Source organism: Triturus cristatus, chromosome 4_1 (assembly GCF_964204655.1).
Source record: "Triturus cristatus chromosome 4_1, aTriCri1.1, whole genome shotgun sequence".
Lineage (NCBI taxonomy): Eukaryota > Metazoa > Chordata > Amphibia > Caudata > Salamandridae > Triturus > Triturus cristatus.
The window spans coordinates 698,182,454-698,254,542 of record NC_140585.1 but is presented as its reverse complement, the minus strand read 5'-3'; positions in this window follow the sequence as shown (position 1 = coordinate 698,254,542).

Below are 72,089 nucleotides of genomic sequence, written 5' to 3'. Positions count from 1 at the left end.
TGGTCGGAGGCAGAATCATCAAACTCTTCCGTATCTTAACAGCTAAAGGTTCAAAAATAAAGAAAACAAAAGGGGGGATAGAGGACAACCTTGGCGTGTACCTCGCTTGATTTTTACCCTACCAGCCTCTTCTCTATTTACGACAACTTTGGCTTCCGCACAACTATAAAATTCTTTTAACATTCGTAAAAAATGTGACGGAAACCCAAATGTATCCAAAATAAGGCATCCACCATCATGATCACTGCATCCATCTTATTAGTGGAGAAATGGTCAATGTCTAGTGTTAAAAAATATGTGTTAACTGCCATCAATCGCCCCGGGATAAAACCATTTTGGTCCTCAAGTACCACCTGTTGTATACATGGGACTATTCTTTTTGCCCAGATATTCATAAATAATTTGTAATCCGTATTTAATAAACTAATTGGGCGGTAGGAGTTTGGATCACAGGGATCTTTATCTTTTTTAAGAAAAATCACTAAAATTGATTCCTTAAAACTTTTCAGGATATCCAAACCCTCCTTTATCTGGTTAAATAAGTTTCCCAGAAAAGGAAGAATTTCTTCCTGAAATACCTTTAAAACTTCCACTGGGATTCCATCTGCACCACTCGCCTTAGTATTGGGCATAATTTTTAACACTGCTAAAATTTTTATAGTCCCAATCGCGCTCTTCAATATTTCAGAGGCATGTGAGGGTATCTGGGGTAACTCCAAAAATTCAAAATAGCCCATCAAATCTGCTACTTCTACCCCCTGCGTTTATGGATAGATTTGGTTAAAATGTGAAAGAAATACCTCAGAAATAACTTCTTTAGCATCAACTAATATACCAGTTGAGGGTTTCTTAATTTGGGCAATTATTTGAGTTGCTTTCTGATTAATGGTAGACCAAGCCAAAAATCTCCCAATCTGTTTACTTTCTTCATAAAGTTTCGTTGATAAGCCCCACTCCCTGATATTTCTTCCAATAAAAAAATCCTTCAACTGTTCCTTTGCTTTAACTACTTCCTGCTGATGTGTTCTAAAAGGGGACTCAGTAGTATTTTTTAAATCGACATTTCATCTTGCTTTCTCTGCTTCTGTCTGTAATCTTTGAATCTTTTCTTTTCTTCGTTTATTTATTCTAGCCTTATATGATATTGTGTGACCTCTGAAGGTCGCATTAAATGCCTCCCATACCATAAAAATGGATGCAGAATGTTCATTGCGCTGAAAAAACTCCTTTATAAATACTTTGGTTTCTGTCATCCAGGTAGAATCTTGTAGTAAGTATTTATCGAATTGCCATCTAGGCCTGTTTTTCGGAGTAATTATTATCCTTAATATAAATGAGACAAAGGAGTGGGCTGAAAAATAGTTGGAAAGTATTTCTGTGAATCCGTTAGCAAACAATTTATCTACCAAGAAAAAATCCAGTCGAGATGCTGATCTAAATCTAGCTGAATAGCAGGTATTCTGCTGAAGTCCGGGATGTCCCAACCTCCAGGGGTCTAATAAAGAAAAATCTTCTGTTAATCTACTTATTAATTTTGTGGTTTTGAGCTTTAACTGACGCTTCGCCCTATTTGATGTACTGAATATCAAATTCTGGATAAAGTTAAAGTCCCCACCCAAAATTAGTATACCTTCCATTTGTGCTATTAACTGATAAATTTGCTCTAAGGCCACCGTATCGTCGTCTATTGTGCCGTAATAATTAACCAGGTTCAAGACTGTTTCGTCTAACTTTACTTTTACCCAGATCCATCTCCCTTTACCATCCCGTCGTACCTCTTTAACCTGCCAATCTAGTGAATTAGAGAATAAAATTCCTACAACTCTTACCGCTAGATTAGCTGATGAAAAATAAGCTTGCGTATATTTCTTAGGAAGGGATATTTTCGGGGTATCAGACCTAAAGTGAGTTTCCTGTAGAAATATAATTTCAGGGGAAAGAGAATTAATTCAATTTAAACAAGCCGAACTTTTTCGTGGATTCAATAATCCATTAACATTACATGTAACTATTTTTATATTCTGCAATTTTGGTTCCATTTTTGATTCCATTCTAGGTTTCCTCCTAACTCACTGAAGGATATTTTCATCACCAGATCCATCCTGCCTTTTGTTACATCCCTCAGGTGGATATCTCCTAGGTAATTCTGGTGCCACAATACCCTTGTCCAAATGACTGTACTGCTTTCTTGTTCATTTTTTCCCATGCTAAACCCTTGCAACCTCCCACCCAGAACTTCCACCCCAAAACTCCCAGCAAAGGGGGAATTGCCCACCATACCCCCTGCCTTCCCCAGGGGCTGCCCCCCAACTGGGTGCCATTTTTTTGCACCCTTTAGTGACCCTAGCCCCACCACCGCTCTTACTAGAATCTAGAAACTAGCTATAGAAGAAAGAAAGCTTAACTAACAATATCCTGTAATCGCTATTTGCTCACAGTGATTTTCTGTAGAAGCTTCTGAGCCTCTTCTAAATTTGCGAACATATGGAATTTGCCTTGCACAAGTACACGTAATTTGGACTGTTGAGCTATAGACGCCTGAGCTTCTTGTGCTCGTAGCCCTCCTGAGATCCTTGGGAGATTAGAATTATACTTCTGTGGTTTCTTGGGCACCATGAAAAATGTTTGAAAACTTTTGCTCCAGAGTGGTAATGAGAGGGGATTTACCACTAAATGTATCTGATCAGCAGTTCAACGCCATCAGATTACATTTCAGCTCTGTCCATCATGGAGACCTCCTCACTAGCAAAAAAAGAATAAGGTTGCTTCCTGTGTTGAGACTTCCAAAAAACTCAAACAAAATGTAAATGTTCCAGAAGGTTAGTGAGACCAATACCTTTTCCACGTGGTTACAGTTTCAGCTTTGACCAGCATGGAGAGGATTTTCAATTTACAAAAAGGGGAAACATTCCCTTTTGAATTAGGACTTAGATTTTTTGTATAACTTGGACTTCCATAATATTAAGAGGGCCAAATCTAACTGTCGTATCAGATCTGGGCTCTATCACGGTCAACCTTAAATCATGCCTAGGTCCCAGCCTACTGTGACCATTAACACCATTATCTCTTTTCACTTTTGGGCAATATTTGTACTTCTCTTATATGATTTTCGGTCATTTTGGTGTAATTTTGTTCGGTAAATATTTATCTATCGCTATGATTCAGTGTGGGAATTTTTATTGTTTGGGGTTTTTACTTTATTACAGTTTTTTACTGCATGAATAGTTCATCAATACGCCTTTCTGTTCTGTGTCATACCTACTAGGGAGTTGATTTCAGGTAAATTTCATGACTTTGAGAGTTCACCTTGACAAGAGTTGTGATTATTCCTTGAGATGGGCAATCACCCATGCTAAATAATCCAAATTCTAATAAGTTTAGTAATGCTGCTACAGAGCATGGAATAAATTACTTTGGTATTACACTGTTAAATTACAGACCAATATTCATGTGGAATCCTGATGTGAACATTTTTGAAAAATATAATAAGGCTTGAACAAATCATTGCAAAAAGAACAATTGATGCACGGAATTCAGGACATTGTCGTACATTCACCCCAGAACATAGACCTGGGCCTAAATCCATCGTTTTTTTGCTCACCATGCCTTTCCAGTTTGGACCCAGCCATATGCAAATCAGTCTTGACCCTGCGCCCAATGGGAACAGTCCAGCCCAAACTGCCAGGCCAGGTCCTCCCTGGACTGTAAACAAGCATCCTAGGACCGGTTTCAGGGTTTCACCCCTCATCAGCCAGGATAGCTTGACTGCAGTTGCATGGAGAGCACGGGACCCACGTTTGGGCATACCCGTCCGACTTTATACCTGATTTGGGTTATAACGCCGAGACATGGCGGGATCGCCGGGAAAAGGGGCATATCACAGCCCTCGCTCCTCCACCCCACTTACAAGGGCGTACTGTATCCCGCAATCTGTGCACATTAGTTCTGAAGACCTTCATGTCAATGTAATTGTTCCGAAATACGCTCGTCATTATCCCAAAGTGGGGGACATACTTAATAGTGCACGTACCTTCAGTGGGAGATTGGATACATCCCATACTTACCATTGAATGCTGGATACATCCTTCCTTATTCTACTTTTCCTGGTGTGGATATTATCAATGACAGATCAGATACCGACATAACCGAAATTTAAGGGTCTCCCAATTTTGTTTTTTGAGCGGCATTTCAATATTACGCGTTGGGCAATCCAAATCCTTTGGGTCGACATTCATGCATGTATAAGCCTTGAAGAAGTTACAATAATAACGAAACATGTGTTGGCTGTTTTCATCGTTGCCAACAGGGAGTATTCAAGAATGGGACTTCCATGTGATAATCTGCAACAATAGCATCTTATTTGTAACAATATATGTTTCTCTTTTGGATTGCATTGTACCAAACGGTGTATTATAGTTTGAGTGAAACATCGTCACTTGAAATTAAATAGAGTTTTGTATAATTGATTCCTGGGACTGGTTTCCTGTGAGCTACTACACTGTTTTTTTAATTAGAAATATGTTTCACTATGCATGAATAGAAATGTAATTTCTGAGAGTGCCAAGGTACATCTGTTTTGTTAAGCTTAGCACAGGAGTTCGGCCGAACTTCCGTTTGGTGACATCCATGGCAGTGGGGTGTTTTTGTATTGTTACCTTGAGTGGCACCAACACTGATAACCTATTACAGATAAATTTAAAAACACATTGCTTGGAATTGATGTGCTACTCTATATACCACCACTGCTTTTTGTATACATAGTCCAGCCCGAACTGCCATGCCCGGTCTTACTTGGACTGGAAACAAGCATCCTAGGACCGGTTTCAGGGTTTCACCCCTCATCTGTCAGGATAGCTTGACTCCAGTGGCATGGAGAGCATGGGACCCACGTCTGGGCATACCCGTCCCACTTGGGGTGACAAATGCTAAAAGAACCATTGATGGACAGAAAGCAGACCATACCCAGTAACCGGTCCCAGGATGCTTGTTTCCAGTGCAGGGAAGACCTGGCTTGGCAGTTCGGGCTGGACTGTTCCCATGAGGCACAGGGTAAAGACTGATTTGCATATAGCTGGGTCTGAAATGAGGTGGCAAAGTGAGCTAAAGATTGATAATGGATTCAACCCAGATCTGTGACAGGGGGGTGAGTGCCTGAAAGGTTTTAACGCTCTGTCCATCATCTCCTTGTGTTTGCTTTGAACAAATCATTCCCATCCTTATTATCTTTCCCAAACAGGATTTAGAAAGGAAATGTTTGGCCTTTCCAATGTAAGAATAAGGTTAGATCATATGGATTTTAAAGGGTCAGATGAGAGCCCCCCACAAGTTGTCTACATACATGCAGAAAAATATTTTGACAGATGTTGAAAATATTTGATTTCCCATCTTATCTAATTACTGGTATACTAGTATACAAAGCATTCCCAGTGCCCTGGATATATACCTGGTAACTTGGCCACTGGAGTTATTGATAGGCCTGGGCGGTAAATTCCGTTCCGCTCGCGGAATTCATGGAATTTGGGTAATTTTGTGTTCCGTGGAGAACACGGAATTGCCCAAAATTCTGCGTTCCACGACTTTGCGGAATTTTTTGCTTGTTCGCGTTCTCAAAATGCGTGTTTGCGAGATATTCCCCACCAGCATGCAAACAGCGATCGCGAACAGGAAAAAAGCATTGAGAACAAGCAATTCCGCATGTTTGTGGAATTTCTGCGTGTTCGCGGATAATTTTTACCGTTTCACGGAGCTTTGCATAGCGTGACTACGCACATTCCGCCCACCCCTAGTTATTGATACAGGTGTACTGGTAACTCCAGAGGTGCACTGTTGGTGGGGATTACAGGTGGGATCTTGAGAATCAGAAATTAATGTGACATTCAGGAATACTGAGCTCAATTCTCCTAAAAAAATCTCATTCTCCCCTGGAGTTTAACTCAGACATTCAGACATTTTGACTGCATCAACAGCTGAAGACTCCAATTAAAACTTTGAATCTTATATTTGTAATGGGGTAAACTCCTAGTTTACCTAAATAAATTTGGTCTCAATATTCAAGATCATCTTTGACAGATTCTAATAGATTATTAATTATTAGTGGAAAATTCTCCATCAAACGTTGATCTTCTCAACAAATGCCGATCTTCCAGAAATATTTCTTTACAGTACCTATACACAAATCGGGTCTCATAGAGAGGGACACTTGTTGAGAGTGTAAAAGGGAATCATGATATCTTTGATGTCTGTCCTTTTTGACCTTTTGGAAGCAGGCCTATGCACGTATGAACCATATACTTTATACAGAAATTAAGTATAGTCTTTCCTTAGAGCTTTGTTACACTAGGGGGTTTATTTTGGGCTCTTATGCACACTCTACTAAAAAAGAAGCAAGGGTATGAATGAATGAATGAATTTATTTATAAAGCGCTACATCCACTCCAAGGAGCATCCTGGCGCAATCAGACCATAAGCAAAAGATAAAGCAATAACGAAAAGGATAAGGAGAGAAATATAGCAGGGAGAACACGGTACTATCATTGATGGAAAAAATCCACGTTTTTAGAAGCTTTCTGAAAAGGCATTCTGATTGAGCTAGTCTCAACTGAGCCGGCAAACTGTTCCAGGCTTTAGTACCCAGAACCGCCAAGGTTTTTCCACCTTTTGTTTTTAGTCAATAACGAGGAACTGGTTATCGACTGACAACCTAGGCCAGGCGTAGCCAAAAGTAAAAATTATTTATGGATTACACCCTTTTAAAAGCAAAGTTCACTTCAAAAAGCTCAAAGATAATCAGAGATCACATAATACAAGCTTGCATATCAGCAAAAGAAACTCGCACATCGCCCCAAATTGAGATTGCCATGAATTATTAGTTACTTCAGTTGTAATAATCTATGCTTGTTCACTACAAACACAACACCAAGATAAAATGACACAACCCATTAACTGTAACTGAATGGAGAATATCGATGTGATATGGTAGCTATTGGACAGAAGTATGTTAGACAAACCCCCTTAATGATGAAACTAAGAATAAGACATTGCAGAAGTGTCTGAAAATTCCACACAGACAACACCCTTGTGGCCCAACCCTGCATAGAACTCAAATCCACTCCTGAGCACATGTTTTGGGAAGTTGTTCAATAGATATGTTTCCCCCTTCGGAGAGACAATGTAGTTACACTCATTAATCATGAGAATTCAGGTGGATTGCAAAACGTTGTGCAGTAACAAATGGCCTTAATGAAAATGTAGGGTGAACTAACTGTTATCTTTACCCTTGATTCCAACGGCACTTGGTTTTGTTCTGTCACCCCTAACATTTCAGGGACATCTTGGTTGATGATTCCGAAATATAGTCCACTTTGGCATATTTGGCTTAACATATCACGTTTACCATTTATATCCATCATGGTTGAAAGTGGAATATAATGCATATTGTATTTGAACATGTTTTCTGTCCTTTTTAAAAATCATTTGAAGAGATATTGTAATACCGAAGTGTGTCTTGAAAGATAAATGAATAGTTTGAACTAGGTTCTTCCAGAGATAAATTGACAGGTTGTACTCTTTTGTTCCTGACTTGACAAAATCTTATTATGGCTAGTTGCGACCAAAGAAAGCATGACAAGCCATCATAGTAGTATTTTTATATGATTATGACTGCTTCCTTAGAGCCACCCTATTTGACAAACCAGGACTTGCTACCCTCAAATGTTTCATGTGTCAATGTGCTTACCTTGCATATGGAAATACATTATTCTCCATCCAGTACCACAGGGAGAAGCACAGTGTACTGTAAATCATTTTTACTAAGTGCCTTATGATTGAGCCTGATTCCTACCTATATGATGTTTCCACCTGTGTTTGCACTGACACTGGTATGAAATTTGAAAGGACCTTTTTGGACCAAAGTTCCCTTTCCTTATTTTCCATACAGATTGAGTGAGGTTGGGACGTAAGCCCTGATTACAGGCGAACACTACTGATGTAACAGTAGATTTGCATGCAAATTTACTGTTTTCATGCTTTAAATCAGCCCCAGTACAGTCCAATTATGACTTCGACCCTGTGAATGGGAAATTACCAATTTTTCTAGTCATAAAACTACACGAATCCCCAGCTCCATTAGGCTTAATGTATACATTTATCACCTGCACTGAGCAGGTGGTAAACATATATATGGACCTCGGGTGGGGTGCTGGGGTGAGAAGGGGGGAAGAGGATGGTAATTTCCCTGCCTAAAAGGGGTGAATGAGGTGTGACCGCTTCTGTAACCAAAGTCTCATGTGATTCTTCTGGCTGCATTTGCCAGCCGGAAAAATTGGGTACGGTTATCTCACACCCAGAAAGAGTAGTTGAAAATAACAATCAACTTTTAATCAAGGAGATCGGAAATGCATGCCTTAATTCAGTTTGGTGCACAAGTAATCAGGGTCTTTGTCTGTGCATTCAATAAAATATTTTTGTTTCCTCTGAATGTATTCAGACTCTCCTACTTGACAGAGGTAAGAATTCCTGTCGAAATTTCTTTACGTTTACAACTTAGCATTATCGGTGCTTCTTTTCACAGGGAAACAGCCACTACAACGCGGCCAATTCCACGCATAACAGTAACCACGCATGCATTACAACGCATGCGTGGTTACCACGATTGCCTTTACCACGCATCCCTTTACTACGAGATACGTAGTAAAGGCATGTGTGCTAAAGGTAATATTAAAAAAAGGGGGGTGGGGGTATCCCCCCCAACAAAAAAAAAAAAACTGATTCCATCGATGTGGAGGCAATCGGCGTCGCTCTCGTGGAACACGGCAAGGGTGTCCACTTTCACCCTTGCTTTTCGCGCTATCTTTGGAACCTTTTTTAACAGCTTTACAAGCTCACCCCAAAATTATTCCTTTTACATATGGCCAGACTATGTTAAAAATTACGGCATATGCCGATGATATTGCGGTTTATTCCTCTAATGCATCTGAAGCTTTATTGGGCATTATCGATGAGGCTAATAAATTCGGGTCTGTGTCCGGCTATAAACTTAACACGCATAAGACACAGGTTATCTTGAACTACAAACCACCTACTCCGATCTTAGGTACCTCTCAAATAGCTACTTATCTTGGTATTAAAATCTCTTCTAATATCAATGATATAGTTACTTTGAATTATGATGATCTTCTTAAAGAAACAGCTATAACATTAAAAAGATGGCATAAGGTACCTCTTAATATCATAGGTCGAATTAACTTAATTAAAATGAACATACTACCCAAATTTCTATATTTATTTAGGTCCATACCTCTTTATGTAAATAATTCCTACTTTGAGAGATTGGATGGGATTCTTAGCAGATACATCTGGGGATATAAAAGGGCTCGTAGGTCAATTAACCTACTTAAATTACCCTGTGACAAAGGCGGTCTTAATTGCCCTGATTTTAGATTATACTTTTTCTCAGCTTTTCTTAGTCGTCTTCGTAGTTTGTTTATTTGCAATAAGAACACATATTTTTGTTATCAACTATCGTTAGGTGAGGATTCTAATATGTTCTTAGCCAAAATGAACGATCCAAACTACTTTAAACGAGTTAAATTTAAGACTTCCAAAGACAGTTACAAAATCTGGCAACTGATTCTGACTAAATGCAACACGACGATATATCATCCTCAATTATCTTTATGGGTAAACCCAGGTCTCCCAGGAATATTCCACGATGGGTCATTTAAAATCTGGGAAAAAGCTGGAATTAGAACACTTGGTGACTTATATGGCAATGATGGTCTTATGACTTTCGAGACTCTTAGCAAACTTTACAAACTGCCTGAAACATCACGCTTTAAATATATACAGATTCATGACTTTCTTATTCGCAAAATGAAGCTTTTGAATATCTCTGATTCTGATATCTGGGAATGTCTCTATTCCAGCAAGTATAGGTCATGTATTAGCGTTGGATACGGTGTCTTAACCCTATATAAACCTGATGATTGTGGGAAAATAGCAGCGAAATGGAGCTCTCGACTAGGCTTAAATATTACAGCTAATCAAATCTCTACATCTATCTGTAACACAAATCGTATAATTCACTCTTCCAGCTTGAGGTTACAGTATTATAGAACTATCTGTCAGTTATACTATACTCCTGAAAGACTTTTTAAGTGGTATAATAATAGTACTGATAACCAGCGGACTAGCTGCCCTAAGTGTGACCTTTCTGCTGCAAGTTTAGAACATATGCTGTTCACTTGTCCTAGACTTGTGGAATTCTGGACTAAGGTTAAACAAGGAATGGTTTCGATTTTATCTAGACCAGTAATACTTAACTTAACTAATGTACTGCTTGGTATCCAGAATTACAATAATTCACCAGTAGATTCACATTCAGATCTCTTCAATATCCTAATTGGTTGTGCTAGACTGACTCTAGCTCGAACTTGGACCGTAAGTAACTCACCACAAGTGATGGACTGGTGGATTTTGGTTAAAGAAATATATATCATGGAATCCTCTGTAGCTAAAATCAGAGGAGCAAAATCCTTACAGAAGCTAGAAAGTATCTGGGGGTCCTCATTTATCTGAACTCCTCTGAAAGTTATATATATATATATATTTATATATATAGGTATATAGGTATATATATAATAATTGGGGTTTTTTTTGTTTGTTTTTTTCTTCTTTTTTTCTTTTTTCTTTCTTTTTGGCTTTACTCTCTCCTGCTGTCTGCTATACCTGCTATCTGAATTAAAATGAATTAAAATGATCTTTCCATTTTTGAAATCTACTTCGATATTTATATTTATGTCCTGCAAGTCACACTATATGAATATGTAAAACAATTTTTTTTCTGGTTTTTTTTTTTTTTTTTTTTTTTTCTGTTTGTACTTCTAAATGTACTGTTGATTTGACCTCTTATCCTGATCTCAATAAAAAAAGATTTTTTTTTTTAAAAAAAAGGGAGGCAATCGTCGTCGTACCGTCATTAGAGGAAACGGAAAGACACTTCTGCTTCCTCTTAACGACGTGCGATGCAGATCGGAATAGCTTTCAGAGGAGAGGACTAGCGAGGTAAGGGAGAATTAAGTATAAGGAATTAATGAGGTGTAGCGAAGGGATACATTTAAAGGTTTGTGGGTGGGGGAATCTCACAGGGAAACATTTTTAAAGTTGAGGGGAGGGGAATTTATTAGAAGAAAAAGGGGCGGGGGTCGCAGAGGGGTATTATTAAAAGAAAGAACCACGAAAATGCCTTTACCGATATGCGTGGTAAAAGCATTTTCGTGGTAAATGTTATTCATGGTAACGGCATTTGCGTTGTAATGCTTGCGTAGTAAAGGCATGCGTTGCAACGGAATGCATTGTAATGACATACAACCCTTTTCACATCCAGCATTCTGTCGTCCTAGAAGGGTTATTCTAGTTGTATGTGTTTTTCACTTTGACACCATTAAAAAGCACCTTTATAAATGAGCCTTTTAGTTTTTGGAGATCCTTAACTTGGTCCATATCTTTTATATTTCTTGACCAGAGCATAGAATAGCTTTCCTATTTTAGGTGAGGTACAATAAGTGTCTCCTGACCTTTTTTGTCTTGATGAGGTTCCTCGGTATTTGTTACTAACATGGATTAAAGCATCAACAGATCTTGTCCTTCAGACTTTTAACTGGTCTTATATTCATCACAATATTCTTCCATATATGTTAAATCTTGAGGATGGTCTCTGCATTTTGAAAGATAATGTGTTTCAGTTTCGGTGTGGCTGGACACTAGTGGAATGAGATGCGCCTGGAATTAGCTTGTCTCGATTGCCCTTTAAGTGCAAGTTGCCATGCTTTTGCCTGAATGAAAAGACTCTTTAACCAAGATACATTGAGGGCTGAGCTTGTCTGTCAGCGCTGGTGACAGCTATAGAGGGAGGTGAGGGGTAATCTATGACTGATACGAGAGGAAGAAGTTCAGTTGAGTTGAGACCATCAAGATGGACACTACAATAATAGCTTGTATTTGAGCAAAGGAGGTGGGACTTTGCATCCAAGTGCTGTTCTGCAATGCGACTGGCTGTTTCCTTGGCCCGAGTCGAGTCGAGATGATTCTCTGAGAGGCATCACTTCAATTAAATGCATTAACAGAGGGGGGCCCTGTATCTTGCCATAGTCATGGGCCATGCTCTGATCATTGGACCCCTGGCTGCAGCACAAACTCAGCATGTCTCCTAGTGGGGCCAGGGACATGAGATGATTTCAATCTAGCAAATGTTTGTGAGCGTATGATGATGGGAATGGATACAGCACCTTTTATAGCTAAGCATCGGTGGTGATATGAGAAAGCCTGTGCAGCTAGATTTAGCTGGAGAAACCTTCTTTCTTCCCCCTTTATTGTGTGTGGGAGAGAGTGAGTCACAATGTGTAATAGCAGACAAGGACAGGGTCATTTATTGCACACAGGATGGAGCATAGCCCCCCGAGGGAACCCCACAGACCATGAATTATCTGCGCCGCAGGTGGTCCCGTTTACTTTGATTGTGAGATCGAGTGGTGCTTTGGTGATTGCTGTTGAGTCAAAAAACAGGGCAACGGATTTTGCTGCGTGTGTAATAGGGAAAGGAGCAAAACATTGTGCTCCAGACAATAGGACTGAATGAGGTTTGTAGTGGTGCAAAATAGAGGAAGAGAATTGTGGGTCTTGTGCTAAACACATTTCTTGAAAGGATGAAGGCTAGAAGGGAGTAGCACTTGACTAAGGAGTTCACAATGGTTACACCACACAACCAGCTAAGAAATGTAAAGCTTATGGTGCTGCCTGTCCGTTCACTTTCACCACTGCCACAATCGCCTAACCTAACTCCCTCATGTGTTAGTGTAGGTGCAATTCCTAATGTTGTTACTTATCTAATAAAAAGAAGCAATCTTACATAACGTCGCATTTTGGGCTTAATGTACAAAACTGTTACGGAGTTGTAAAGCTTGGGATTCAGGGGCTTTGGAATTGTAAAACAGGAAGCTTTAATATTCAGAGAGTACTTTCTAAGTCAGAAATGTCGTTTTGATTTGCATATATTCTTTGTAACTCCTTGTGCGCATCAGTAGGCGAGGCAGACATGAAAGGGGAACACCCTCCTTCTAACAATTCGCAAATAAAAGTGTTATTTTTTTTTCGCAACCACAATTGTGGTAGGAATCCTGCGATTCGAAACTGACTCCGAAAGTGGATGAAATCCATTCACAAAGTGAAACTCTCCCCAGGGGGCAGCTTCATCTTGTGCACGTTTGTGTTTAGCATCTGAGGGGGTATCGACCCGGTGTCATTCACTGAATGACCGAAGTCATTCACTGAATGTCAACATTTTGTCGAAAGACTCCTCTGTTCCTTTATACAAATGTTGGCATGCGGTGAATGAATGCAGCGATCGAGTTCTGGCATCGCGCACAGGCCTCTGGGTTTCCATTCAAACTGATGTGCATGGAGCCGCATTAGAATGTTTTGGTTTTCTATTATGTTAGAGCAGCAATAAAAGTGTGCAATCTCATTTTCTCCATGTTGACTATTGGGAGAGAACTTCAATGTGTAGCAAATACCATGGGGCACATTTACGTTCCCTGGGGCATCCCTGCAAATCAGCAGGGATGCGCCATGGAAGATGCGTCATGCAAGTTTGCCCTTGCGGCGCCGCAGATGCCCCCCATTTACAATGCGGTGCATCATGGCGCAAGGACAAGCAGATGCGTGACGCATCTGCCGGCGTAAGGTTGGCGCAGTGCTGAAGTTGTGTCGCAAGTGCGACACAACTCCAGCACTGTTCCAACCTGCCCTATCCCTAACATGGTGCGTCACGCCTTATTTGACGCACCAGCGTCGGAAAAGTGACTGCGTGAAAGCGTCACTTTTCCGAGGCTTTTTCCGATGTAACGCCCACCCTGCATACATTAAACCTGACGCGGGTTTAATGTGGTGCAGGGCTTTACAACGTGACGCATCTCCCTAGATGCGTCACGTTGTAAATCTGTTGCAGCATGGCGCTAGCTTTGTGCCGCCGCTGCGTCACAAAAGTGACGCAACGGCAGCGCAAAAGTGGCGCACGGGGCTTGTAAATCTGCCCCCATGTGTTTCGTGCTATCTTACTCAAGCAGCAACAATTGTACACGTGAGGTGCGCTTTTCCGCACCTCTGATTCCAAAGCTTCAGTCACGTGGCTCATGGTGCCCTTCCTTAGCAGACCCAGCAGACCCCAAATTAAATCTCATCTTTCACTGAGGGCCATCCGGGGCTTTCATACTCTAATAAAATCTATCAAAGAATGTGCAGTATAATTGTACCTCCAAACATATGTACTTGAATAACCTGAACGTGGTTTGAGAGCGTCAGCATTTCACGCGCGAGCTCGTAATATACAAAGAAACCATCACTTTGGGCGGAGGTGGGGCGGTGAGGCTCCGGGGATGCTCCAGCGAAACCTGATTGATATCCTAAAGCAGCTGCTGGGACAGTGGTCAGGGTGTGGGTGTTGCAGATGCCATGTCAGTTGTCATGTTTTGTACTAAGTGCACCACTAGGGGATGTATTTCATTGTGAAGAATATACTATTCAGACTCAGGCTCGCAACATCCAGAATAAAAGCGGAACACAAAGGGATCAGATTCTAGGGAAACGTGTGGAACACACTGAGAGTGTGTGACATTAACAGCATTAAGAATAAAACGTCAACGAGCTTCCCGTGGCCATGAGTTCACTGCAACCCTGGTGCAAATCATGTTTTTAAATATATTTTTTTAAACATAGACATCGTGAAAATGAACTTGTCGGTCAGATGCGTTTGCGCGCATGCTCATTTATCACAAACGACTTTCTCTCTTCTCGACTTTATGGGACATCGACGTTTCCAGGTCCTTGTCTAGTTTTGAATCGTGGACCCTCCCCGATGTAATTTTGCAAACTCATCTTGGCATTCCAAGCACGGAGTCCTGTGTCAGCTGCAGCCATGCCATGGACTGATGAACACTTGGCGAATCGGTTGAGTTTCATGGAGGGTTATTGGCTTTGGCATTTTAGACCCGTGCACCCTCTAGACTCAGCGCTAAAAAATCCGAGCTACGGCCAGTCATAGAAAGTCATTTTGAGGTTCTCAACCTGCGATTTGTAAAATCACAAGGTTTGCGTCTGCACAGTGGTTTTTTTATTGAATTAAACCAAGTTTGCAAGTTCCAAAAGCATTTTTGACTTGCAGAAGGGATTTACCAATCGATACAATATCACAATTCAGAAAGGGCGTGAAAGAAGCATTTCCTTCTAATTGAGATTTGGTTTGATAAGTATCAATAGTTTGCGACTGAGTTTTCACTTACCAAAACCACACACAAGGTGGTAATTGATTCACAAACGTCAAGATGCCCTTTTGGGCCTCCTTCTTTCCTTGCGAATCCTGTCATCACTCTCAGGGAGAAGAGCCAGGAATCACTGCCTTCCTCTTTCCCCCACCCACTCCCCTCAATATTTTCTATTTTCCCTAATGAAAATGTTTTTAAGCAGCCCTGGTTCTTGTAAGGAACACTGTCTGTCTTCAAAAAGGTTTCTTGTTTGGAAATTGAAACGCAGGGATGTATTCTCCTGTTCTTTGCAGCCTACCATCTATGTGTTAGTTACCAAATACAGGGGGTCGCAAATATCAACCTGTCTAATTATTGTTTTAAGCAAGTTGTTTTATCATCCCCTGAAACTGAAGATTGAAGATAGCCACATCGGACAACTAAAGACTGGTTGCAAAAATGTGAAGCACATTTTGCAAATACTTTGTGATCAGTCTTTAAATACATCTGGTCTGACAGATTTTTTGAGTGTAAAACTGTAAAAGCAAAGTTGGAAGTGAAAATATGATATGTTAAAAACAGGATTAGTTTAAATAGTGCTGTATATTTCTTACTCAACTCAAATTTTTCTGGTTCTTTCATTTCAGGGAGGGGAAATCAGGACACGGTGTGCCATATTGCAAAGAAACCACCGGTGACTCATTCTTGTGTACAGCCTCCTTATGTGCTATTGATAATACTATGGCCTTCAAATGAGGAGGGGCTCTCACTAGCCCTGTGTGCTGTTTCCATCATATGTAGCAAAAAGTGTGTCAAAGGCAAGACTATAGCCACTCCTCTCCCCTGGGAAACCGTCGTCCTCTTGTAAAGACCGTGGCCTACGCGTTTGTGAAGAGTAATGGTCTTTGGCAAAGTACCACCAGATGCCTTCTTTGTATTGGAGCTGATGACAGCCATTTGAAGTGTTCTCTGGTATCAAGGTGGGGATAACGACTTAGAAGCCCCTTTGCCGAAAAATTGCAATGCATGTGGAGGAGTGCGATTGTAGGAACATATTTTAAGGTCTGGGATTTGACAGCACAGCAGTCAAACAGACCTGTGATTACAATATATGTAGCCTGGCCTATGAGATTGCCCCTTTCAACCTCTGTCTTTCTTCCACCAATCGCTTTCAGCCATTTGCTTGAGACTTTGTCTATCAAAAAGGGAGCGTTCATCTCTCAACCTGTTTGGGTGGCTCTTTTCACTTCCACTCTTGTGCTTGAAATGAAATGCATGAGGCACTACTTCACAGCTAAAGTTCTCACTGCCCATTCTTCCTGGCTCACTGGCATTACTCGGGTGTTTAAGATGACCAACAGAAATGCCTTTTCCAATACGCGTGCCATTGCTCACTGGTAGTAGATTATGCACCAATCACAGTGCAACTGGAGAACCTGCCCTTTCAACAGTATGAGTGTATGAGGGGTAGCACTGCTACTTGGTGAGGACTCTGAGGGGTTGCACAAGGATGGGTGAAGTCCCAATCATTAAGCGCCTTGGTGCGGACCCTGGAGCTCTCCAAGAGGGCCATGGTCAGACTCCGCATGGTTTGAAAATGACTATGCACCATCAGCCATGCTGACAGCCTCTATCCATGCCCGCACCATCCTTGCTTTATAAGGATGCCAAAGCCCCGCGAGATGTAGTAGTTAAATATATGAATCCCAATTTTGGGATTTCCGTTGCATTCTAGAGGAGCTAGCAATTGTTTGTCACCTCCCTTCCCTTTGAAGTAGGTGCATCAACAGAGGCAAATGGTCTTCCTTCATTTGATAGGCCATGTGCCCATCCGAACAGAAACATGTGGACTTTAAAATGTGCAGCCTCTAATACAACGAGTCCACTTTCCATATTACTAGGTAATAAAAAAAAGCATTTCCTGGATAAAATATTGTAAACGTGTGCGAAATGACAATGCTTCACTTTGTGAAATTATGTAAACTTTAGTGAAACGAAATATTATAATTAAATTGCACATGAAAATTTAACCTGAGGGTAAAACTCATATTTAAAAGCCACATGAAATACCACCAAGGAGGCTGATTCCAGGGAGAAATATTCTCTCACAAGTTATTTTCTGCTCCTACAGTATATGTTCTGCTCATAATAATCTCCCGCAGATCAAAATTGCGTGAAATTTGCTGCCACATAATTCACATTACTTTGCATCACATGAATTTCATGAAAATATACATTCACGAGTTTCGTAAACGTAATGAAAATTTCGAACAGGCCTAGAATTTTCCATTTATGTAGGGAACACATACAAACAACTCTAGCCGCCAAAGTCATATTGTACACAAAAGAGTACAGATAGAGTGGACTTTGGGTCAGCCCTTTGCTCATGGCCTGATTGCCTTCTCGCCTGTCTCAGGCTCCTGCTCATCATTTAGTGGCCCTCGTCACTGTTCCTGTGTCTGTTCTGCCCCTGGAGCGCCGCCGCTTTACAGAGCTGTTGTGTTTAATTTTCATACTTGAGGAGACTACCTCCCGGACTAGAGGTCAGAGGTCTGTTTGTGTGAAGTCATATGTGTTCAGTGTTATGCATTGAACACTTCATACCATTACAGTCCCGGCCATGCCTTTCCCGCTCCCTGTTTTCTTGCCCTTTCTTTCGCCTGTCCTCTCACTGTCTCCCTGTCCATTTCTCTCTCATCCCTACCTTAGTTCTCCCCACTTTTTCCCCTTTTTGTCCCTACCTACTTGTTCTCGCTTCAAGAGCGAGGCCCGTTGTCCCGCTCTTGTTCATGCGGTGAGTGACAGGTGCATAAGAGCATTTGGTTCTGCTGAATGCGGTTGATGGTCAATTATGAATGCTAATATTTTGTAGAGTGCAGGTTCCTGGCTGGAATCTGGCACAAGTAAATATGTACCTAGAATGTTTATCAGAAATGGGTAGCCATATAGGTTTAGTGCCAGAATGAAAGCAAAGTAATTCCTCATATTTCATATTATTAGAGTGTTTTTTTTTATAACACTAGCATGAACGTATCGTCAAATGCTGAGATGTATTGTAAGACATATATCATGCGGCACTTTAAAATGGCAGTGAAATAGGGCAAACTGCAGCCCCTGCCATAACTCATGCAAAACAGTATGTAAATGCAAATTCCAATGGTACACTCTGCTCCTGCTGGGAATTAGCAAGAGTATATGGCTTGGAAAAAGAGAATGGCAAACAAAAAAATAGAATGAAGCTTTAAAAGCGGCAAACACAAAGAGCAAACATTATGAGATTCAGGTACATGAAAACAATTTAAGTTAACAAACCAAAGCTAAAGATTGTCACAAAAATGGGACCACCTAAGTATGGTATGAGAAAACATAGAAGTATGAAGAGAGGACCACTGATTACACCATTCTGTCACATTACTTCTGCTGACCTTTCCTGCCAGACTCCCATTTATATACTGTTCTGCTCATTGAAATTCGGTTTAAACAGACCAAATGAATGAATGAATATATGAATATAGCAAAATAGAGTAGCGTATCCTTGACGATTCATCCACTAGTGTCTCCTGGCGTTGCTGACATCGTTGTTCCATAGAAGGAAATGCCCGTCTGATCTCGTGTCTGGCTGCTGGACCTAGATGTAAAAGTCAAGCTCAGGAAAACTGTGAGCACTTCACATCTGGCTTGATCGGCAGATCTGCCAACCTCAAAAGATTACCACTTGTGTCTCAAAACAGGGATTCAAGTAAATGTCTCCATGGCAGGAATGTATCAGATTTTTCAGGATTGATTTAGGAAATATGCAAATCAGCCTATTAGGCTTCTGCTATATGAACTCTAAGAATGGTACATGAAAGGTTTGAGAAGGAACCACAATCCTAATGAAGGGCTAAACTTGTTTCAAAGATACCTCTCAATTTCTTGGTGGCTGACTATTATCGATCGCTGTTGTAATGAAGATACATAAAGCTGGAGACCTAAGTCTGGAGCTCCAGCTAAGGTGAAGAAAGGCTCAGAGTTACGAAGCCTTTGCACCCTACCAAGCGATGCAAACTCAATCATTGATATCTACTTACCAGCACAAAAAGTGCTTTACGCGGGAAAGGTGGCCATTTCTCAGTGCAAGAAGTGACTTGTGTCAAGGGGGTAATATTGAGGTAAATCAGCGTTAACACCCAAAGTTTTGAATCAAAAGCTGATCTACTAAGATCGACTGGATACTGCCTCCTTAAAGCTGGCTTTACTGAGGATAAAAGTAGCTTTGTGCAGTGGCTGTATCGTAGCCATTGAGAAATGTATTCATTTTTCAAACAAAATCATACATTGCATGTGTGCTGAAGTAAAAATCACGCGTTCAGTGTTCGGGATCCTTCTGAAGCGGGCCTAGGTGCAGGGATTTGTGTTGGAAGGGTGTGCTTCCAGTACAAGTCCAATGCTAGGTGGCACTCATGCTTTCTCCTCTTGCAATACTCAGCACAGAAATGTTGGTTGTTGTGATAATTGCATAAAAGTTAGTATATCTCCCAAAATCATTTCATATATTTAGGCTGTGATCATGGGTGGGCCATAAAACTGTTGGTCCCTAAGCAAACATCTATTTACTGAAGGGTCATAGTTCTGAAATATATGGTAGTTTTTGAACCACTTGCAATTTACTTAAATGTCAAGTCAAGCCTGCTGAAATTATTCAGAGAACAAATACACGGTAAGTAACATGACAAGCAGAATTCAATTCATAATGCACCAATTCAATATCTGATTTCTAATTTTCACAAGAAAACTTCGAATTGGAGGTATTTACCCAAATCGATAAATGCTGCACCCAGGAGTATTGGCATTTCTCAGGCACAGTAAATCCCTAACTAATCTCCAATCAGCCTATTTTTGATTGAAGCCAAAGAAATGTTTTAAAAACTCCAATAAAAATATTCAAACACGAAACTAAAGAAATATATAGTACTGTGATAATGAATCTAGTAATAGTTCAGTTTTTTAACTAATATTAAAAGCATATTTTTTCACTAATATCTTTGACTTGTTGGGGGGTGTGGCATGTGCACCGATTAAGATGGTGGCGGCTTCATGAACTCTGGCATTCATGGAGCTATCCCACTCCATTAAAAGCCTTCTTATCCGCTTCAGGAGTCTTCTTTTGTTCCAGTGGCCAGAGCGGCTGACTCCAGATTGCAGGGTCCACAGTTTGATCACCAGTTGCAGCTCAACTCAGCATCATGTGCCTCTGGGCAATAGCTGACTTAATCTCCCCCCTTGCCGCCCGGCACCTGGATGCACTTAGGGTGATAGGTTTGCGCTCTACAAATGTGGAATTATTATTATTTATGCCCCTACCTATGATAGCTTTATTTCTTTTACATTTTTATTTACTTCTGCTCTGTTCCAGATCTTGTTATGGTGTTCACGCACCACATTTTCTATTTCACTCAGAACTGGATGTTTATCCTTGAGCTGTTCTTTGCTCTCTTCTCTTATGTATTTCCTTCTTTCACTTTCACTCTTATTTTCTTCTTGTTTTTCATGAGTGCTTGTCTGCGTTTTATTTGATTCTCCGTTCCTTATTTGTATTCTGTGTACATAATCAATGCTGTTTTGCCTCTTCAGCCTTTTTTGCAGCTTGCCACCCTTGTTCCTGTATTTTTTCACTCCCTGCTCCCAGTATATTGAAATCTGTTTCATGGAATGTTTGTGGTCTCGGATATTCAGGTAAATGACAAAAGGTACTCTCCCAATAATCTAAGCTTAATTCTACAATTGCTTTTTTAAAGGAAATATATCATAATGTCTCTAAATTTGCTAACTTGAAGAGACAATGGGTTAGCCAGGTTTTTCCCCTCAGGTGATTGGTCACAAATGTGGTGTTGCTATTACTGGAGACTTTAACCAATTGATGCACCCTTTTGTAGATAGAAAATATAAATATAAGTTTAAACCTAATATTTCATATACAGCATTTCAGGCAGCAATTAACTCTATTCCATTATCCGATGTTTGGAGGACTTTCAATCCTGATGAAAGGGAATTCTTTTATTTGCAAAATCATTGCTTTCTACTCTGCATTCTTCCGAAATTGGCTTCATTCATATATCTGATCACGTTCCAATATTACCTTCCCTAGATGTTTCTAATGTTGACTTCAACAATGGTAGATGGAGATTTTTTAACTCATTATTGTGAGATAAACAGTTTGTTACTGAACCTGCTGCTTTCATACAAGATCTTTTATTTTAATAATTCTAAACACACTTCTATTGCCAACAACTCAGATGCATTTAAAGTCTCATTTAGAACCTTCACCATTGCTTATTCTGCCAAGAAGAAACAAGGCTTGAATGCTCAGTATTATTGAAACAAATTAAGACACTTGAACATGCTTACTTTACTTCCAAATCTTCATCCATGCTGAATGATTCGAATAAAACTAAATCAGACCTTTGCAAGCTTGCCACTGTTGATGCCTGCAATATTTTGTTTAAAATCAGATCTAAATTTCATGGCTGTCAGAATAAGGCCAGTAAAATGCTTGCAAATTATTCAAAATATAAACAGAGTGTAAGGCTGTTCGATCCATTTTTAATGAATTTGGTAATTCTGTATCAAACTCCAATGCTGATATGGCTAACTCATTTAAATCATTTTTATAAAACATTATATGATGAAGATACTACCCCCTCTACCTCTAAACTTTTGAACAATTTTGCTGATCATCCTCGACGACCCTTCTTTACAGATATATTTGCAGAACTGGAGGCTGATATTAAGCTTCAAGACATTTTGGATGTAATTAAATCCCAGAATAGTGCTAAGGCACTTGGACCACATTGGTTTTTTATTCAACTCATTTTGCCCATGTCTTCATTTTGTGCTCTCAAATTACGGAATATTTTAATTCCTTCATTTTTTGCTCCAAAGCTATTGTTTTTTTGGGGGGGTGGAACCACAGTAACAATAATACCCAAGCAAGATATAGATTCCGAATTCTGTACAAACTAAACGCCCATCTCCCTTATTAGGTATGAATGTAAGATCTTTATCAAGATTCTAGCTTCCTACTTTGAGTCTGTTGATCCCCTTCTTGTTAAACCCAACCAATCTGTTTTTATTTTAGAAAGGCTTGCTGCTTATGATGCTAGAAAATTTAACTCCCCACTTGAAGCCCTCTCACTAGATGCTGACAAAGCTTTTGACCTGATTAACTGGCAATTTTATGTTCACCACCGTTCATTGGTTTGGATTCAGCCCAAAATTAATTTCATTTATAAAATTATTATACTCTAATCCCTGGGCTAGTGTTTTTGTTAATGGTTGCTTTTCTTCCTGTTTTGATTTACATAGAGGTACCAGATAAGGTTGCCCCTCCCTCTTTGTTATTTGTCCTATAATTCGAAACGTTTCTGAAACAAATCAATTGTAATACACTAATATGTGTATTCAACCATTGTTCTTTGGAAATCAAGTTATATGCTGATGTCTTCATATATCGGTACAATCCTCTAGCTACTCGTGATCCATTGATAAAAGAAATTTCCTTATAGTCTAGTATTGCCAGCTATAAACTTAATAATTATAGAAATGATTTGTTTCCCTTGAACCCCTCCTTCTGTTACCAAAATATGTTTAACAACACTAATTTTACATGATGTCCCTCAAAGTTTAAATATCGTCTCGCCCACTCTACGAGGAACACTGTGTTATAATTTTGTTATGTTGAAATCCAAAATACAAGCATTACTGTTGATTTGGTCTTTAGTATATTTATCATGGTGGGGACAACTCAGTACTATTAAAATGATGATTGTACCCCACATTCTATACAGTATTCCCATGTTACCTTTTATTGTCTCTAATTACTATTTTAAACCACTTGATTCTATTTGTAGTAATTTTTTATGGAATAATAAGACTCCGGGTAGTACCACTCTGAGCTCAAACGCCTAAAACTTGAAGGATGTACTTGATTCCAAGATTTTGAATTATAGAATTCTTCTTTTTAATCATACAGCGATACTTTGTTCACCAGCCACCTGGGCCAACATCGGGACTCGCTGCCCCACAAGTCCCTCACCTCCAGGAGGAGGAGGAGCTACCTACTGCCCCCTGATGCCGCTATTACCGCTACAAAGTGCCTCCAGTCCTCCCGCGGCATGGGATATTTTGTTTTTTAGCCATCTGGGCCTACATCGGGACTCGCTGTCCCACAACTCCCTAACCTCCAGGAAGAGGAAGGGCTGTCATCAGCCTCCCGTTGCTGCTTTAGCACTTCAAAGCACCTCCAGTTCTTCTGTGGCATGGGATACTTTGTTTTTCACCCACCTGGGCCAACATCGGGATTCGCTGTCTCACAACTGCCTAACCTCCAGGAGTAGGAGGGGCTGCCTGGTGCCTCACGTTGCCATCATTACAAAGTGCCTCCCATCCTCCTGCAGCATGGAATGCATGTGAGACATGACCAGGTTAAGCCCCGACCAAGGGTGGGCCTGTCCGCTCCCATCAGTGCACAGAAGAAGCTGGGATGGGCCAACCTTCTTGGCTCCGGACCAGGGGTCTGGTACAACTTAGATTGCTCCAGACTTTACCCTGGTTAATACTACAACTGTCTTCTAATCTACCCCTCATGGATTTACGCTTCAAGACGCAATCACGGAAATTAACTTCTGAGGAGTACTACTAAGTGAAGCCAACCAAAACAGAGGTATTTTATATCTTTCCTTTTTTATAGCTTTGCATATTTTTTATATGTGGGGTATCCTGAACTACATCCTCTTAATATATGGGAACATACGTTGTGAGGTTTTAAACCTGTGCTATTGACAAAACCTCCACCTCTCTGACCTTCGGCATTCTCCAATTCCTCTTCTGTGGATTACTACCAAATAGGAAGCAAAGGGAGTAATCATTGATTACCCAGACTTTTTCTCCTTCTTTAAAAGACACTTGATTATCTTTTTTATCTATGTGTGTCTAGATAATATTTGAACCCTGCACTTGCCATTCAAAATGGCGAAATGGAAGACTCAAGCATGCGCCCCTGCAGCCCCTTCCAATACAACTATGGGCGCATTTCTGACACATACATAGGCATCATTAACTAAAAAATGGAGCTGTCAGAACGCCACCTCTCATGTTTCTGCCAAACCCCACCCCTTCCAGGCCTACCAGGCAACAATTTGTCTAGTTTCATTAATTAATCCAGATGTAGGTCTAGGAGACCCACCCGCACTGGATGAAGAACAAGGGGACAGTGAACAGGTTCAATCCATTCTTGAGATCCCTTCACTGCCCCAAACCCACACACACACTATTGCTCTAGAGCCAGAGGTCCTGGTGGCCACCTCTACTGAACATGGTGGAGCAGGGAAGAGAAAGAGGCAGGAGGCCATCAGTAAATCAAAACACACAAGGGTCAATCGCATCAAGTGTCCTAAGAAGAAAGTTTCCTCTGCTGGGGATAGGATAAGATGGATACTATGATGGATTCTTTCCTTTACTATGTATTAGCTGCTCTGTATACAAGGCTGAATCCTATTCTGGAGCATCTCGCTGTCATTGAGCTAAAGCTCAAGAAGCTTAACCAACTGGGGTGCCCTAAAGGGGACAGTGCCCCTTCCCATGCTCTGATGGTTCCGCCTGCTGCACTAACTCTGATGTTTGCACACCCAATATCAGGAGTAGAATCAGGGGAGTAGATGTGCATCCAAGATTGCATTTCATCTACACCTGCCCATATCCTTTGCCTAATCATACACAGACCTACCACACCGGGGGAACTTTTGAGGTCAACAAAGTTTCTACTGGTCCCTGTGGATGTAATAACCTAACATCTCTGATGCTTGGATCTTTCATCTCAAGCAAGGCAAGTGGGCCACCTCCAGTTTCAAGAGATATATCTGTTAATGGAGCAAGGACCATGAACAAGAGACCCTGGAATGAGCTAAATGACATTCAATCTCATATTCCTCTGGAGTGCACTCCTTATGTTATTTTGTTCTAAAAGATCCCTAAAAAAGAACATCCACACCAAAAATCTCATGCCTCTCTATTAAATAAGGTATCACACTGGATGGCAAAATATTCTGGATGGTCCAGCGACCTATCAAAAGACATTATCACCTCAACAATGGTCTCCTGGTCTGGCCCACTACCTAAGAGTTCCCAAGGTGATTGTGTAATCATCAACCTCAGAAGACCATGCGTAGTACGGGCCCTATTGCATTCTTTGTGACAAACTGCTACTTCTCCCCCTTGTGCCTCAATGTCACTAGATAATGGCAGTGCGGCTCTCCAGCTTGGTATTGTGATGAGTAAAGCTGCAAGCCATCATCCTAACTGTCCTCGGATCCTTTCAAACAGGTTTGATGCTCCGTCGTAGCTGGAGCAACTTGACTGACTACCCAATATACTGACTCCTACAGAAGAAACCTATAACTTTACAAAGCTCCCTACACTCATACGTAGGACGAGTAATGTTTTACTACTGCAGGCCGGTGTCCTAGGCTTAATTTCATGGAATGTGGCAGGTTTGCGCAGCAAGCAGGAGACCTGTGAATGGTTGAATGCAGTGGGCAAATTTAAAATAATTTGCTGTCAAGAGACATGGTTATTGGACCCGCCGCATATAAATGGTTTTGTTACCTACTATGTTTCAGCCATCACCTTAAAGTTCGGACGGGCTAAAAAGGGTCTGGCTACTTTTATAACTGTATCCTTGGTGGATTGCAAGGTCCTAGAAATGGCCATCACACCCTTTTACCTTATACTTTTGGTCACCCTACAGAAACATTATGACTTGGTATTGGTTAACTTTTACTATAATATATTTGACCTCTCAGAAACTAAGATTGTGGATGGTATAGAGGATGCTCTGCATAGGATTTCAAATGACCACACAAAGGAGTTATTTTTTTATATGGGTAGGAGACTTCAATATTGAAATGTGTGCTCATAGATTTTCCACAATATGTGGAATCTATGATAATGTTGATCAACCCCTTAGTCACGTCAAACACATCCCTTATGGGAACTCGTTAAATAGAGTGACCTATGCCAATAATCTTATACGTGTACAAGATTATAATAAGCTAAGCTCTTCAAAGATCCCAAAATATATGGGACCAGGGTCAAACTCTATCATTGATCATATTCAAATTTCCAAGGAATTGCTACCAGCGCTTATCACCTGTAAAGTTACAGCCTCATGAATTAGTGATAATAATCCTCTAATACGGGAGCTCAACCTAGCTCTAACTTGGGATATTTAGAAAACCCCTCAACATCAGATAGACTATAGTTAAAATAAAGGTATGACATTAGATTGGAAAAAATTGACAAGGAAGTCTTCCTTAGAGACCGTTTCACATATATCCAAGTAAAAATTGACATGGTCCTACAAAAGGACTCAAATCTAGAGGATGCTATTAAGGCATATAGGGGCACATGCATCAAGGTAATCATTTGCGATTACCAAATAGCGACTTTTAAAGAATCGCTATTTGGTAATCGCAAATGCCTCTGCATGAAGGATTTGCAATTAATCTTGTGAATCCTTAACCTTCCCTAATAGCGGTTCCCAAATTGTGAATCTCTATTAGGGAATGCATTCCAATTCATTCCTACGGGCCTACGGGCATTTGCAATTTGCGATTACCAAATTGGTAATCGCGATTTGCAAATGCAAATCCAAATGTGCCTTGGGGCCTAAGTCCCCCTCGAGGTAACCCCCCAAAAAGGTAAGTATGCACATGTGTAGCACATGCCTAAAGGGCATTGAAAAAATGCATGTTTTTTGCATTTTCCAATGCATAGACAAATAACCATCAACTTGAAGTTGATGGTAAATAGTGTTTACTAAATGCACAGTCTCATTTAGGAAATGCTGCATGCATCTCAAATAGGGAAACGTAAATTGCGATTCCCTAAATGCATTCGCAATTTAGGTAATAGCAAAATATTGTGATTACCTATTTCGTGAATGCAAAAAGGTACATGCATCGGAAAAAGCATGTTTCTCGTTGTAAACGGGGCGATTCTGTGAATTGGCCCGTTTGTGATTGGTAAAATGCTTGATGCTTGTGCCCCATACTTCTCTAAATAACTACATGGCAGATAGAGCTAGACTAACTAAAAGCGCTGTAAAAACTAACAACATCCCAAGGTGGTTCTATAATGACCACAAGACCAGGTAGGAGTAGTTCTGGCCAGGAAAAGAAGCCATACAAAGAAAAAAGGTGGAAATAAGGGCAAAGGCCTGGGACGATTTGAGAACCACAAGTGAGATGAGAAATTCACAAGCCTTCTGGCAGGTAGTAAGCTCCCCGAATCTCCTAGGTGAGTCCTTGCCGAAATTTGAATGTGTTTTCCCTGAAAAAATTGGGTGGTTCACTTCTCCAAAATATTTGGACCAAAATAGCAGACCCATAATGCAGGTACTGATACTATGGTTACTTGCAATCCAGATGTCGCACTGGAAATAAGTAGAAAAATTAAGGTACCTGATATCATCTTACTAACTGAGGGTAGCCCCTCAGAGACAGCTCCAGGACCTTATAGAATGCCTTCGGATATTTTTAAATCACTCCCACGGTTGTGGGCCCCTCAATAACACATGTTATAAGAAGAGCTATTGTAGGTCCTTTGGTCAAGACATGGTAGGAGGCTATCATCATCCCCATTTTTTAAAAAGGTCTACAAGAGTCAGCCTCACTGCTGCCACCCAATTTCCCTCCTAGATAGTTCAGTTAGGATCATAGGAAGGGCAATTCTGGCCAAGTTAAAAAGCTGAGCAACTGAGACACACAGGGTTTCAGATTGCACAGACCTGGGTATGATCGAACAGTCATTAAATCTTTCTTTAATAGTCCAAAAATATACTATGGCCAAAAAAGGCTGAGTCAATCTAGCCTTCATGGACTTAGCATGTGCTTTTGAAACTGAGGACCATTCCAAACTATGGTTATTAATGTCTCAGCTAGGTATTGATAGTGCAATTATCTCCCTGCTTTGTAGACTACATGGACACACTACAGCCAGAGCCCACTATAGTAGGAGGGCTACCGCACAGAAAAATTCCCATCAGTAAGAGGGGTCTGACATTTTAGCACAATTTCTCTTTCTAATTTACATTAATGTCCAGGGAGAGTACTTGGTAAGGGTTGGAAAAGATATCCCAAAGGTCAATGCACAAGAAATTCCTAAATTACTTTATGCAGAATACGCTGTTCTCATTGCTCAAACAGCTAATGGCCTTCAGTCCTTTCGAGATGCTTTTAACAATTTTATGAATAGTTAGGGACTATAGACAAACCATACAAAGTCCTATGTAATTGTATGTGTCCCTAAACTATCGAAGCCAAGAAAATGTATGCTTGCTGGTAAAGACATTATGAAAACTCTCCACTTCACCTATTCGGAAGTCCACATTGATATATATTTTAACTGGAAGTTCTTATTGAATATAAGAGTGGTGCAATTCCAAAGTACAATTGATGCAGTTATTAGATTTTCCAAAAAGCTAGGACACAAACCAATCAGTGACCTGCTTTGCATTTTTAAAAGTTATTGTGTGTCTATTGCCACATATGGTGCAGGTATCTGGGGCTATGCTAATTGTAAATCTTTACAAACTGTGGAAAATAAGTTCATAAGAAGGCTATTGGCAGTCTCACATTCTACTGCAAATTCATTTTGCCATGAAGAGATTTGGCTGAAACATATAGAAGACTATATTAAATTACAGCCCCTGTTATTATGGCACAGCATTTGTAAAACTCCAGAACCCCACTTATGTAGAACTATTTTTCAAGACTGCGTGAATTTAAAAACCTGCCTAGATTCCATGGCTCAAATAAATTAAAACGAGTTTTGAAAGAATGGATATCTGTGCATTCTGCATTAATTCATCCTAGTTTGTCCAGCAACCCTCTAAGACAAACAAAAGAGGTTTTTAAGCAATATACCCAAGGGGGACGATCAGCGGATATATGTGACAGGATAGGAATTAACCCTCAGGACCTACCTGCCCGCCTGGGACTTTACTTACAGATAATTGTAAATAAGAGACAGAAGTTCCTGTTGACAAGGTTCCGTCTTAAAACTATACATTTTCTGTTTACTTTCCTAGCAAAAGCACATGGTTTCCATCTCTCTCCCCTTGTCACTGTGAAGCCCCGGCAGACCAAAGCACCATATACTTTATTCTATTTTGCACATTCCACACCTCTCAAAGAAGGCAATTCCTTCACCCAGTAGTCCTAGTATTAGAATCCAGATCTCACATAGCTGATTTTGATTATTTGCACTGCTTTGGGAGCAAAATTGTTATTCATGCTAATTTTAATTACATTTTAGGTGCCTTGAAGATACGATCCAAATACTTGAATTCTGACTATACATTGTCACTTTCTCATTTATATTTGATATCATTAATCCTTAACAAAGTTTCTCAAATTTTAATTGTGTATTGTGACTCATGGGTGAATAGAGCAGAATCGAGTATTCCGATGAGGATGAACTTCTGCTAGCATTCTGATATCTTAAATGTTTTATGATCTCATTTACCTTGTGATAATTACAAATGTTTATATTGTTTTATTGTCTGTTTTAACATATATTGTTTATATATGAACTGTGCTGTTTTATGCTTCTAATGAGCCGAATAAAGTTTATTGATTGATTGATAAATAATCAGGCAGTTGTATGTCATGATGCAAGATTTCCAACAGAAACCCTTACCAATGTGCATTAATTATGAATGACTTTTTCTTTAGTTGTGTTGTATATATGTCAAAATGTACTTTTATCCCAAAAATCCATTAAAAATTATTACCACTATTTAATAAGCAGAATATTTTTTGATAAATGTACTGTACAACAGTGTTTCTTGTATTCCTCCCTATAGTAAAATAAATTTCTGGAGCTGCATAATATATCTTTCTATTTAATCATTGGAAAGCAAAGGCATTACTTTTGTATACCAATTTGTGACAGATTATTCTGTTGTGAATTTGAATTCCTTACAAACACAGTATACATTGCCTGACTCCTTTTTAGAGGAATACAAAAAATGTCCTTTTCTATTCAGTGTTTTCTCCCCAAGCACTACATGACTCCTGATTTATTTCTGCCAGCACCAGCTTTAACTCCTCATAATGTTTCGTACAGCACTATTCTCAAAGCCGCCCTCGTTTGGGCTTTGCTATCTGCAAAGCTCACTAGAACTAAAAGTTCTATAGAAATGTTATGGTAAAATGATTCATCTATCTCATTTCCTCCCCAATTCTGGGATAAAAATATGGCTTACATTATTTCAACCTCTCAAGCTGCTCGTTTTACACCTTCAATCCTTTTGATTTATTATTGAGCTGTTACCACACCAGAACATGTGAAAAGTAACCCCCCCGGTTCGGCTTTATGCTGGTCCTGTTCTAAATATAATTGTTTCTTATTCACATGTTGTACTACTGTTATAGGCTTTTGGACTTTAGTTTGGTCCAAATGTTTAAAAGAATTTTCAAAGTAACATCCCACTTACGCAACAGAATGATTTTCTAGGTTCATTATCACCTAATATTGATCATTGGTCTAATAGACCCTTGCTGTTAGACCTTTTCATAGCAATTGCCTTTAAATTTATGCTATCCAGAAGGAAAGATTTTTCTAAATCGCCATTGCTTACATGGTGGAAATGTGTATGTAATACATCTGATTTATCTGGTTACCTTTTACTACTTTTCTCTCTCTGCACTTCTCATTCTCTTAGTTGCGGTCCACCCGACATCTGCCCGTGTGGTCCACCAGCCACATTACGATGGGGTGAGTGGAGGCATCAGGTGGAGGGAACGTCCACTGCTGTTTCATCAGTCTCCTTGAGCCATGTCGGAGCATCGGAAAGAATCACAAACCCATAATGACAGTGGAGCCAGCCTGAGCTCCGTCGTCGGGATTATGATGTTACTTTCCATCACCCTTTCCATGTCACCCTTTCTAACATGGAAAGGCTGTCGGGAAAGTAAATTTAGGGGCCCCTAGCAGGGCCCCCTCCACTTATGGTGCCCTCCTAAAAATCACTGCACCATATGGCAGGCACGACATGGTGACCGTCACACAGTGCAGGGATGTTTAAAAACATCAATTTTTTAATGGCAGCTTGTACTGTGGGCCTTTTCTGCCCGCTGCACTAGCTGCCATTGAAAAATGGATGTTGGCAGTCGCATTCAAATTGTGTAGTCGGAACTGCTGACCTATGGTCGGGCAGTTCCAATCCACCACAGTGTTGGGCGGATGCAAGTCCACCCAACATCGTAATCAGGCCCTATGATTGCTTTATAAACTTGCAATAAAAATTATTCAACAAAAAAAAATCTTAGACTTGTTAGGCACCTTTGCACAAAGTTTTCAAAAAACGTGACACGTACAAAAGTTTATTCTTCAATAATTAGTGCAGATTGTTCAAGTGTTATGGAGGAGGTCACAAACATTACAATTCTCATTGCAAATCCGATAGGGATCAGTTTCAAACTAGCCAATAATATACAAATTATACTTTCCCAATTTTGGTGCAACATAATCCTGTCAAGAGTTAAAAAAAAAAAAATGTTTGTTACATACAGAGGTAGGCAGCAATGGTCACAAGTTTGCTGTACATCAAAAAGTAAAGTTTGCTTGTTTTTCATATAGAACATTTCTCAAAGGTATTTGGGTGCTACAACCAACACCCTGCTACCCAAGGACTTTATCTGAGCGTTTGGCCACTGCGGACAAGGCTCCTAACAATAGCCAGATAAAAGTCCACAGCTTCAAAGTTTGTGAGAAATATAATCCCAGTAGCTTGTCTTCTATATGTCATTACAGCCAACATATGCTTCCAAAACAGACTTTCTCAAGGCTCAAGGGAAGAAGTAGAACAGCGAAAGGTGAAAAAGTGTCTACATGGATTCTAAACAACATTTTGGATGAGATTAGTAGTTTCTTATGAAGACCCATGAAGTTGGTAATGGGGGCTATTAGGTCACATAAAGGGGGCAAAACTGTAGCCCAGTTGGTATGCCAGTGATAATTTAAAAAAGCCCTTGGTGATTCTATTCTGCAGATAATGACAACGCTCTTTGGGGAGATCTTTGAGAAAGGGAATCTCTTGCCGCAACCCTGGAATGAGGGCACAAATCCTACCATCTGTGAATCCTACAGACCCATTTCACTCTAATAGAGTGACTATAAAATATTTGCGAAGGTCTTAGCAGAGAGGCTGAATAGAGTAATTGGTGGGCTGTTGCACAACGGTTAGAAGGGTTTTGTAAGGCGAAGATCCTTGAATAAATTAACATATTGCCTCATTGGATTAATTGACCTTGCCATTACCAGCAATATCCCACTAGCATTTTTGACTTAGATACTACAAAAGCTTTCGCCAGGGTAATTTGGACACATTTGGATACCATGCTAAAATATTATAATTTGGGTGAAACCTTTTGTAGAGCTGTGCATGTGATCTACTAGGAGCCCTCAGCAAGAATCCTGGTAAATGAAGGTCTGACTTCAGCTTTCATAATAACTAGAGGCATGAGGCAAGGATGCTCACAATCATCTTTATCATTTAACCTTTACAATGAGTCTTTGGTTTGCAAGCTCAGGAAAGAGACTCCCCTCCCCCCTTCATTTGCAATGGATGGGAGACAAAAGCCTCCCTGTATGCTGGCGATCTCATGGTATACACCTCTAATCTACAGAACACTCTCCCGCTTATAGGCCAGGTGACATTCTACTTTAGAAATGTTTCAGGATATTCAGTTAATGCTGAAAAAACAAGATTATGATCTGGAACCAGGGGAGTGATATGACTTGATCAAGAGCGAGGAGAAATACCTGGGTCTACCAATCATACAGGACCTAGACAAAATTTCCAAAGTGAACTTTGCCAGAGCTCTAGCAGAAATGAGTAGACTAATAAATGATTGGGCTCACCTCCTACTGATGGTTTTTGGCAGAACAGACTTAGTTACGATGGTCATCCTGCCCAAATTCATCTTTCGATTTAATAAAATCCCCTTGCACTTTAGGAAGGAATGGTTAGACAAAATTCAACAAACCATCAACTCTTTCATTAGCGTTGCACGGATATCATGGAAGAAGCTCTGCAGAAGGAAGAACAAGGGGGGATCTAACACTGCCTGACGTGCAGTACTATGCTTGGGCATTTCAGTTGAAGAATGCTTTCTTAACATAACATAACATAGAATGCTCTTTAACTGTCCAGACAGTCTAGAGATTGGTTCACTATTTAAAGCCAAATAAAAAGAGGCCAGGGGTGCAAATAGCTACTTTTTGTTTCAATTTGAGAACATGAAGTACTACAAGAAAGTGAGGTTTTAAAGTATTACAAGAAATGGCCTGGGTTTGGCCTTTCCCGGGGACCCCAGATTATGTTAATGATAAACTGGCATTCTCAATTAAGTCAGCAGACTTTCAAAGATGGGTCCAACTTACACTGGATGGAAAGTTACTCCAATAGGATGAGCTATATGCATCTATGGATGGAAACATGTATAGGTTTTAGTACTTGCAGTCGAAAAGTTGGATCCAGAGCTTGGGATTTGAAGTGGGGACAACAAACCAGTTGGAAGAACAGCTGATGGAAAAACCACCAGGGAAGCAGGAAGTATTATTATGGCATTGGGAATTGCTTAATATCGTGAATGGTGATTTTAGTCTATTGGAGGAGTTCTGGAAAGGACACCTGCAACAAAAAAAAAGACACAGACTGTTTCATGACCATAAAAACACCATAATGCTATGAACACAAAAAACTGGTAAAAAGGATGTAGTCATAAAAATTGCATAGTGATCCAACCATATTATGAGTCAAAACTTATACAGCATTTGCTATTTGTAATTTCCATATAGTAAATAGAAAAATGCTACATACTAAATATTTGCAATTTGAGAATATTTGTAAAAACTTCAGTTTCCTAGCAGAAATTACCATCAAGATACCCAGATGTAAAGTAAAAAAGAAATGTGGCTCAAACCCAGATCTGTTGACTGGGTGTGAGTGTTTGATTGGTTCTGATGCTCCGTCCATCACCACCCCCTTTTGTACCTCTTTGTTCACCATAAGTTGGCAGGGTATGCTCAGACGTGAGTCCATTGCTCACTTTGCCACTGGATTCAAGCAAGCCTGGCTGAAGACGGCTGAAATGCCAGAAACCGGTCCTAGGAAGTTTGTTTCCTGTCCAGGGAAGGCATGGCTTGGCAGTTCAGGCTCGACTGTTCCCATGAGGCACAGGGTCAGACTGATTTGCATATGGCCATGTCTGAACTGGGGTGGCAGAGTGGGCTAAAGAACGGTGATGGATCAAACCCAGATCTGTTGACTGGGTGTGAGTGTTTGATTGGTTCTGATGCTCTGTCCATCACCACCCCCTTTTGTACCGCTTTGTTCACCATAAGTTGGCCAGGGTATGCTCAGACGCGAGTCCCTTGCTCACTTTGCCACTGAATTCAAGCAAGCCTGGCTGAAGACGGCTGAAATGCCAGAAACCGGTCCTAGGAAGCTTGTTTCCGGTCCAGGGAAGGCATGGCTTGGCAGGTCGGGCTGGACTGTTCCCCTGAGGCACAGGGTCAGACTGATTTGCATATGGCCAAGTCTGAACTGGGGTGGCAGAGTGGGCTAAAGAACGGTGATGGATCAAACCTACATCTGTTGACTGGGTGTGAGTGTTTGATTGGTTCTGATGCGCCATCCATCACCACCTCCTTTTGTACCGCTTTGTTTGCCATAAGTTGGCAGGGTATGCTCCGACGTGAGTCCCTTGCTCACTTTGCCAATGGATTCAAGCAAGCCTGGCTGAAGACAGCTGAAATGCCAGAAACCGGTCCTAGGAAGCTTGTTTCCGGTCCAGGGAAGGCATGTCTTGGCAGTTGGGGCTGGACTGTTCCCATGAGGCACAGGGTCAGACTGATTTGCATATGGCCATGTCTGAACTGGGGTAGCAGAGTGGGCTAAAGAACGGTGATGGATCAAACCTACATCTGTTGACTGGGTGTGAGTGTTTGATTGGTTCTGATGCGCCATCCATCACCACCTCCTTTTGTACCGCTTTGTTTGCCATAAGTTGGCAGGGTATGCTCCGACGTGAGTCCCTTGCTCACTTTGCCAATGGATTCAAGCAAGCCTGGCTGAAGACAGCTGAAATGCCAGAAACCGGTCCTAGGAAGCTTGTTTCCGGTCCAGGGAAGGCATGTCTTGGCAGTTGGGGCTGGACTGTTCCCATGAGGCACAGGGTCAGACTGATTTGCATATGGCCATGTCTGAACTGGGGTAGCAGAGTGGGCTAAAGAACGGTGATGGATCAAACCCACATCTGTTGACTGGGTGTGAGTGTTTGATTGGTTCTGATGCTCCGTCCATCACCACCCCAATTTGTACCACTTTGTTCGCCATAAGTTGGCAGGGTATGCTCAGACATGAGTCCCTTGCTCACTTTGCCACTGGATTCAAGCAAGCCTGGCTGAAGACGGCTGAAATGTCAGAAACCGGTCCTAGGAAGCTTGTTTCCGGTCCTGGGAAGGCATGGCTTGGCAGTTCGGGCTGGACTGTTCCCATGAGGCACAGGGTCAGACTGATTTGCATATGGCCATGTCTGAACTGGGGTGGCAGAGTGGGCTAAAGAACGGTGATGGATCAAACCCAGATCTGTTGACTGGGTGTGAGTGTTTGATTGGTTCTGATGCTCTGTCCATCACCACCCCCTTTTGTACCGCTTTGTTCACCATAAGTTGGCCAGGGTATGCTCAGACGCGAGTCCCTTGCTCACTTTGCCACTGAATTCAAGCAAGCCTGGCTGAAGACGGCTGAAATGCCAGAAACCGGTCCTAGGAAGCTTGTTTCCGGTCCAGGGAAGGCATGGCTTGGCAGGTCGGGCTGGACTGTTCCCATGAGGCACAGGGTCAGACTGATTTGCATATGGCCATGTCTGAACTGGGGTGGCAGAGTGGGCTAAAGAATGGTGATGGATCAAACCCAGATCTGTTGACTGGGTGTGAGTGTTTGATTGGTTCTGATGCTCCGTCCATCACCACCCCCTTTTGTACCGCTTTGTTCGCCATAAGTTGGCCAGGGTATGCTCAGACGTGAGTCCCTTGCTCACTTTGCCACTGGATTCAAGCAAGCCTGGCTGAAGACGGCTGAAATGCCAGAAACCGGTCCTAGGAAGCTTGTTTCCAGTCCAGGGAAGGCATGGCATGGCTTGGCAGGTCGGGCTGGACTGTTCCCATGAGGCATGGGTGAGACTGATTTGCATATGGCCAAGTCTGAACTGGGGTGGCAGAGTGGGCTAAAGAACGGTGATGGATCAAACCTACATCTGTTGACTGGGTGTGAGTGTTTGATTGGTTCTGATGCTCCATCCATCACCACCTCCTTTTGTACCGCTTTGTTTGCCATAAGTTGGCAGGGTATGCTCAGACATGAGTCCCTTGCTCACTTTGCCAATGGATTCAAGCAAGCCTGGCTGAAGACAGCTGAAATGCCAGAAACCGGTCCTAGGAAGCTTGTTTCCGGTCCAGGGAAGGCATGTCTTGGCAGTTCGGGCTGGACTGTTCCCATGAGGCACAGGGTCAGACTGATTTGCATATGGCCATGTCTGAGCTGGGGTAGCAGAGTGGGCTAAAGAACGGTGATGGATCAAACCCACATCTGTTGACTGGGTGTGAGTGTTTGATTGGTTCTGATGCTCCGTCCATCCCCACCCCCTTTTGTACCACTTTGTTCGCCATAAGTTGGCAGGGTATGCTCAGACGTGAGTCCCTTGCTCACTTTGCCACTGGATTCAAGCAAGCCTGGCTGAAGACGGCTGAAATGTCAGAAACCGGTCCTAGAAAGCTTGTTTCCGGTCCAGGGAAGGCATGGCTTGGCAGTTCGGGCTGGACTGTTCCCATGAGGCACAGGGTCAGACTGATTTGCATATGGCCATGTCTGAACTGGGGTGGCAGAGTGGGCTAAAGAACGGTGATGGATCAAACCCAGATCTGTTGACTGGGTGTGAGTGTTTGATTGGTTCTGATGCTCCGTCCATCACCACCCCCTTTTGTTCGCCATAAGTTGGCCATGGTATGCTCAGACGTGAGTCCCTTGCTCACTTTGCCACTGGATTCAAGCAAGCCTGGCTGAAGACGGCTGAAATGCCAGAAACCGGTCCTAGGAAGCTTGTTTCCGGTCCAGGGAAGGCATGGCTTGGCAGGTCGGGCTGGACTGTTCCCATGAGGCACAGGGTCAGACTGATTTGCATATGGCCAAGTTTGAACTGGGGTGGCAGAGTAGGCTAAAGAACGGTGATGGATCAAACCTACATCTGTTGACTGGGTGTGAGTGTTTGATTGGTTCTGATGCTCCATCCATCACCACCTCCTTTTGTACCGCTTTGTTTGCCATAAGTTGGCAGGGTATGCTCAGACGTGAGTCCCTTGCTCACTTTGCCAATGGATTCAAGCAAGCCTGGCTGAAGACAGCTGAAATGCCTGAAACCGGTCCTAGGAAGCTTGTTTCCGGTCCAGGGAACGCATGTCTTGGCAGTTCGGGCTGGACTGTTCCCATGAGGCACAGGGTCAGACTGATTTGCATATGGCCATGTCTGAACTGGGGTAGCAGAGTAGGCTAAAGAACGGTGATGGATCAAACCCACATCTGTTGACTGGGTGTGAGTGTTTGATTGGTTCTGATGCTCCGTCCATCACCACCCCCTTTTGTACCGCTTTGTTCGCCATAAGTTGGCCAGGGTATGCTCAGACGTGAGTCCCTTGCTCACTTTGCCACTGGATTCAAGCAAGCCTGGCTGAAGACGGCTGAAATGCCAGAAACCAGTCCTAGGAAGCTTGTTTCCGGTCCAGGGAAGGCATGGCTTGGCAGGTCGGGCTGGACTGTTCCCATGAGGCACAGGGTCAGACTGATTTGCATATGGCCAAGTCTGAACTGGGGTGGCAGAGTGGGCTAAAGAACGGTGATGGATCAAACCTACATCTGTTGACTGGGTGTGAGTGTTTGATTGGTTCTGATGCTCCATCCATCACCACCTCCTTTTGTACCGCTTTGTTTGCCATAAGTTGGCAGGGTATGCTCCGACGTGAGTCCCTTGCTCACTTTGCCAATGGATTCAAGCAAGCCTGGCTGAAGACAGCTGAAATGCCAGAAACCGGTCCTAGGAAGCTTGTTTCCGGTCCAGGGAAGGCATGTCTTGGCAGTTCGGGCTGGACTGTTCCCATGAGGCACAGGGTCAGACTGATTTGCATATGGCCATGTCTGAACTGGGGTAGCAGAGTGGGCTAAAGAACGGTGATGGATCAAACCCACATCTGTTGACTGGGTGTGAGTGTTTGATTGGTTCTGATGCTCCGTCCATCACCACCCCAATTTGTACCACTTTGTTCGCCATAAGTTGGCAGGGTATGCTCAGACATGAGTCCCTTGCTCACTTTGCCACTGGATTCAAGCAAGCCTGGCTGAAGACGGCTGAAAAGTCAGAAACCGGTCCTAGGAAGCTTGTTTCCGGTCCTGGGAAGGCATGGCTTGGCAGTTCGGGCTGGACTGTTCCCATGAGGCACAGGGTCACACTGATTTGCATATGGCCATGTCTGAACTGGGGTGGCAGAGTGGGCTAAAGAATGGTGATGGATCAAACCCAGATCTGTTGACTGGGTGTGAGTGTTTGATTGGTTCTGATGCTCCGTCCATCACCACCCCCTTTTGTACCGCTTTGTTCGCCATAAGTTGGCCAGGGTATGCTCAGACGTGAGTCCCTTGCTCACTTTGCCACTGGATTCAAGCAAGCCTGGCTGAAGACGGCTGAAATGCCAGAAACCGGTCCTAGGAAGCTTGTTTCCAGTCCAGGGAAGGCATGGCTTGGCAGGTCGGGCTGGACTGTTCCCATGAGTCACGGGGTGAGACTGATTTGCATATGGCCAAGTCTGAACTGGGGTGGCAGAGTGGGCTAAAGAACGGTGATGGATCAAACCTACATCTGTTGACTGGGTGTGAGTGTTTGATTGGTTCTGATGCTCCATCCATCACCACCTCCTTTTGTACCGCTTTGTTTGCCATAAGTTGGCAGGGTATGCTCAGACATGAGTCCCTTGCTCACTTTGCCAATGGATTCAAGCAAGCCTGGCTGAAGACAGCTGAAATGCCAGAAACCCGTCCTAGGAAGCTTGTTTCCGGTCCAGGGAAGGCATGTCTTGGCAGTTCGGGCTGGACTGTTCCCATGAGGCACAGGGTCAGACTGATTTGCATATGGCCATGTCTGAACTGGGGTAGCAGAGTGGGCTAAAGAACGGTGATGGATCAAACCCACATCTGTTGACTGGGTGTGAGTGTTTGATTGGTTCTGATTCTCCGTCCATCACCACCCCCTTTTGTACCACTTTGTTCGCCATAAGTTGGCAGGGTATGCTCAGACGTGAGTCCCTTGCTCACTTTGCCACTGGATTCAAGCAAGCCTGGCTGAAGACGGCTGAAATGTCAGAAACCGGTCCTAGGAAGCTTGTTTCCGGTCCAGGGAAGGCATGGCTTGGCAGTTCGGGCTGGACTGTTCCCATGAGGCACAGGGTCAGACTGATTTGCATATGGCCATGTCTGAACTGGGGTGGCAGAGTGGGCTAAAGAACGGTGATGGATCAAACCCAGATCTGTTGACTGGGTGTGAGTGTTTGATTGGTTCTGATGCTCCGTCCATCACCACCCCCTTTGTACCGCTTTGTTCGCCATAAGTTGGCCAGGGTATGCTCAGACTTGAGTCCCTTGCTCACTTTGCCACTGGATTCAAGCAAGCCTGGCTGAAGAAGGCTGAAATGCCAGAAACCGGTCCTAGGAAGCTTGTTTCCGGTCCAGGGAAGGCATGGCTTGGCAGGTCGGGCTGGACTGTTCCCATGAGGCACAGGGTCAGACTGATTTGCATATGGCCAAGTTTGAACTGGGGTGGCAGAGTAGGCTAAAGAACGGTGATGGATCAAACCTACATCTGTTGACTGGGTGTGAGTGTTTGATTGGTTCTGATGCTCCATCCATCACCACCTCCTTTTGTACCGCTTTGTTTGCCATAAGTTGGCAGGGTATGCTCAGACATGAGTCCCTTGCTCACTTTGCCAATGGATTCAAGCAAGCCTGGCTGAAGACAGCTGAAATGCCAGAAACCGGTCCTAGGAAGCTTGTTTCCGGTCCAGGGAAGGCATGTCTTGGCAGTTCGGGCTGGACTGTTCCCATGAGGCACAGGGTCAGACTGATTTGCATATGGCCATGTCTGAACTGGGGTAGCAGAGTGGGCTAAAGAACGGTGATGGATCAAACCCACATCTGTTGACTGGGTGTGAGTGTTTGATTGGTTCTGATGCTCCGTCCATCACCACCCCCTTTTGTACCACTTTGTTCGCCATAAGTTGGCAGGGTATGCTCAGACGTGAGTCCCTTGCTCACTTTGCCACTGGATTCAAGCAAGCCTGGCTGAAGACGGCTGAAATGTCAGAAACCGGTCCTAGGAAGCTTCTTTCCGGTCCAGGGAAGGCATGGCTTGGCAGTTCGGGCTGGACTGTTCCCATGAGGCACAGGGTCAGACTGATTTGCATATGGCCATGTCTGAACTGGGGTGGCAGAGTGGGCTAAAGAACGGTGATGGATCAAACCCAGATCTGTTGACTGGGTGTGAGTGTTTGATTGGTTCTGATGCTCCGTCCATCACCACCCCCTTTTGTACCGCTTTGTTCGCCATAAGTTGGCCAGGGTATGCTCAGACGTGAGTCCCTTGCTCACTTTGCCACTGGATTCAAGCAAGCCTGGTGAAGACGGCTGAAATGCCAGAAACCGGTCCTAGGAAGCTTGTTTCCGGTCCAGGGAAGGCATGGCTTGGCAGGTCGGGCTGGACTGTTCCCATGAGGCACAGGGTCAGACTGATTTGCATATGGCCAAGTTTGAACTGGGGTGGCAGAGTAGGCTAAAGAACGGTGATGGATCAAACCTACATCTGTTGACTGGGTGTGAGTGTTTGATTGGTTCTGATGCTCCATCCATCACCACCTCCTTTTGTACCGCTTTGTTTGCCATAAGTTGGCAGGGTATGCTCAGACGTGAGTCCCTTGCTCACTTTGCCAATGGATTCAAGCAAGCCTGGCTGAAGACAGCTGAAATGCCTGAAACCGGTCCTAGGAAGCTTGTTTCCGGTCCAGGGAAGGCATGTCTTGGCAGTTCGGGCTGGACTGTTCCCATGAGGCACAGGGTCAGACTGATTTGCATATGGCCATGTCTGAACTGGGGTAGCAGAGTGGGCTAAAGAACGGTGATGAATCAAACCCACATCTGTTGACTGGGTGTGAGTGTTTGATTGGTTCTGATGCTCCGTCCATCACCACCCCCTTTTGTACCACTTTGTTCGCCATAAGTTGGCAGGGTATGCTCAGACGTTAGTCCCTTGCTCACTTTGCCACTGGATTCAAGCAAGCCTGGCTGAAGACGGCTGAAATGTCAGAAACCGGTCCTAGGAAGCTTGTTTCCGGTCCAGGGAAGGCATGGCTTGGCAGTTCGGGCTGGACTGTTCCCATGAGGCACAGGGTCAGACTGATTTGCATATGGCCATGTCTGATCTTGGGGTGGCAGAGTGGGCTAAAGAACGGTGATGGATCAAACCCAGATATGTTGACTGGGTGTGAGTGTTTGATTGGTTCTGATGCTCCGTCCATCACCACCCCCTTTTGTACCACTTTGTTCGCCATAAGTTGGCAGGGTATGCTCAGACGTGAGTCCCTTGCTCACTTTGCCACTGGATTCAAGCAAGCCTGGCTGAAGACGGCTGAAATGTCAGAAACCGGTCCTAGGAAGCTTGTTTCCGGTCCAGGGAAGGCATGGCTTGGCAGTTCGGGCTGGACTGTTCCCATGAGGCACAGGGTCAGACTGATTTGCATATGGCCATGTCTGAACTGGGGTGGCAGAGTGGGCTAAAGAACGGTGATGGATCAAACCCAGATCTGTTGACTGGGTGTGAGTGTTTGATTGGTTCTGATGCTCCGTCCATCACCACCCCCTTTTGTACCGCTTTGTTCGCCATAAGTTGGCCAGGGTATGCTCAGACGTGAGTCCCTTGCTCACTTTGCCACTGGATTCAAGCAAGCCTGGTGAAGACGGCTGAAATGCCAGAAACCGGTCCTAGGAAGCTTGTTTCCGGTCCAGGGAAGGCATGGCTTGGCAGGTCGGGCTGGACTGTTCCCATGAGGCACAGGGTCAGACTGATTTGCATATGGCCAAGTTTGAACTGGGGTGGCAGAGTAGGCTAAAGAACGGTGATGGATCAAACCTACATCTGTTGACTGGGTGTGAGTGTTTGATTGGTTCTGATGCTCCATCCATCACCACCTCCTTTTGTACCGCTTTGTTTGCCATAAGTTGGCAGGGTATGCTCAGACGTGAGTCCCTTGCTCACTTTGCCACTGGATTCAAGCAAGCCTGGCTGAAGACGGCTGAAATGTCAGAAACCGGTCCTAGGAAGCTTGTTTCCGGTCCAGGGAAGGCATGGCTTGGCAGTTCGGGCTGGACTGTTCCCATGAGGCACAGGGTCAGACTGATTTGCATATGGCCATGTCTGAACTGGGGTAGCAGAGTGGGCTAAAGAACGGTGATGAATCAAACCCACATCTGTTGACTGGGTGTGAGTATTTGATTGGTTCTGATGCTCCGTCCATCACCACCCCCTTTTGTACCACTTTGTTCGCCATAAGTTGGCAGGGTATGCTCAGACGTTAGTCCCTTTCTCACTTTGCCACTGGATTCAAGCAAGCCTGGCTGAAGACGGCTGAAATGTCAGAAACCGGTCCTAGGAAGCTTGTTTTCGGTCCAGGGAAGGCATGTCTTGGCAGTTCGGGCTGGACTGTTCCCATGAGGCACAGGGTCAGACTGATTTGCATATGGCCATGTCTGATCTTGGGGTGACAGAGTGGGCTAAAGAACGGTGATGGATCAAACCCAGATATGTTGACTGGGTGTGAGTGTTTGATTGGTTCTGATGCTCCGTCCATCACCACCCCCTTTTGTACCGCTTTGTTCGCCATAAGTTGGCAGGGTATGCTCAGACGTGAGTCCCTTGCTCACTTTGCCACTGGATTCAAGCAAGCCTGGCTGAAGACGGCTGAAATGCCAGAAACCGGTCCTAGGAAGCTTGTTTCCAGTCCAGGGAAGGCATGGCTTGGCAGTTCGGGCTGGACTGTTCCCATGAGGCACAGGGTCAGACTGATTTGCATATGGCCATGTCTGAACTGGGGTAGCAGAGTGGGCTAAAGAACGGTGATGGATCAAACCCAGATCTGTTGACTGGGTGTGAGTGTTTGATTGGTTCTGATGCTCCGTCCATCACCACTCCCTTTTGTACTGCCTAATTTTTTGTGGGGCCCAGGGTTTGGAGTCCCGGGCCCCAGAGATCACTTTGAGGGGGGCCCGATGGCGCTTCCCCTCCTCCGGTGTCTTCGGTAGGCCAGGGAGGGCTCCTGGCACCTTCCTTGGGTAAAGTTTCACGGGGAGCGTGACGGCGCTCCCATCTTCCTCATCGTTTGGGGGCAGCATCAGGGACCTGACCCACCCTGGGGGCACATCTAAGATCGGCGGCAGATCCCTACGTTCTTTTTCATTGGTCTCATGGAAAGTCAAAGGTTGCCTACCTTCTGGAGGACCAATCATGGCCCCCAGGTGGCCGATTTTCACCATTTTCATCTCGTCTTGCCCCTGATGGCCAGCCCTAGCCATCTGGAGCACTTTTCATTTCCCTCCTGGCCTCCAAGTGGGTGAACTCAGCAGGGAGCTATCTTCACTGGCTCCCTGTGCCAGCCTTTCAATTGGTTCTCCTCCTGGGCCTCATCTCTCCTTGCGCAGAGTCCCAGGCTTATCCTCACTGGTCCTGGACTTCGCCACAGGGGCAGTCCAGGGTCCTGGGACAGTCAGGGGGTTCCTCCTTCCAACTGCCCATGGCGCCAGGCTCCAGCACCAGTCATCCTCAGCAGACCTTACCCCAGAGAGAGCTTCTCTTCCTGTGCAAGACCTTTTAAAAGAATTTTGAGGGGGCTGGCAGGAGGGCTCTTCTGCACTATCCTGCAGCGACACATCACCTCTCTGCTCCTGCTCCCTCCTTTCTGCACAGGCCTCTGGGATAGTTCAAAATGGCATCTTCCAGGTGTCTCATGCCACATGGTCTCTGAAAAGCCCCCTTCTCCCCTTACACTGGATGGAAAGTTACTCCAATAGGATGAGCTATATGCATCTATGGATGGAAGCATGTATAGGTTTTAGTACTTGCAGTCAAAAAGTTGGATCCAGAGCTTGGGATTTGAAGTGGGGACAACAAACCAGTTGGAAGAACAGCTGATGGAAAACCACCAGGGAAGCAGGAAGTATTATGATGGCATTGGGAATTGCTTAATATCGTGAATGGTGATTTTAGTCTATTGGAGGAGTTCTGGAAAGGACACCTGCAACAAAAAAAAAGACGCAGACTGTTTCATGACCATAAAAACACCATAATGCTATGAACACAAAAAACTGGTAAAAAGGATGTAGTCATAAATATTGCATAGTGATCCAACCATATTATGAGTCAAAACTTATACAGCATTTGCTATTTGTAATTTCCATATAGTAAATAGAAAAATGCTACATACTAAATATTTGCAATTTGAGAATATTTGTAAAAACTTCAGTTTCCTAGCAGAAATTACCATCAAGATACCCAGATGTAAAGTAAAAAAGAAATGTGGCTCAAACCCAGATCTGTTGACTGGGTGTGAGTGTTTGATTGGTTCTGATGCTCCGTCCATCACCACCCCCTTTTGTACCTCTTTGTTCGCCATAAGTTGGCAGGGTATGCTCAGACGTGAGTCCCTTGCTCACTTTGCCACTGGATTCAAGCAAGCCTGGCTGAAGACGGCTGAAATGCCAGAAACCGGTCCTAGGAAGCTTGTTTCCTGTCCAGGGAAGGCATGGTTTGGCAGTTCGGGCTGGACTGTTCCCATGAGGCACAGGGTCAGACTGATTTGCATATGGCCATGTCTGAACTGGGGTAGCAGAGTGGGCTAAACAACGGTGATGGATCAAACCCACATCTGTTGACTGGGTGTGAGTGTTTGATTGGTTCTGATACTCCGTCCATCACCACCCACTTTTGTACTGCCTAATTTTTTGTGGGGCCCAGGGTTTGGAGTCCCGGGCCCCAGAGATCACTTTGAGGGGGGCCCGACGGCGCTCTCCCTCCTCCGGTGTCTTCGCGAGGCCAGTGAGGGCTCCTGGCACCTTCCTTGGGTAAAGTTTCACGGGGAGCGTGACGGCGCTCCCATCTTCCTCATCGTTTGGGGGCAGCCCCAGGGACCTGACCCACCCTGGGGCACATCTAAGACCGGCGGCAGAGCCCTACGTTCCTTATCATTGATCTCATGGAAAGTCAAAGGTTGCCTACCTTCTGGAGGACCAATCATGGCCCCCAGGTGGCCGATTTTCACCATTTGCACCTCGTCTTGCCCCTGATGGCCAGCCCTAGCCATCTGGAGCACTTTTCTTTTCCCTCCTGGCCTCCAAGTGGGTGAACTCAGCAGGGAGCTATCTTCACTGGCTCCCTGTGCCAGCCTTTCAATTGGTTCTCCTCCTGGGCCTCATCTCTCCTTGCGCAGAGGCCCAGGCTTATTCTCACTGGTCCTGGACTCCGCCACAGAGGCAGTCCAGGGTCCTGGGACAGTCAGGGGGTTCCTCCTTCCAACTGCCCATGGCGCCAGGCTCCAGCACCAGTCATCCTCAGCAGACCTTACCCCAGAGAGAGCTTCTCTTCCTGTGCAAGACCTTTTAAAAGAATTTTGAGGGGGCTGGCAGGAGGGCTCTTCTGCACTATCCTGCAGCGACATATCACCTCTCTGCTCCTGCTCCCTCCTTTCTGCACAGGCCTCTGGGATAGTTCAAAATGGCATCTTTCAGGTGTCTCATGCCACATGGTCTCTGAAAAGCCCCCTTCTCCCCTTGCGTTCATGGCCGGGGCCCGGAGGAGACCTGGTCCTGGCACCGAGTGGCAGCTGCTGAAGGATAACCTGCAGCTGCACCCTTATCTATCCCTCTTGGAGAGGAGACCTTCACCCTTGGAATGCTAGCAGTGAAGGGCTAGGCCTCTGATGCTACAGTTTGGGGAGGAAGGTAATTAATCCAGCCTGGCAGGGTCACACCCAGCCAGGTTCTGGTTTTGAGCTGAGTCAGAGGAATATGACATTTCTGGATGACCCATAAGCAGTACAGATATAGCTGTGGACTCAGCAGAATACTTCTTTTTACACAACTTACAGTGTACTTTGGTGTGTGCCTGGAATTTGTAGGCCCTAGGAAAGTGAAACTACCCCATGTAGTCCCCATCTTTATAGGAGAGTACTGGAGTGTTCTTACAGTGAAAACAGTAAAGTACACTGACTTACCCTCACATGTGCCATCTCATACTATAAAGCCTATTCCATGTCACCATCCAAGTCAACATATTTCCTGACACACCATTCTATCTGTACCTGCTCCTGGGCTGCGCACAACAGGAATCTTGCCCACGCAGCCAGTACACAGGTGCACACGTGTGTGCACACGTGTCTACATGTAACCAGTCCAGCACCCCTACCCCGGATGCAGTGCAGCAGCCTTCTCTCACAAGGGGGACATCAGTGCAATCCACATGCAGTCTGTTTTGCCATAAGTTCACTGTGGTTGAGTCCCATATTACGAGGCTCTCCTACAGTAAAAGCTCAAAAATTTGGTGTTCAAAAAGCAAACAATCTGGGTGGCTCAGATGGTCAGAACCACCTTCTAATAGACATAAAGCCATGTTCTTACTGTCTGTCACCACCAGGCAACCAGTAAAATAGAATTATTACCCCCTTTGCCATAGGAGGTGACTCCCACAGTGATGGGGCATTATCTTTTTCATTTTCCATAAGAAATTCCAATTTTGGGATTTTCATTTCAAAAATTAAAAAAAGAAGACTATTTGGTGCAGGGCTCCATCAGGTTGATGGAGCCCTGCACCAAACAGCGAAATGCATTGACAGGAATTGCTGTGATGCCAGCTTGACAGTAATTAATAAATCTGTCAGTCAGGACCACCAGCAGGGTGATGGAGGAATTTACTCAATAATCCTGGTGGGAACAATCCCTTGTGGTCAGCTAGGCCCTTTTAGAATAAGTAATTGTACTGCTCTTTGAGTATCTAAATCAGGCAAACAGAAGCTCAAACACTTTACCTTTGGGAAGCAGTTCTAGTCCCTGGGTGCCAGCAGGATTCAGGCGCCCTTGAGACCCTCATCCTATTTCTGCTGGAGACAGCAATCAAGAGACTTCTTCCAGAAGTATATTCTTCTTCAGTTGGAGCCTTCACAGGTCCAGGAATTTTATGAGGAGATGGTGGTTGAGGTTCAAGGTTTATCCTGTCCACTAGCTAGTGATTGGGGACATTCTACCACTCAATCCTAAATATTTTCTTTCATTTCCCTACCTTCTTTTACAGCTCTTGCTCCTTGACCTACTGTGCAATTAAGCCCTTGTTCTAAGATGGCAAAGCCCATCTATCACCAGGTAGGTCTCAACATTTCATAATCCACTTCCCTCTTTATATGAGCTCTCCTCTCATCTGATAGGATCCAAACTTGTTCTTCCCCTTCTGTGACAGTAGGGCGGGTGCCTAGGAGTGACTTCTGGGAATAATTAGAAGAAGCTCTCCCTCCATCCCCAAGTCAAAAGAGGTGATGCTGAATCTGCCCTTTGTTGTGCCAACTGTCCATATCAAGAAAGTTAATTTGACTAAGTGCTCAGCAGTTACTACCCATCTACTGTTCCTCGGTTCAGTAGCAGACTATTTGCCTCTGACACAGGGACATTAATTCTTGCAGCCAAGAATATGTATTCTACCTTGGAGGGGCTGAGAGGCACCATTGGCTTCAGGCCGGTCTTGACTGGGTGGGCACTGTTGGAAAATGGCCCTCTCTTGTCAGATGGCTAGGTTAGGCCCAGGAAGAACCACTGCCATTTTACATGTATGTGTTTCTAAAGTGCCTTCTTTTTTCGACACAATGACTTTTGACAAACATTTGTTTGCATTACAGTGCAGGATGATCTTCTCTGAAACCACATTGCTAACAATGCCTCTTCGTAAGTACACTATCAAGACACCTTGAACATTCGTTGCAAGGCCTGAATATACATTGTGTAAATGTTGTTGTTTATTATTTGTCTATAAGGTGACACGCTATCAAAGCGACAATAAATAATGTCAGCCCGGCTGAAGCCTCAACATGGAAGCATGAATGCTGCTCTTTTAAATACATGAGCATTTCCGTAATGTAATTAGAGGAGCACTCTGTTGTCACTGTGAGGTCATCTCTATCGTTGGTGTTTCAGCACAGCTGATTCCTGTTTGCCATCCGCTATGGAGGGATGTCCAACCTGTGACCACACAGGGACCTACATGCCTTGTCTTCAGGTAATGGGGATTTAGATCATTCAGTAGGGGATTCTTGGCAGAACACCTGTGCTAAGCATCTAGGTTAGGGAATGCTTAAGCAGGAGTATACTAGATGCAGTGTTTATATACACTGTTTTAGATGGAATTGTTCATTCTTTTCATTGTCTTTATATTGCTAATCACATTCGTCTGCTTCTCTCTATTAATCATTGCAGCAGATATATTTTATACAAGAATTGTGATGGTGCTATAAATATTGAAAATGCCCCTTTGTGTATTTCTTGTATATTTCTCTGAGAGAGCACAAGTGACCGAGCAAGAGGGTTCTAGATTCGTTGCCACGATTCCTTGGGGGTCAGAGATGTCATTTTCGGAGGTTGTCCAAACCATTTAATATCTTACTAGGTGTAGAGCTACTCATGGTGTCACTGTGAGCTGGCAGACTATAGGCCAACATATCCTGAGGCGGTGCATGGAATCAGTCTTGCACCATCCCAACTTTTGTTTTGTCTAACAAACTAACAGTTCCTCCTGAAAAGTGGAACCCATCCAACAGGGTGCCACCAATCTGGTTGATTCTGTTCTTATCTAATGGATCGCCAGAGTAGTTCTCTTGTGCAGGCTTAGAGACCCCTAAAAACACCTTCTAACTGGAGACATCCATGATGGTAGGGGTTATCCTCCTCAGCTGAGTAGGGAACTCCTATGTATTGGCTGCAGGTTATTTAAGCCTAAACACTTCAAATAATTAATTCTGATTGTGTTACCCTCTCTGTAATACATTATGTCAGGAGACGACAACACTGACACACTTAACATTGCTGAGAACTCCAGACATGTGTTTACTCAGAAAGTATAACTTGGTCTCACACCTATTGGTTACTTTCATGGTTGCTGCTCACAAAGAATATAAGACAGAGGTGTTCAAATCATGGGTTACATTCCCGGCAGCAGACCATTCAACAAGGCTAGTTTACAAATACAAACAAAACAAAGTTTCAAATAACTACACACCATCCAAAAAAATAGAGATATCTTTAACATATCAAGAACACAGAAATCGGTTTGATGGTGCCCTACCATATGTAACAGAGGACGTGAGACTAGGCCCCCTCCTTAATGCAGGAGCATCATGGCTAGTCTTAGCCCGCTTCACACTGTATCCTAATGCTGATAATTTGTCTGCAGTACAATATCATAGATTATACAAATAGTTAGTAACAATGTATAGATGTTTGACACCGTTTGTTATGCTAACATTGACATTTAACCTGTGTGGACCTCTGAAGCTGCACAACCACAATTGTCTACCCCGGGCATCAGTCCACAAACACTAAATGTAGTAATGGGTAAGGTTCCCACCAAAGGGGAGGAGATTTCGTTTTGGATTGCACAAAAAACAAATCAACTTGAAGCAATATTTCCCCATACAGGACCGCAGGAAAAACACAGAGTATTAGCATGATTCCGTTATCTAGTTGAAGGATCGAAACATTGCTGACAAAAGCACCTTGACACTCCTAAAATTGTTTAGTCATTACCAAGTGCAACAGTTTTAATATGTATATTAAGTGTCCTACAATATTCATTTGCACATTGGCCAACTTGATCAATGAATAAGTTTGGGAACCTGTAAGAAACTGGCTCTATATATTCTACACCAAAATGAGGTATAGTGTGTATAGGCCAAGTGTCCCCAGAGTTAGGCAGAGGTTAAAGTTAGATAGAACCTTACTCTCTAATAGTGGTAGCTTGGTCGAACAGTAAGGCAGTATCAGAGGACAGTGTTAAGCATTTGATGTACAAACTCAGTCAGAAAATGAATTCACACACTCAAGGACTGAACTCTAGGCCAGTTGTTGTTGTATAAAAATATACTGTTGTTTATTTTTAGAACCAAGCAAGCCTGGTACAGGTAAGCATTAAATACTTTTCAGTAATAAGTAACTGGATATAGAACAGTTTGAAAATGCAATAGAAATTGTACTTTGTTTGATTTACAGGGGAGCAGTAGTATGCAACACTTAGCAAATAGAGTACATTGAAATGAATAGGCTTTTTCAGTAAATTGCAGGTAGGTTACTTTTACGTTACTTTTTCTAACTCAGTGCTGGATGCCTAGATTCAGCACTGGGACATGTCCTGCAAACAGGTGAGAAAACACGCTTTGGTTATTTGTACGCTTTTTAAGGAATATCTTTAGTTTTCAAAATTCCACACATGTCGTTTTTTGGAGGGAAAATTGTCAATGTTATCCTATGGAGGAAAATCAGGTTATCGGTTTGCTGGTAAGTAAACAACTGTGGGAGTTAAGGTTCTGGGGTTAGACTCAGGGGTCTCCCAGGGTCAGTGATGCACTGGAATTGCACCCTCAGCGGCACTAGGGCGGCCGGGTGCAGAGTGCCTTATGATATCCTATGGAGGATAGGGGGTCTCCGGTTGGTGGCTGTTGGCAAGCAGGCCATGAGGTTGTGGGAGCAAAGCTCCTAAGGTTTAGCTCAGGGCACGTTGGGGACCAAAGTAGCACCAAAGGTGCACCCTCAGGGGCACTAGGGCATCCGGGTGCAGGGTGCTGTTTGAGGTCAGGTGCCCTGTTGTTTCCAATGGAGAACCTCCAGGACAAAGAAACACTGCAGACTCGGAACGAGGATCTTCCAGGTGCAACAACCACCTTCAGGGGTGAGTTGGGATGTCGTGGGTTGGTAAGGCACCATTGGCTGGGCACACAAGGCCATGGGCATCAGGTGCAGGAGTACCTTGGGATGTCAGATTTTCTTACCCGCTTTGATCGCGGTAGGGGATTGGATTGAGGTTTGAGGCAGGTCAGGGGTCGCCGGCTCTCTGGTCAGGATTGCTGGGGGGACCTCCTCGTGGTGTTTTTCAACTCGAGCTCATGCCAGGTTTGGCAGGTGCAGAATGGGCTGAATTTGCGTTCTCTGGATGTCACCAGAAGCTACAGTTTGAACAAGTCCGGTGTTCATGGGAGATTCAGTCTTTTAAGTGAAGGCAGGTAGGTCCTCTGGGGTTTTTGAGGTTGCGGGCTGCAGGACACACCGGGATTTCACAGGAGCAGGATTGAGGGGAGACAGGCCAGTAGGGCTGGGGCCAAGTCAGTGGGCGGCATCCTCTTGTTAGCTCTGCATTGCTCTTATCTTGTTTTCTTGTTTTTTGCTGGATCTGAGGAAGGAAGGTTCAGGGTGCCTCCTAAATACTAAATTTAGGGGTGTTACAGGTAGGTAAAGGGCAGGGGCCAATGGGTCCCTTCCCTGGGGTGGGTACACCGCCAATTCTGCCACTCTCCAGTGGGAGGGGGGCAGGAGCCTGTCCCTGGTTGGCTGGGTTGCCCCATCCTCAAGATGGTGGGGACTCGGGGTTGTGCTTCACCTCACCTCCCCCACCTAAGGGGTGGAGTTGGCAGAGGTGGGCACACCTCTCTTCCTCACTTGTTTTTCCCGCTGGTTCCCCCGGGCAAAGTGGGGGGGTAGAACCAGTGAGGACCAGTTGCTGAAAGCAGCAAAAGGTCTGGAGAGGCTCTCAAATGCGGCATGCCTTTGAATCCTCTCCTTCGTGAAGCCTGCCCATCCCGGGGGAGGAGGCGTGGCACCTCATCCCAGAATGTGCATTGTTTCAGGCCCTTGAGAGCAGCAGATCTCGACCCAGGGGTCCAAAAACATGTCTGGTGGTGGCAGCCTAGGCAGCCACTCAGTCAGGTCACTAGAAGTTGGTCGAGTTTCAGGGGCATCTCTAAGATGCCCTCTGTTGTGCATTTTACATTAAATCCCACACTGGCATCAGTGTGTTTTTAATGTGCTAAGAAGTTTGATACTAAACTTCCCAGTCTTCGTTATAGCCATTATGGTGTTTGTAGTAACAAACTCCCAGCACCATATACTCTTAAAGGCAGCACTGCACTTACAGTGCCCAGGAATGTACTTGGGCACTGTAGGGGTACAGAGCTCATGCACCTGTACCCTCACCACTGGCATAGGGGACCCAGCTAGAGGGGTGATTGATGTATGCCAGGGCAGTGGTTTGTGGGCATGTCACACAGGGATGTGTGCCATGTCGACTCTTCACTTTGTTCTGCACCAAGACAAGCAGCCTGCAAAGGCAGTGTGTGTGTGTGTCAGGGTACAGGGCCTCTAAGGGTGGCAACATAAGTGCTGCAGCCCTTAGAGGCCTTCTCTGGTCACAGTGCCCTGGGTACCCGTGGTACCATTTAACAGGGGCTGACATGTGGCCAGAGATGCCAATTGGGTTTTAGGCTTTAATGCAGTTTTAGGGAAGAAACATAGGCCGTGTGTACCTGATTAGCAGGAGCCCAGGGCACACTCAGTCAAAGAACATCAGCAATTCAGCAAAATGTGAGGGCATACCATGCAAGAAAGAGGGCACTTTCTCACACAACCCCCCAAACAAAAGATGATGAGACTAAGCTCGCCGTAGAGAATATTCGTTGTCTAAGAGGAAGAACCTGGAAAGTCCATCTGCATTGGCATGGGCAGTCCCAGGTCTGTGTTCCACTTCAAAGTCCATTCCCTATAGGGAGATGGGCCACCTCAACAGTTTAGGATTTTCCCCTTTCATTTGCATTAGCCATCTGAGAGATCTGTGGTCAGTTTGAACTAGGAAGTGAGTACCAAACAAGTATGGTCTCAACTTCTTCAGGGACCAAACCACAGCAAAGACCTCCCTCTCAATGGCACTCCCACTCTGCTCCCTGGGGAGAAGCCTTCTGCTTATAAAAGCAACAGGTTGGTCTTGGCCTTCATCATTGGTCTGGGATAGGACCGCTCCTATCCCTAGCTCAGAGGCATCAGTCTGCACTGTGAACTGCTTGGCATAATCTGGAGCCTTCAGAATTGGTGCTGAGCACATTGCTTCTTTCAGGGTGTCAAAAGCCTTTTGGTATCTAACTGTCCAGTTAACCTTTTTGGGCATTTTCCTGGAGGTGACTTCTGTGGGGGATGGGGGGGTCACAATGGACCCATATCCCTTCACAAACCTTCTGTAGTACCCAGTCAAGCCAAGGAATGCCCTGACTTGGGTCTGGGTTGTTGGAGCTGCCCAGTCCAGGATGGCTTTGATCTTGGGCTGTAAGGGCTGTACCAGGCTTCTACCAACAAGGTGGCCCAAGACCACCACAGTGCCCTGCCCTATCTGGCATTTGGATGCCTTGATAGTTAAGTCTGCAGTTTGCAGGGCTTTTAAAACCTTCCCAAGGTGGATCAGGTGATCCTGCCAGGTGGAACTAAAGACAGCAATATCATCAAGATAAGCTGCACTAAAGGACTCCAACCGAGCCAGGACTTGATTCACCAACCTCTGGAAGGTGACAGGGACATTCTTTAAACCAAAGGGCATAACAGTGAACTGATAGTGCCCATCAGGTGTGGAGTATGCTGTTTTCTCTTTTGCTCCTGGGGCCATGCCAATCTGCCAGTACCCTACAGTTAAGTCAAAGGTACTTAGAAATGTGGCTGCCCCCAATTTGTCTATCAACTCATCTGCTCTTGGGATAGGGTGAGCATCTGTATTAGTGACAGAGTTGAGCCCTCTATAGTCCACACAGAACCTAATTTCTCTCTTTCCATCCTGTGGATGAGGTTTGGGGACTAGAACCACTGGGCTGGCCCAGGGGCTCTCAGAGTGTACAATAACCCCTAACTCCAGCATCTTGCTGACTTCTGCTTTGATGCTTTCCTTGACTTGGTCTGACTGTCGATAGATTTTGTTCTTGACAGGTGCACTGTCACCAGTGTCCACATCATGGGTATACCAGTTTGTTAGACCAGGGGTCAGGGAAAAAAGCTTAGCATGCTGTTGCAAGAGTTGCTTGCAGTCAGTCTGCTGTTGGGCAGAGAGGGTGTCTTAAAAGACAACTCCATCTACTGACCCATCTTTTGGGCTGTAGGACAGGAGGTCAGGGAGACCTCTTCCTGTTCCTCATCAAGCGTTAAAACAAACAAATGATGGACCGAATGCTGACAATGCAGACATTCTCCCCCAGTCAAGAGATCTGGGTTAAATCCATCGTTCTTTTGCCCACTACACCACCCCAGTTTAGACATGGCCATATGCAAATCAGTCTTGACCCTGTGCCTCATGGGAACAGTTCAGCCCGAACTGCCAAGCCATGTCTTCCCTGGACCGGAATCAAGCATCCTAGGACCGGTTTCTGGCTATCAGCCGTCATCAGCCAGGATAGCTTGACTCCAGTGGCGTAGTGAGCACGGGTCCCACGTCTGGGAATACCCATCCCACTTAGGGCGAAAAGCGTTACAACAAACAAATGATGGACGGAATGCTGACAATGCAGACATTCTCCCCCAGTCAAGAGATCTGGGTTAAATCCATCGTTCTTTTGCCCACTACACCACCCCAGTTTAGACATGGCCATATGCAAATCAGTCTTGACCCTGTGCCTCATGGGAACAGTCCAGCCCGAACTGCCAAGCCATGTCTTCCCTGGACCGGAATCAAGCATCCTAGGACCGGTTTCTGGCTATCAGCCGTCATCAGCCAGGATAGCTTGACTCCAGTGGCGTAGTGAGCACGGGTCCCACGTCTGGGAATACCCATCCCACTTAGGGCGAAAAGCGTTACAACAAACAAATGATGGACGGAATGATGACAATGCAGACATTCTCCCCCAGTCAAGAGATCTGGGTTAAATCCATCGTTCTTTTGCCCACTACACCACCCCAGTTTAGACATGGCCATATGCAAATCAGTCTTGACCCTGTGCCTCATGGGAACAGTCCAGCCCGAACTGCCAAGCCATGTCTTCCCTGGACCGGAATCAAGCATCCTAGGACCGGTTTCTGGCTATCAGCCGTCATCAGCCAGGATAGCTTGACTCCAGTGGCGTAGTGAGCACGGGTCCCACGTCTGGGAATACCCATCCCACTTAGGGCGAAAAGCGTTACAACAAACAAATGATGGACGGAATGCTGACAATGCAGACATTCTCCCCCAGTCAAGAGATCTGGGTTAAATCCATCGTTCTTTTGCCCACTACACCACCCCAGTTTAGACATGGCCATATGCAAATCAGTCTTGACCCTGTGCCTCATGGGAACAGTCCAGCCCGAACTGCCAAGCCATGTCTTCCCTGGACCGGAATCAAGCATGCTAGGACAGGTTTCTGGCTATCAGCCGTCATCAGCCAGGATAGCTTGACTCCAGTGGCGTAGTGAGCACGGGTCCCACGTCTGGGAATACCCATCCCACTTAGGGCGAAAAGCGTTACAACAAACAAATGATGGACGGAATGCTGACAATGCAGACATTCTCCCCCATTCAAGAGATCTGGGTTAAATCCATCGTTCTTTTGCCCACTACACCACCCCAGTTTAGACATGGCCATATGCATATCAGTCTTGACCCTGTGCCTCATGGGAACAGTCCAGCCCGAACTGCCAAGCCATGTCTTCCCTGGACCGGAATCAAGCATCCTAGGACCGGTTTCTGGCTATCAGCTGTCATCAGCCAGGATAGCTTGACTCCAGTGGCGTAGTGAGCACGGGTCCCACGTCTGGGAATACCCATCCCACTTAGGGCGAAAAGCGTTACAACAAACAAATGATAGACGGAATGCTGACAATGCAGACATTCTCCCCCAGTCAAGAGATCTGGGTTAAATCCATCGTTCTTTTGCCCACTACACCACCCCAGTTTAGACATGGCCATATGCAAATCAGTCTTGACCCTGTGCCTCATGGGAACAGTCCAGCCCGAACTGCCAAGCCATGTCTTCCCTGGACCGGAATCAAGCATCCTAGGACCGGTTTCTGGCTATCAGCTGTCATCAGCCAGGATAGCTTGACTCCAGTGGCGTAGTGAGGACGGGTCCCACGTCTGGGAATACCCTTCCCACTTAGGGCGAAAAGCGTTACAACAAACAAATGATGGACGGAATGCTGACAATGCAGACATTCTCCCCCAGTCAAGAGATCTGGGTTAAATCCATCGTTCTTTTGCCCACTACACCACCCCAGTTTAGACATGGCCATATGCAAATCAGTCTTGACCCTGTGCCTCATGGGAACAGTCCAGCCCGAACTGCCAAGCCATGTCTTCCCTGGACCGGAATCAAGCATCCTAGGACCGGTTTCTGGCTATCAGCCGTCATCAGCCAGGATAGCTTGACTCCAGTGGCGTAGTGAGCACGGGTCCCACGTCTGGGAATACCCATCCCACTTAGGGCGAAAAGCGTTACAACAAACAAATGATAGACGGAATGCTGACAATGCAGACATTCTCCCCCAGTCAAGAGATCTGGGTTAAATCCATCGTTCTTTTGCCCACTACACCACCCCAGTTTAGACATGGCCATATGCAAATCAGTCTTGACCCTGTGCCTCATGGGAACAGTCCAGCCCGAACTGCCAAGCCATGTCTTCCCTGGACCGGAATCAAGCATCCTAGGACCGGTTTCTGGCTATCAGCTGTCATCAGCCAGGATAGCTTGACTCCAATGGCGTAGTGAGGACGGGTCCCACGTCTGGGAATACCCTTCCCACTTAGGGAGAAAAGCGTTACAACAAACAAATGATGGACGGAATGCTGACAATGCAGACATTCTCCCCCAGTCAAGAGATCTGGGTTAAATCCATCGTTCTTTTGCCCACTACACCACCCCAGTTTAGACATGGCCATATGCAAATCAGTCTTGACCCTGTGCCTCATGGGAACAGTCCGGCCCGAACTGCCAAGCCATGTCTTCCCTGGACCGGAATCAAGCATCCTAGGACCGGTTTCTGGCTATCAGCCGTCATCAGCCAGGATAGCTTGACTCCAGTGGCGTAGTGAGCACGGGTCCCACGTCTGGGAATACCCATCCCACTTAGGGCGAAAGCGTTACAACAAACAAATGATGGACGGAATGCTGACAATGCAGACATTCTCCCCCAGTCAAGAGATCTGGGTTAAATCCATCGTTCTTTTGCCCACTACAAACCGGTCCTAGGATGCTTGTTTCCAGTCCAGGGCGGACCTGACTTGGCAGTTCAGGCTGGACTGTTCCCATGAGGCACAGGGTCAAGACTGATTTGCATATGGCTGGGTTCAAACTGGAAAGGCATGGTGAGCAAAAAAACGATGGATTTAGACCCAGATCTCTGTACTGGGGTGAATGTATGACATTGTTCTGCATTCTGTCCATCAATTGTTGTTTTTGCATCTGTCACCTCGAGTGGGAAGGGTATGCCCAGACGTGGGTCCCGTGCTCTCCATGCCACTGGAATCAAGCTATCCTGGCTGAAGAGGGGTGAAACCCCGAAACCGGTCCTAGGATGCTTGTTTCCAGTCCAGAGCGGACCTGGCTTGGCAGTTTGGGCTGAACTGTTCCCATGAGGCACAGGGTCAAGACTGATTTGCACATGGCTGGGTTCAAACTGGAAAGGCATGGTGAGAAAAAAAATGATGGATTTAGGCCCAGATCTCTGTACTGGGGTGAATGTATGACATTGTTCTGCATTCTGTCCATCAATTGTTGTTTTTGCATTTGTCACCTCGAGTGGGAAGGGTATGCCCAGACGTGGGTCCCGTGCTCTCCATGCCACTGGAATCAAGCTATCCTGGCTGAAGAGGGGTGAAACCCCGAAACCGGTCCTAGGATGCTTGTTTCCAGTCCAGGGCGGACCTGGCTTGGCAGTTCGGGCTGGACTGTTCCCATGAGGCACAGGGTCAAGACTGATTTGCATATGGCTGGGTTCAAACTGGAAAGGCATGGTGAGCAAAAAAAGGATGGATTTAGGCCCAGATCTCTGTACTGGGGTGAATGTATGACATTGTTCTGCATTCTGTCCATCAATTGTTGTTTTTGCATTTGTCACCTCGAGTGGGAAGGGTATGCCCAGACGTGGGTCCCGTGCTCTCCATGCCACTGGAATCAAGCTATCCTGGCTGAAGAGGGGTGAAACCCCGAAACCGGTCCTAGGATGCTTGTTTCCAGTCCAGGGCGGACCTGGCTTGGCAGTTCGGGCTGGACTGTTCCCATGAGGCACAGGGTCAAGACTGATTTGCATATGGCTGGGTTCAAACTGGAAAGGCATGGTGAGCAAAAAAACGATGGATTTAGGCCCAGATCTCTGTACTGGGGTGAATGTATGACATTGTTCTGCATTCTGTCCATCAATTGTTGTTTTTGCATTTGTCACCTCGAGTGGGAAGGGTATGCCCAGACGTGGGTCCCGTGCTCTCCATGCCACTGGAATCAAGCTATCCTGGCTGAAGAGGGGTGAAACCCCGAAACCGGTCCTAGGATGCTTGTTTCCAGTCCAGAGCAGACCTGGCTTGGCAGTTCGGGCTGAACTGTTCCCATGAGGCACAGGGTCAAGACTGATTTGCATATGGCTGGGTTCAAACTGGAAAGGCATGGTGAGCAAAACAACGATGGATTTAGGCCCAGATCTCTGTACTGGGGTGAATGTATGACATTGTTCTGCATTCTGTCCATCAATTGTTCTTTTTGCATTTGTCACCTCGAGTGGGAAGGGTATGCCCAGACGTGGGTCCCGTGCTCTCCATGCCACTGGAATCAAGCTATCCTGGCTGAAGAGGGGTGAAACCCCGAAACCGGTCCTAGGATGCTTGTTTCCAGTCCAGGGCGGACCTGGCTTGGCAGTTCGGGCTGGACTGTTCCCATGAGGCGCAGGGTCAAGACTGATTTGCATATGGCTGGGTTCAAACTGGAAAGGCATGGTGAGCAAAAAAACGATGGATTTAGGCCCAGATCTCTGTACTGGGGTGAATGTATGACATTGTTCTGCATTCTGTCCATCAATTGTTGTTTTTGCATTTGTCACCTCGAGTGGGAAGGGTATGCCCAGACGTGGGTCCCGTGCTCTCCATGCCACTGGAATCAAGCTATCCTGGCTGAAGAGGGGTGAAACCCCGAAACCGGTCCTAGGATGCTTGTTTCCAGTCCAGGGCGGACCTGGCTTGGCAGTTCGGGCTGGACTGTTCCCATGAGGCACAGGGTCAAGACTGATTTGCATATGGCTGGGTTCAAACTGGAAAGGCATGGTGAGCAAAAAAAGGATGGATTTAGGCCCAGATCTCTGTACTGGGGTGAATGTATGACATTGTTCTGCATTCTGTCCATCAATTGTTGTTTTTGCATTTGTCACCTCAAGTGGGAAGGGCATGCCCAGACGTGGGTCCCGTGCTCTCCATGCCACTGGAATCAAGCTATCCTGGCTGAAGAGGGGTGAAACCCGGAAACTGGTCCTAGAATGCTTGTTTCCAGTCCAGGGCGGACCTGGCTTGGCAGTTCAGGCTGGACTGTTCCCATGAGGCACAGGGTCAAGACTGATTTGCATATGGCTGGGTTCAAACTGGAAAGGCATGGTGAGCAAAAAAACGATGGATTTAGGCCCAGATCTCTGTACTGGGGTGAATGTATGACATTGTTCTGCATTCTGTCCATCAATTGTTGTTTTTGCATTTGTCACCTCGAGTGGGAAGGGTATGCCCAGACGTGGGTCCCGTGCTCTCCATGCCACTGGAATCAAGCTATCCTGGCTGAAGAGGGGTGAAACCCCGAAACCGGTCCTAGGATGCTTGTTTCCAGTCCAGAGCAGACCTGGCTTGGCAGTTCGGGCTGAACTGTTCCCATGAGGCACAGGGTCAAGACTGATTTGCATATGGCTGGGTTCAAACTGGAAAGGCATGGTGAGCAAAACAACGATGGATTTAGGTCCAGATCTCTGTACTGGGGTGAATGTATGACATTGTTCTGCATTCTGTCCATCAATTGTTCTTTTTGCATTTGTCACCTCGAGTGGGAAGGGTATGCCCAGACGTGGGTCCCGTGCTCTCCATGCCACTGGAATCAAGCTATCCTGGCTGAAGAGGGGTGAAACCCCGAAACCGGTCCTAGGATGCTTGTTTCCAGTCCAGGGCGGACCTGGCTTGGCAGTTCGGGCTGGACTGTTCCCATGAGGCGCAGGGTCAAGACTGATTTGCATATGGCTGGGTTCAAACTGGAAAGGCATGGTGAGCAAAAAAACGATGGATTTAGGCCCAGATCTCTGTACTGGGGTGAATGTATGACATTGTTCTGCATTCTGTCCATCAATTGTTGTTTTTGCATTTGTCACCTCGAGTGGGAAGGGTATGCCCAGACGTGGGTCCCGTGCTCTCCATGCCACTGGAATCAAGCTATCCTGGCTGAAGAGGGGTGAAACCCCGAAACCGGTCCTAGGATGCTTGTTTGCAGTCCAGGGCGGACCTGGCTTGGCAGTTCGGGCTGGACTGTTCCCATGAGGCACAGGGTCAAGACTGATTTGCATATGGCTGGGTTCAAACTGGAAAGGCATGGTGAGCAAAAAATCGATGGATTTAGGCCCAGATCTCTGTACTGGGGTGAATGTATGACATTGTTCTGCATTCTGTCCATCAATTGTTGTTTTTGCATTTGTCACCTCAACTGGGAAGGGTATGCCCAGACGTGGGTCCCGTGCTCTCCATGCCACTGGAATCAAGCTATCCTGGCTGAAGAGGGGTGAAACCCGGAAACCGGTCCTAGAATGCTTGTTTCCAGTCCAGGGCGGACCTGGCTTGGCAGTTCAGGCTGGACTGTTCCCATGAGGCACAGGGTCAAGACTGATTTGCATATGGCTGGGTTCAAACTGGAAAGGCATGGTGAGCAAAAAAACGATGGATTTAGGCCCAGATCTCTGTACTGGGGTGAATGTATGACATTGTTCTGCATTCTGTCCATCAATTGTTGTTTTTGCATTTGTCACCTCGAGTGGGAAGGGTATGCCCAGACGTGGGTCCCGTGCTCTCCATGCCACTGGAATCAAGCTATCCTGGCTGAAGAGGGGTGAAACCCCGAAACCGGTCCTAGGATGCTTGTTTCCAGTCCAGAGTGGACCGGGCTTGGCAGTTCGGGCTGGACTGTTCCCATGAGGCGCAGGGTCAAGACTGATTTGCATATGGCTGGGTTCAAACTGGAAAGGCATGGTGAGCAAAAAAACGATGGATTTAGGCCCAGATCTCTGTACTGGGGTGAATGTATGACATTGTTCTGCATTCTGTCCATCAATTGTTGTTTTTGCATTTGTCACCTCGAGTGGGAAGGGTATGCCCAGACGTGGGTCCCGTGCTCTCCATGCCACTGGAATCAAGCTATCCTGGCTGAAGAGGGGTGAAACCCCGAAACCGGTCCTAGGATGCTTGTTTCCAGTCCAGGGCGGACCTGGCTTGGCAGTTCGGGCTGGACTGTTCCTATGAGGCACAGGGTCAAGACTGATTTGCATATGGCTGGGTTCAAACTGGAAAGGCATGGTGAGCAAAAAAAGGATGGATTTAGGCCCAGATCTCTGTACTGGGGTGAATGTATGACATTGTTCTGCATTCTGTCCATCAATTGTTGTTTTTGCATTTGTCACCTCAAGTGGGAAGGGTATGCCCAGACGTGGGTCCCGTGCTCTCCATGCCACTGGAATCAAGCTATCCTGGCTGAAGAGGGGTGAAACCCGGAAACCGGTCCTAGAATGCTTGTTTCCAGTCCAGGGCGGACCTGGCTTGGCAGTTCGGGCTGGACTGTTCCCATGAGGCACAGGGTCAAGACTGATTTGCATATGGCTGGGTTCAAACTGGAAAGGCATGGTGAGCAAAAAAAGGATGGATTTAGGCCCAGATCTCTGTACTGGGGTGAATGTATGACATTGTTCTGCATTCTGTCCATCAATTGTTGTTTTTGCATTTGTCACCTCAAGTGGGAAGGGTATGCCCAGACGTGGGTCCCGTGCTCTCCATGCCACTGGAATCAAGCTATCCTGGCTGAAGAGGGGTGAAACCCGGAAACCGGTCCTAGAATGCTTCTTTCCAGTCCAGGGCGGACCTGGCTTGGCAGTTCAGGCTGGACTGTTCCCATGAGGCACAGGGTCAAGACTGATTTGCATATGGCTGGGTTCAAACTGGAAAGGCATGGTGAGCAAAAAAACGATGGATTTAGGCCCAGATCTCTGTACTGGGGTGAATGTATGACATTGTTCTGCATTCTGTCCATCAATTGTTGTTTTTGCATTTGTCACCTCGAGTGGGAAGGGTATGCCCAGACGTGGGTCCCGTGCTCTCCATGCCACTGGAATCAAGCTATCCTGGCTGAAGAGGGGTGAAACCCCGAAACCGGTCCTAGGATGCTTGTTTCCAGTCCAGGGCGGACCTAGCTTGGCAGTTCGGGCTGGACTGTTCCCATGAGGCACAGGGTCAAGACTGATTTGCATATGGCTGGGTTCAAACTGGAAAGGCATGGTGAGCAAAAAAACGATGGATTTAGGCCCAGATCTCTGTACTGGGGTGAATGTATGACATTGTTCTGCATTCTGTCCATCAATTGTTGTTTTTGCATTTGTCACCTCGAGTGGGAAGGGTATGCCCAGACGTGGGTCCCGTGCTCTCCATGCCACTGGAATCAAGCTATCCTGGCTGAAGAGGGGTGAAACCCCGAAACCGGTCCTAGGATTCTTGTTTCCAGTCCAGGGCGGACCTGGCTTGGCAGTTCGGGCTGGACTGTTCCCATGAGGCACAGGGTCAAGACTGATTTGCATATGGCTGGGTTCAAACTGGAAAGGCATGGTGAGCAAAAAAACGATGGATTTAGGCCCAGATCTCTGTACTGGGGTGAATGTATGACATTGTTCTGCATTCTGTCCATCAATTGTTGTTTTTGCATTTGTCACCTCGAGTGGGAAGGGTATGCCCAGACTTGGGTCCCGTGCTCTCCATGCAACTGGAATCAAGCTATCCTGGCTGAAGAGGGGTGAAACCCCGAAACTGGTCCTAGGATGCTTGTTTCCAGTCCAGGGCGGACAAGGCTTGGCAGTTCGGGCTGGACTGTTCCCATGAGGCACAGGGTCAAGACTGATTTGCATATGGCTGGGTTCAAACTGGAAAGGCATGGTGAGCAAACAAACGATGGATTTAGGCCCAGATCTCTGTACTGGGGTGAATGTATGACATTGTTCTGCATTCTGTCCATCAATTGTTGTTTTTGCATTTGTCACCTCGAGTGGGAAGGGTATGCCCAGACGTGGGTCCCGTGCTCTCCATGCCACTGGAATCAAGCTATCCTGGCTGAAGAGGGGTGAAACCCCGAAACCGGTCCTAGGATGCTTGTTTCCAGTCCAGGGCGGACTTGGCTTGGCAGTTCGGGCTGGACTGCTCCCATGAGGCACAGGGTCAAGACTGATTTGCATATGGCTGGATTCATACTGGAAAGGCATGGTGAGCTTAAAAACCATGGATTTAGGCCCAGATCTCTGTACTGGGGTGAATGTATGACATTGTTCTGCATTCTGTCCATCAATTGTTGTTTTTGCATTTGTCACCTCGAGTGGGAAGGGTATGCCCAGACGTGGGTCCCGTGCTCTCCATGCCACTGGAATCAAGCTATCCTGGCTGAAGAGGGGTGAAACCCCGAAACCGGTCCTAGGATGCTTGTTTCCAGTCCAGGGCGGACCTGGCTTGGCAGTTCGGGCTGGACTGTTCCCATGAGGTACAGGGTCAAGACTGATTTGCATATGGCTGGGTTCAAACTGGAAAGGCATGGTGAGCAAAAAAACGATGGATTTAGGCCCAGATCTCTGTACTGGGGTGAATGTATGACATTGTTCTGCATTCTGTCCATCAATTGTTGTTTTTGCATTTGTCACCTCGAGTGGGAAGGGTATGCCCAGACGTGGGTCCCGTGCTCTCCATGCCACTGGAATCAAGCTATCCTGGCTGAAGAGGGGTGAAACCCCGAAACCGGTCCTAGGATGCTTGTTTCCAGTCCAGGGCGGACCGGGCTTGGCAGTTCGGGCTGGACTGTTCCCATGAGGCACAGGGTCAAGACTGATTTGCATATGGCTGGGTTCAAACTGGAAAGGCGTGGTGAGCAAAAAAACGATGGATTTAGGCCCAGATCTCTGTACTGGGGTGAATGTATGACATTGTTCTGCATTCTGTCCATCAATTGTTGTTTTTGCATTTGTCACCTCGAGTGGGAAGGGTATGCCCAGACGTGGGTCCAGTGCTCCTCCATGCCACTGGAATCAAGCTATCCTGGCTGAAGAGGGGTGAAACCTCGAAACCGGTCCTAGGATGCTTGTTTCCAGTCCAGGGCGGACCTGGCTTGGCAGTTCGGGCTGGACTGTTCCCATGAGGCACAGGGTCAAGACTGATTTGCATATGGCTGGGTTCAAACTGGAAAGGCATGGTGAGCAAAAAAACGATGGATTTAGGCCCAGATCTCTGTACAGGGGTGAATGTATGACATTGTTCTGCATTCTGTCCATCAATTGTTGTTTTTGCATTTTTCACCTCGAGTGGGAAGGGTATGCCCAGACGTGGGTCCCGTGCTCTCCATGCCACTGGAATCAAGCTATCCTGGCTGAAGAGGGGTGAAACCCCGAAACCGGTCCTAGGATGCTTGTTTCCAGTCCAGGGCGGACCTGGCTTGGCAGTTCGGGCTGGACTGTTCCCATGAGGCACAGGGTCAAGACTGATTTGCATATGGCTGGGTTCAAACTGGAAAGGCATGGTGAGCAAAAAAAGGATGGATTTAGGCCCAGATCTCTGTACTGGGGTGAATGTATGACATTGTTCTGCATTCTGTCCATCAATTGTTGTTTTTGCATTTGTCACCTCGAGTGGGAAGGGTATGCCCAGACGTGGGTCCCGTGCTCTCCATGCCACTGGAATCAAGCTATCCTGGCTGAAGAGGGGTGAAACCCCGAAACCGGTCCTAGAATGCTTGTTTCCAGTCCAGGGCGGACCTGGCTTGGCAGTTCGGGCTGGACTGTTCCCATGTGGCACAGGGTCAAGACTGATTTGAATATGGCTGGGTTCAAACTGGAAAGGCATGGTGAGCAAAAAATCGATGGATTTAGGCCCAGATCTCTGTACTGGGGTGAATGTATGACATTGTTCTGCATTCTGTCCATCAATTGTTGTTTTTGCATTTGTCACCTCGAGTGGGAAGGGTATGCCCAGACGTGGGTCCCGTGCTCTCCATGCCACTGGAATCAAGCTATCCTGGCTGAAGAGGGGTGAAACCCCGAAACCGGTCCTAGGATGCTTGTTTCCAGTCCAGGGCGGACCTGGCTTGGCAGTTCGGGCTGGACTGCTCCCATGAGGCACAGGGTCAAGACTGATTTGCATATGGCTGGGTTCAAACTGGAAAGGCATGGTGAGCAAAAAAACGATGGATTTAGGCCCAGATCTCTGTACTGGGGTGAATGTATGACATTGTTCTGCATTCTGTCCATCAATTGTTGTTTTTGCATTTGTCACCTCGAGTGGGAAGGGTATGCCCAGACGTGGGTCCCGTGCTCTCCATGCCACTGGAATCAAGCTATCCTGGCTGAAGAGGGGTGAAACCCCGAAACCGGTCCTAGGATGCTTGTTTCCAGTCCAGGGCGGACCTGGCTTGGCAGTTCGGGCTGGACTGTTCCCATGAGGTACAGGGTCAAGACTGATTTGCATATGGCTGGGTTCAAACTGGAAAGGCATGGTGAGCAAAAAAACGATGGATTTAGGCCCAGATCTCTGTACTGGGGTGAATGTATGACATTGTTCTGCATTCTGTCCATCAATTGTTGTTTTTGCATTTGTCACCTCGAGTGGGAAGGGTATGCCCAGACGTGGGTCCCGTGCTCTCCATGCCACTGGAATCAAGCTATCCTGGCTGAAGAGGGGTGAAACCCCGAAACCGGTCCTAGGATGCTTGTTTCCAGTCCAGGGCGGACCTGGCTTGGCAGTTCGGGCTGGACTGTTCCCATGAGGCACAGGGTCAAGACTGATTTGCATTTGGCTGGGTTCAAACTGGAAAGGCATGGTGAGCAAAAAAACGATGGATTTAGGCCCAGATCTCTGTACTGGGGTGAATGTATGACATTGTTCTGCATTCTGTCCATCAATTGTTGTTTTTGCATTTGTCACCTCGAGTGGGAAGGGTATGCCCAGACGTGGGTCCCGTGCTCTCCATGCCACTGGAATCAAGCTATCCTGGCTGAAGAGGGGTGAAACCCCGAAACCGGTCCTAGGATGCTTGTTTCCAGTCCAGGGCGGACCTGGCTTGGCAGTTCGGGCTGGACTGTTCCCATGAGGCACAGGGTCAAGACTGATTTGCATATGGCTGGGTTCAGACTGGAAAGGCATGGTGAGCAAAAAAACGATGGATTTAGGCCCAGATCTCTGTACTGGGGTGAATGTATGACATTGTTCTGCATTCTGTCCATCAATTGTTGTTTTTGCATTTGTCACCTCGAGTGGGAAGGGTATGCCCAGACGTGGGTCCCGTGCTCCTCCATGCCACTGGAATCAAGCTATCCTGGCTGAAGAGGAGTGAAACCCCGAAACCGGTCCTAGGATGCTTGTTTCCAGTCCAGGGCGGACCTGGCTTGGCAGTTCGGGCTGGACTGTTCCCATGAGGCACAGGGTCAAGACTGATTTGAATATGGCTGGGTTCAAACTGGAAAGGCATGGTGAGCAAAAAATCGATGGATTTAGGCCCAGATCTCTGTACTGGGGTGAATGTATGACATTGTTCTGCATTCTGTCCATCAATTGTTGTTTTTGCATTTGTCACCTCGAGTGGGAAGGGTATGCCCAGACGTGGGTCCCGTGCTCTCCATGCCACTGGAATCAAGCTATCCTGGCTGAAGAGGGGTGAAACCCCGAAACCGGTCCTAGAATGCTTGTTTCCAGTCCAGGGCGGACCTGGCTTGGCAGTTCGGGCTGGACTGTTCCCATGAGGCACAGGGTCAAGACTGATTTGAATATGGCTGGGTTCAAACTGGAAAGGCATGGTGAGCAAAAAATCGATGGATTTAGGCCCAGATCTCTGTACTGGGGTGAATGTATGACATTGTTCTGCATTCTGTCCATCAATTGTTGTTTTTGCATTTGTCACCTCGAGTGGGAAGGGTATGCCCAGACGTGGGTCCCGTGCTCTCCATGCCACTGGAATCAAGCTATCCTGGCTGAAGAGGGGTGAAACCCCGAAACCGGTCCTAGGATGCTTGTTTCCAGTCCAGGGCGGACCTGGCTTGGCAGTTCGGGCTGGACTGCTCCCATGAGGCACAGGGTCAAGACTGATTTGCATATGGCTGGGTTCAAACTGGAAAGGCATGGTGAGCAAAAAAACGATGGATTTAGGCCCAGATCTCTGTACTGGGGTGAATGTATGACATTGTTCTGCATTCTGTCCATCAATTGTTGTTTTTGCATTTGTCACCTCGAGTGGGAAGGGTATGCCCAGACGTGGGTCCCGTGCTCTCCATGCCACTGGAATCAAGCTATCCTGGCTGAAGAGGGGTGAAACCCCGAAACCGGTCCTAGGATGCTTGTTTCCAGTCCAGGGCGGACCTGGCTTGGCAGTTCGGGCTGGACTGTTCCCATGAGGTACAGGGTCAAGACTGATTTGCATATGGCTGGGTTCAAACTGGAAAGGCATGGTGAGCAAAAAAACGATGGATTTAGGCCCAGATCTCTGTACTGGGGTGAATGTATGACATTGTTCTGCATTCTGTCCATCAATTGTTGTTTTTGCATTTGTCACCTCGAGTGGGAAGGGTATGCCCAGACGTGGGTCCCGTGCTCTCCATGCCACTGGAATCAAGCTATCCTGGCTGAAGAGGGGTGAAACCCCGAAACCGGTCCTAGGATGCTTGTTTCCAGTCCAGGGCGGACCTGGCTTGGCAGTTCGGGCTGGACTGTTCCCATGAGGCACAGGGTCAAGACTGATTTGCATATGGCTGGGTTCAAACTGGAAAGGCATGGTGAGCAAAAAAACGATGGATTTAGGCCCAGATCTCTGTACTGGGGTGAATGTATGACATTGTTCTGCATTCTGTCCATCAATTGTTGTTTTTGCATTTGTCACCTCGAGTGGGAAGGGTATGCCCAGACGTGGGTCCCGTGCTCTCCATGCCACTGGAATCAAGCTATCCTGGCTGAAGAGGGGTGAAACCCCGAAACCGGTCCTAGGATGCTTGTTTCCAGTCCAGGGCGGACCTGGCTTGGCAGTTCGGGCTGGACTGTTCCCATGAGGCACAGGGTCAAGACTGATTTGCATATGGCTGGGTTCAGACTGGAAAGGCATGGTGAGCAAAAAAACGATGGATTTAGGCCCAGATCTCTGTACTGGGGTGAATGTATGACATTGTTCTGTATTCTGTCCATCAATTGTTGTTTTTGCATTTGTCACCTTGAGTGGGAAGGGTATGCCCAGACGTGGGTCCCGTGCTCCTCCATGCCACTGGAATCAAGCTATCCTGGCTGAAGAGGGGTGAAACCCCGAAACCGGTCCTAGGATGCTTGTTTCCAGTCCAGGGCGGACCTGGCTTGGCAGTTCGGGCTGGACTGTTCCCATGAGGCACAGGGTCAAGACTGATTTGAATATGGCTGGGTTCAAACTGGAAAGGCATGGTGAGCAAAAAATCGATGGATTTAGGCCCAGATCTCTGTACTGGGGTGAATGTATGACATTGTTCTGCATTCTGTCCATCAATTGTTGTTTTTGCATTTGTCACCTCGAGTGGGAAGGGTATGCCCAGACGTGGGTCCCGTGCTCTCCATGCCACTGGAATCAAGCTATCCTGGCTGAAGAGGGGTGAAACCCCGAAACCGGTCCTAGAATGCTTGTTTCCAGTCCAGGGCGGACCTGGCTTGGCAGTTCGGGCTGCACTGTTCCCATGAGGCACAGGGTCAAGACTGATTTGAATATGGCTGGGTTCAAACTGGAAAGGCATGGTGAGCAAAAAATCGATGGATTTAGGCCCAGATCTCTGTACTGGGGTGAATGTATGACATTGTTCTGCATTCTGTCCATCAATTGTTGTTTTTGCATTTGTCACCTCGAGTGGGAAGGGTATGCCCAGACGTGGGTCCCGTGCTCTCCATGCCACTGGAATCAAGCTATCCTGGCTGAAGAGGGGTGAAACCCCGAAACCGGTCCTAGGATGCTTGTTTCCAGTCCAGGGCGGACCTGGCTTGGCAGTTCGGGCTGGACTGCTCCCATGAGGCACAGGGTCAAGACTGATTTGCATATGGCTGGGTTCAAACTGGAAAGGCATGGTGAGCAAAAAAACGATGGATTTAGGCCCAGATCTCTGTACTGGGGTGAATGTATGACATTGTTCTGCATTCTGTCCATCAATTGTTGTTTTTGCATTTGTCACCTCGAGTGGGAAGGGTATGCCCAGACGTGGGTCCCGTGCTCTCCATGCCACTGGAATCAAGCTATCCTGGCTGAAGAGGGGTGAAACCCCGAAACCGGTCCTAGAATGCTTGTTTCCAGTCCAGGGCGGACCTGGCTTGGCAGTTCGGGCTGGACTGTTCCCATGAGGCACAGGGTCAAGACTGATTTGAATATGGCTGGGTTCAAACTGGAAAGGCATGGTGAGCAAAAAATCGATGGATTTAGGCCCAGATCTCTGTACTGGGGTGAATGTATGACATTGTTCTGCATTCTGTCCATCAATTGTTGTTTTTGCATTTGTCACCTCGAGTGGGAAGGGTATGCCCAGACGTGGGTCCCGTGCTCTCCATGCCACTGGAATCAAGCTATCCTGGCTGAAGAGGGGTGAAACCCCGAAACCGGTCCTAGGATGCTTGTTTCCAGTCCAGGGCGGACCTGGCTTGGCAGTTCGGGCTGGACTGCTCCCATGAGGCACAGGGTCAAGACTGATTTGCATATGGCTGGGTTCAAACTGGAAAGGCATGGTGAGCAAAAAAACGATGGATTTAGGCCCAGATCTCTGTACTGGGGTGAATGTATGACATTGTTCTGCATTCTGTCCATCAATTGTTGTTTTTGCATTTGTCACCTCGAGTGGGAAGGGTATGCCCAGACGTGGGTCCCGTGCTCTCCATGCCACTGGAATCAAGCTATCCTGGCTGAAGAGGGGTGAAACCCCGAAACCGGTCCTAGGATGCTTGTTTCCAGTCCAGGGCGGACCTGGCTTGGCAGTTCGGGCTGGACTGTTCCCATGAGGTACAGGGTCAAGACTGATTTGCATATGGCTGGGTTCAAACTGGAAAGGCATGGTGAGCAAAAAAACGATGGATTTAGGCCCAGATCTCTGTACTGGGGTGAATGTATGACATTGTTCTGCATTCTGTCCATCAATTGTTGTTTTTGCATTTGTCACCTCGAGTGGGAAGGGTATGCCCAGACGTGGGTCCCGTGCTCTCCATGCCACTGGAATCAAGCTATCCTGGCTGAAGAGGGGTGAAACCCCGAAACCGGTCCTAGGATGCTTGTTTCCAGTCCAGGGCGGACCTGGCTTGGCAGTTCGGGCTGGACTGTTCCCATGAGGCACAGGGTCAAGACTGATTTGCATATGGCTGGGTTCAAACTGGAAAGGCATGGTGAGCAAAAAAACGATGGATTTAGGCCCAGATCTCTGTACTGGGGTGAATGTATGACATTGTTCTGCATTCTGTCCATCAATTGTTGTTTTTGCATTTGTCACCTCGAGTGGGAAGGGTATGCCCAGACGTGGGTCCCGTGCTCTCCATGCCACTGGAATCAAGCTATCCTGGCTGAAGAGGGGTGAAACCCCGAAACCGGTCCTAGGATGCTTGTTTCCAGTCCAGGGCGGACCTGGCTTGGCAGTTCGGGCTGGACTGTTCCCATGAGGCACAGGGTCAAGACTGATTTGCATATGGCTGGGTTCAGACTGGAAAGGCATGGTGAGCAAAAAAACGATGGATTTAGGCCCAGATCTCTGTACTGGGGTGAATGTATGACATTGTTCTGTATTCTGTCCATCAATTGTTGTTTTTGCATTTGTCACCTTGAGTGGGAAGGGTATGCCCAGACGTGGGTCCCGTGCTCCTCCATGCCACTGGAATCAAGCTATCCTGGCTGAAGAGGGGTGAAACCCCGAAACCGGTCCTAGGATGCTTGTTTCCAGTCCAGGGCGGACCTGGCTTGGCAGTTCGGGCTGGACTGTTCCCATGAGGCACAGGGTCAAGACTGATTTGAATATGGCTGGGTTCAAACTGGAAAGGCATGGTGAGCAAAAAATCGATGGATTTAGGCCCAGATCTCTGTACTGGGGTGAATGTATGACATTGTTCTGCATTCTGTCCATCAATTGTTGTTTTTGCATTTGTCACCTCGAGTGGGAAGGGTATGCCCAGACGTGGGTCCCGTGCTCTCCATGCCACTGGAATCAAGCTATCCTGGCTGAAGAGGGGTGAAACCCCGAAACCGGTCCTAGAATGCTTGTTTCCAGTCCAGGGCGGACCTGGCTTGGCAGTTCGGGCTGCACTGTTCCCATGAGGCACAGGGTCAAGA